This window comes from Heptranchias perlo, chromosome 13 (genome assembly GCF_035084215.1).
Source record: "Heptranchias perlo isolate sHepPer1 chromosome 13, sHepPer1.hap1, whole genome shotgun sequence".
In the NCBI taxonomy this organism is placed as follows: domain Eukaryota; kingdom Metazoa; phylum Chordata; class Chondrichthyes; order Hexanchiformes; family Hexanchidae; genus Heptranchias; species Heptranchias perlo.
In genome coordinates, this window is record NC_090337.1 from 19931111 (window position 1) to 20003199 (window position 72089).

Consider the following 72089-nt stretch of genomic DNA (forward strand, 5'->3'; position numbering starts at 1 on the left):
CCAATACACCTGCACCTACTCTGCAGTAACATGATGGGTGGCATCAGTGGTGGGTCCTCATAGTGATACCCAGGAGCGGGCATTATTGGACACAACAGACAGGATTCGCGGACACATGGCAGTGGTGGTGCCAATATAATGTGTGCTGTTTGTTGCTCTGAAATTCAATATAGGTAACACCCATGGCAAACCCTCCGACACCCTTGTGCACCCCCTTCATGCTCACGAAACATTTGCCTTACGCTGCCTACTGCACATATGTGATGCATGCCCTGTGGCTGCAGCACAGGTGGTGGCAGGTTGAGTGAGGCTGGCCGTGAGGGAGATGCACGAGAGGGTGAGTATGGGATAGAGCCATGAGATTGTATGAGGATTGGGTCGCGTGTTAGTGGCAGGATGAGTACTGGCGAGGTGAGTAGGTGGAGGTAAGATGAGGATGAGATTTGAGTGGGTATGAGGGGTGATGTGACAGAGTAGTGTTGGCGGTGCCGAAGGAGATGTGGGGTTGGGGCAGTGTTGTGGCAGATGGAGTGTAGGGGAAAGACTTCATGTTCTCACTGTGGCTGACCTACTGAGGTCATTGGAGCGCCTCCTGCACTGTATGCAGGGGGGCGATATGTTGGTTGCGCAGGTGACCCCCTCTGCCACCTCGAGCCAGGCCTTCTTGGTGGCAGAGGCTGGCCGCTTCCTCCCGCCCGCTGGGTGGAAGATCTCTGTCTTCGCCCTCCTCCTCACCCCATCTGATGATACCTGGGGTGAGGCATCATTACACTGGGAGCAGCCTTCCCCCTGGGCTGCTCCATGCTGTAATTTGTTCCATTGGTTGCAGCATCTGTCAGTGGAGGACTGCCCCTTTAAATAGAGCGCCTCCAGCTGACAGATCGTACTGTGCATGCACAGCCCGCCCGACGCGCAGACCAGCATCGCGGACCCCGGAGGAGCAGGTAATTGATTCCTATTAGTGTGTTGCCTGCTACGATCGCGCGGGCAACCCACTAATTTCACCGAGCGTGTTGACCACGCTCCCGAAACCCAACCCGCCGGAAACCCGCAGGCCTGGTAACATCGAGCCCTAAGTGTCACAAAACATATTTGAAAGTTCTTTATCTGAATGCACGTAGCATTCGTAACAAAATGGATGAGTTAATGGCACAAATAACTACATATGGGTATGATCTTGTGGCCATTACAGAAACATGGCTGCAAGGTGACAACGACTGGGAATTAAATATGCCAGGGTATTTAACAATCAGGAAGGACAGGCAGGAAGGAAGGAGAGGTGGGATGGCTATGTTAATAAAGGAAGGAATCACTGTAATACAGAAAAATGATATTGGGACAACGGATCAGGGTAATGAAACAGTTTGGGTAGAGATAAGGAATAATAAGGGGAAAAAAACACTAGTGGGCGTAGTATATAGGCCTCCTAATAGTTGCAACTCTGTTGGAAGAAGTATTAATCAGGAAATAGTCGGGGCATGTAATAAGGGAACAGCTATAATTATGGGGGATTTTAACTATCATATTAACTGGACAAATCAAATTGGGCAGGGCAGCCTTGAGGAAGAGTTTATTGAGTGTATTAGGGATGGATTTCTTGAGCAGTATGTAACTGGTCCTACAAGGGGGCAAGCAACCTTGGACTTGTCCTGTGTAATGAGCCAAGATTAATTAATAATGTCCTAGTTAAGGATCCCCTTGGAATGAGTGACCATAACATGGTTACATTCCATATCCAATTAGAGGGTGAGAAGGTTGGTTCTCAAACAAGCGTACTGAGCTTGAATAAAGGAGACTATGATGGTATGAGAGCGGAATTGATTAAAGTGGACTGGGAAAATAGATTAAAGGGTAAGACGGTACATGAGCAGTGGTGTTCATTTCAGGAATTATTTTACAACTTTCAAAAAAAATATATTCCACTGAGGAAAAAAAGGTGTAAAAGAAATGACAGCCATCCATGGCTAAGTAAAGAAATTAAGGATAGTATCCGACTAAAAACAAGGACATATAAGGTAGCCAAACTTAGTGGGAGGATAGAAGATTGGGAATTCTTCAAAAGACAGCAAAAAGTAACTAAAGGATTGATTAAGAAAGGGAAGATAGATTATGAAAATAAATTAGCAAAAAATATAAAACACAGATAGCAAGAGTTTCTACAGTTATATAAAAAGAAAAAGGGTGGATAAGGCAAACGTAGGTCCCTTAGAGGATGAGACCGGGAAATTAATGGTGGGAAACATGGAGATGGCAAAAATGCTGAACAAATATTTTGTTTCAGTCTTTACGGTAGAGGACACTAAGAATATCCCAACACTGGACAAACAGGGGGCTCTAGTGGGGGAGGAGCTAAATACGATTAAAATCACTAAGGAATTGGTACTCAGTAAAATAATGGGACTCAAGGCGGTTAAATCTCCTGGACCTGATGGCTTACATCCTAGGGTCTTGAGGGAAGTGACAGTAGGGATTGTGGATGCTTTGGTATTAATTTTCCAAAATTCTCTGGACTCAGCAAAGTTCCCGGCAGATTGGAAAACTGCTAATGTAACACCCTTATTTAAAAAGGGTAGTAGGCAGAAGGCTGGAAATTATAGACGAGTTAGCCTAACATCTGTGGCGGGTAAAATTTTGGAGTCTATTATTAAGGAGACAGTAACGGAACATTTAGATAAACATAATTTAATAGGACAAAGTCAGCATGGCTTTATGAAGGGGAAGTCATGTCTGACAAATTTGCTTGAGTTCTTTGAGGACATAACGTACAGGGTGGATAAAGGGGAACCAGTGGACGTAGTGTATTTAGACTTCCAGAAGGCATTCGACAAGGTGCCACATAAAAGATTATTGCTCAAGACAAAGAATCACTGGATTGGGGGTAATATTCTGGCATGGGTGGAGGATTGGATATCTAACAGGAAGCAGAGAGTTGGGATAAATGGTTCATTCTCGGACTGGCAACCTGTAGCCAGTGGTGTTCCGCAGGGGTCGGTGCTGGGTCCCCAACTCTTTACAATCTATATTAACGATTTGGAGGAGGGGACTGAGTGTAACATATCAAAGTTTGCAGATGATACAAAGATGGGAGGGAAAGTAGAGAGTGAGGAGGACATAAAAAACCTACAAGGGGATATAGACAGGCTGGGTGAGTGGGCGGAGATTTGGCAGATGCAATACAATATTGGAAAATGTGAGGTTATGCACTTTGGCAGGAAAAATCAGAGAGCAAGTTATTATCTTAATGGCGAGAAACTGGAAAGTATTGCAGTACAAAGGGATCTGGGGGTCCTAGTGCAAGAAAATCAAAAAGTTAGCATGCAGGTGCAGCAGGTGATCAAGAAGGCCAACAGAATGTTGGCTTTTATTGCTCGGGGGATAGAATATAAAAACAGGGAGGTATTGCTGCAGTTATATAAGGTATTGGTGAGACCGCACCTGGAATACTGCATACAGTTTTGGTCTCCATACTTAAGAAAAGACATACTTGCTCTCAAGGCAGTACAAAGAAGGTTCACGCGGCTAATCCCGGGGATGAGGGGGTGGACATATGAGGAGAGGTTAAGTAGATTGAGACTCTACTCATTGGAGTTCAGAAGAATGAGAGGCGATCTTATTGAAACATATAAGATTGTGAAGGGGCTTGATCGGGTGGATGCGGTAAGGATGTTCCCAAGGATGGGTGAAACTCGAACTAGGGGGCATAATCTTAGAATAAGGGGCTGCTCTTTCAAAACTGAGATGAGGAGAAACTTCTTCACTCAGAGGGCAGTAGGTCTGTGGAATTTGCTGCCCCAGGAAGCTGTGGAAGCTACATCATTAAATAAATTTAAAACAGAAATAGACAGTTTCCTAGAAGTAAAGGGAATTAGGGGTTACGGGGAGCGGGCAGGAATTTGGACATGAAGCTGAGTTCGGATCGGTCAAGGCCCTATGGGTGGCGGAGCGGGCCCAGGGGCTGAGTGGCCGGGTCCTGCTCCTACTTCTTGTGTTCTTTAGATTTGAGGTTGGAATCAGATCAGCCATGATCTTATTGAATGGCGGAGCAGGGTCAAGGGGCCGATTGGCCTACACCTGCTCCTATTTCTTATGTTCTTATAGAATGATATACAGTGTGTTGGTGATGGAGGGAGTGGATACTGAATCAAGTGAAAGGGCACTGGTTAGCAAACTGTTGTCGTGAATAGTGTCAAGGTTCTCAAGTGTTGTTGCAACTGTACCCATCCAGGCAAGTGCTAGGAATTCCATTATCCTCCTGATGAGTTTTGTAGATGGTGGAGAAGCTTTGAGGGATCAGAAAGTAAGCCACTTTTATAGAATAACCAGTCTCCACTCTGCACTTGTAGCTAAGGTTGATGGTGACCTGCCAAGTTGTTGATGACTGAATGTAGAGATGGCTAGGCTTTCTCTTCTTCAAGATGGTCATTTTCTATCTATAGTGCACAAATATTATCTGCCACTTGTCAACCCGAGCCTGGATATTTTCCAGGTCCCACTGTAGGCTGGCACACCTTCATTATCATGAAACTGAACACTGAAATTATCAGTCTACAGCTCCACTCCTAACCTATTACAAAGGGAAGGATGTTGACAAAGCAACTAAAGAGAGTTGCCCTGAGGAACTCCTGTAGTGATGTCTGGGGCTGTAATGATTGACACCAACAGCCACTACCATCTTCCTTTATGCCAGGAATGATGCCAGCAGGCTTCCGATGTGTTCCACACTAATTGCTTCGAGACAGTGTTGGGAGAGGAAGATTGACCCTCTTATTTCTGCATTGCAGATACACAGAGGAGAGGGAGTGAGAAAATAGATAGACACAGTGAAAGAGAGAAAGATAAAAAAAAGTGGTAGAGAGGAGAAACCCCATTCACAAGAAGGCCAACACAGCAAATAGGCACTATACACATTTTACCCATGATTAGAACTGGATGTAAGATATAAAGAAAAATATAGGGGGAAAAATTGGATAAGGATCCATACTGGGCGATGATAGTGCTACCACCCCACGCCCAATGGACCCTACGCAGGCAGCATGTGAACTTCATGCTGCCTGCTACTTACTCTGAAATCTCCGTGCAGCAAGCGCAGCCCTCGCTGCTGAGAGGCTGCACGGAGAATGAGGAGGTTGGAAATGGGGCGTGGACAACGCACGTCATCAGCTGCCTGCACTATTTAAAGGTGCAGGCACATTTCCAATGGCAGATACACAGCCAAGGAGGAGAAGGGAGAATGGCATCATGGGTAGCAGAACCAGCAAGAGAGCGGGCACCAAGATTCTCTGATGATGCTCTGGAGGTCCTGGTGGACCAGAGGAGGGCAGCCATATACCCGTAGGGTGGCCGGAGACCATCTAGACTACATCTGCATAGGCATTGGCAGGCCGTGGCACAGGAGGTGAATGCGAGGAGCATTGCACCATTCATGTGGGTGCAGTACCACAAGAAATTTAATGATTTGCCACGAGTGGTCAAGGTGAGTGAATGCAAGTGTCAAGCACATCCTACCAACTGCACCAATACTCCATGCACGACACCTCCCGTCACCCACCCACCCACCAACAAACTCTGCCCATCCATACACAACGCTGCATCTCACCCGCACATTGCACACACTTGCAGGCCACACAACTACTGCTCACAAGTCACACAAACTGGCAACTATTCGACCATGACAGGCACATCACCCACACACCTTGCACGACACTGATTGACACACTGTCCTCTGTCTTGCAGGAGAAGGTGGTGTACAACACCCGCCAGCAGGAGGAACCTGAGGGACACGTCCTCGCCCCCCTAGAGGAGACGGTGCTGCGGATTATTGGGCGAGCCGTCGCTGCAGCCGTTACAACGTGCCGCGCTGGAGGTCCCGGACATGGGAGGTCTCTGCATATCTAATGATCCTTCTCCTTTTCCACATCTCCCTCCTCCCACAATCTTTTCTGACTCATGTGCTGCACATGCTGTCAGCACGCACCTCTTACTTGCTCCTCTCCCCACTCCACAACTCAACCTGTTTCCCTTTGTCATTGCAGATACCCAAGAACACATGGCGGCACCCGAGGAGGAGGAGGAGGAGGAGGACACTGAAGCCACACCGTCACTCGATCTGACACTTGCTTCCACCAGCTCAGGGACTGACACTGCGCGTCCTTTAGAGTTTAGGTTAGAGGAGGGATCTGCACACGGTGAGACATCGAGCACAAGTGCGCAGGAGCGGGGGCGGAGGGAACGGATACCACAGAAGCCAACTCGCCGAAGGGCGAGGTCGCTCACTAGTTCTGTTGCAGAGGAGCCAGATGAGGACTTCAATGGGCCAGGCTACAGAAGACGGCTGGTGGGCGTACACCAACAAATGCTGAGGGCACTGCAAAGCCTGCTGGAAAGCCTGCGCATAATGAGAAGGGGCATGGAGGAGTCCAGCTCCAACTTGGCGCAGGGCTTTGCGAGAGCTTGGAGCCCATCCTTTCCAACATGGAATGGGTGGTCACCTCCATCAGTGCGCCTGTGGAACTCACCATGATGCAGCATCTGATGACTGATATCACGGCATCCATTGCAGCACAAACATCTGCCATCAAAGGTCTGACTGCTGCATTTGCAGCTCAGACTGCTGCATTGGACGCTCAGACTGCTGCTATCGTGGCTCTGGGGAATTCTGTGGAACGGGGCTTCCAGGGCATCACAGCACTCCAGCAATCCGTTCCCCAGCCGATCACCAGGAGTGCCGAGGCGCCGCCCCGGGAGAGTGGCTGTGGTGCCATGGCAGTCAGACCTGCTGTCCTCTCTCAGAGGGGAAAGGGTGGGGAATGTAGCACTGTTGGTGAGTTGGGAATGTAGTTCCAATTATTGATAGCGGGCACGGATCAGGCGAGCACGCACAGCCCTTGCAGACAAGGCGTGTGGTTCCTGTTGCAACCTTGCGTCTTCCTCCACCTCCTCTTCTGGCTCCACCCCCTCCTCCTGCTACTCCTCAGCCTCTTCCTCCTCCTGTTCCTCCGCCTCTTCCTCCTCAGCCCCCTCCTCCTCCACCTCTGGCTCAGGATCTTCTGGAATCATTGGTGGCAAAGGCTGGTCCCTCATGATGGCGAGGTTGTGCAGCATGCAGCAGACCACCACGAAACTGCCCACCCACTCAGGGGAGTACTGCAGGGCTTCTCCAAACCGGTCTAGGTGGTGGAAGCATTGTTTGAGGAGGCCTATGGTGTGCTCCACGATGTTGCGTGTGGCAGCATGGCTCTCATTATTGGTCTCCTGTGCACATGTGCGTGGATTCCTGACCGGTGGCATGAGCCACGTTGTGAGGGCATAGCCCTTGTCGCCCTGTAGCCAGCCTTTGACTTGCCGAGTCGGATGAAAGACAGCTGGCATGTTGGACTGCCGCATGACGAAGGTGTCGTGACTGCTCCCAGGGTAGCGGGCATCGACCTCCAAGATGCGATGCATGTGGTCGCACACCAGCTGCACGTTGAGGGAGTGGAAGCCCTTTCGGTTGACGAAGACAGCCGAGTTGATGTGCGGGGCATGCAGGGCAAAATGTGTGCAGTCCATGGCACCCTGCACCATGGGGAAGCCAGCAAGGCGGGCGAACCCCCATGCTCGCTCGTTCTGATTGTCTCTGTCGAGAGGAAAGGTGATGAACCTGTTCCTCATGTGGTACAGTGCATCTGTGTCCTCCCTTATGCAGCAGTGCACTGCATACTGTGAGATGTTGCACATGTCGCCAGCAGAGGCCTGAAATGCTCTTGAGCCATAGAAATTCAGTGCCAAGATGACCTTCACAGCCACAGGCAATGGTGTCCTCGCCCTGCTTTGAGGCTGCAGTTGTGGCTGCACCTGTGGAAAGATCTCAGTGACGGCTTCCTTGGTGAACCTCAGGCATCAGATGCATGTTGAGGTAAGAGAATTGATCCCTGAAAGCCCTCATTATGTAGGGCCTCCTGCCCAGTGCCCTGCGCCTCCTCGTCCTCCATCTCCTAATAGCTTGACCTGCTGGGCGTTGCCTCTCTGCATGCTCCCAGTCATTCTCAGTGCCCAACGGGAGCCCTAGCAGACAGCCCATGGATGGCAGGAATGTTGTTCCACAACGGTTGTAACTTTCCAACCTGTAAGGCAATACCTGCCAATCCACTCTCAAAAGTAGTGTAGGAACTCTCAATAAGAATAGTGAGCTTTAAAAAACACTTCCTACTCCTCCAGCAGCCAGAAGCTATAATCCAGCAACTAACCTGCAACACCTGCATGGCCCTTTAAATAGCGCTGGTGGGAGGTCCTTCAGGCACTGCAAGAAACGTTTAGATGGTCGGGGATAAGACTGTGCATTGAGTTGAGCGTTAAGGTCCAAAATTGTGTGTATCACTTTAAATTAGCATTGCACACTAATTGCAGCCATTTTCTCCCTACTGTACATGCTTCCAGCGTTCGGGATTACCAAGGTGGCGTCTGGCGCACGTCAAGCAGGAAACGTGCGTGTGCATCCAAGACGCCATCTTGGATGTCGGAGGGGCCGTGTAGCGCCGAAATAATGGGAGCTACACGACCCAATTTAGCGCCCGTTATCTGTAAAACAGTGAAGAATGACTTATATACATGTGTATAACATTCAGCATTCTTCTAAATGAGGAGTGCTATATAAATGCAAATTGTTGTTGCTTTCTAAAAACATCACACATGGAATGGGTATGACTTATACAATGGGTTTTATGGTAAATAGAACATATCCAAATAAGAACTACTCCGTAAAATATTTATTTCAAGAAAGTTTGCGTAACTCATAAGTTCACATTTAGTTATTGAAGGTTTACATGCTTTCATTGTTTTGAAGTATAGTCATCCTACTTGCAGAGGGGGATGTATTAAGCTTGTTAATCAAGCAGCTTGAAAAGGGTTTTATTGTAATGCCTCCTTAGCTAAACTAGTCCTACCTACTCTATTGTCTCCAGGTCAGGTACAATGGTTAATGTAAAGTGATCAGACCATGACTGTCCTTGTACCACACACTACATGGAAATGACCTTGGACTACAAATTGGTGGGAATGCATTGTGCTGTTCCTTCAGCCTCACCCACTTTGAAAATAGGAACCTGTAGGGTACCAAGAGCTCTTTTCTATGTTTTAAAATATGCATTTTGTTTCTTGTTTTATATATATATATATATATATATATATATTTGACAAATATTAATGATAAAATCATGATGGGCACCTGTGCACTTATACCTATGCACACACGTCTCCCAGGGGTAGATTTTCAACTTGCAGCACGAGTGTAAAACTGGTGTTGCAGATCAGCGGTATCTATAATGGCCAGCTGATCTGCAATGGCAATTTTACGCCTAGGCACAAGTTGAAAATGTGTCCATATGTTTACATTCCTGTGCCTATGTGTCCATGTGTCTGTACACGTACAAAGCATTGTTCTTTTCCCAATCCAATTTTTCCATTCCAGGTCTTCCTCCAGGTCGTTAACTCCCAGTCGGATGTTACTTCCATCTCGGAGCCTGTTCATAAGCTTGAATTCCCATAGCATTTCATGTCACAACAGATTATTCAAACCCATGAACACCTGCTGGACCATCAGGTTTGCTACGAATTCTAATCAGAAAATGGCTTTCAAGGGCTGTCTTCTGTCAAAATACTTGATGTGATCCATATTAACCCATATTCACCCTGCAGAATACAACATACAGTACTCTATAATGACACCTTTATTTTCTGACTATAATTATTGAGCATAACTACACAACCACTAAAGAAAGAACTTGCATTTACATAGAACCTTTCATGACCCCAGGACATCCCAAAGCACTTCACAGCCAATGAATTACTTTTGCTGTGCACAAAATTGGCTGCCGCATTTCCTACATTACAGCAGTGACTACACTTCAAAAGTGCTTCATCGCCTGTAAAGCTCTTTGGGATATCCTAAATTCATGAAAGGCGGTAAATAAATGCAAGTCTTTCTTTCCTTCTTTCTTTCTTTCATCACTCTGGCAATTCTGCAGTACAGTATGCCATCGATCCACCTTACACTTTAAAGCAAAAAAAAAATGGTAAGATTAATAAAGAAAAGTCCATAAAACCTCTGCTTAAAATGTTTTGAAAAGGAACCAAACAATTGATCAAAAATAACAAGGGGATAAAGGGAACTGTTTTCTTCAGTTTCCAGCACCTTTCTGCACTTTGCTAAAGCTGTTTGCCTCTCAATAACTTTATACATCGTGTCATCACTGAAAGCATTAAAAGTGAAATAGGAACTTTTTCTTTACCACTGAGGCATGCCAAAAGCTTAAGGAAATTCTTTCAAAGTAAACTCCAAAATGGCTGATTTTTTTTTAAGCATGTTGTTTTTAGAATACAGGATTAACTGGGTGAGTACTTTCCAAATGTAGCATTGACAGGATCTTACAGCCTTAAGGTCAGAAAGTTGAGTCTTGCTGGTGGTTTGACATTAACCTGATGGAAACATGCATTCAGCCAAACAGCATAAATGTCAGAAGCTATGTAATACCCAGCCCGCTCACCCATGGGGAAGGGAAGCAGCATAGCAGGTAGGGTTTGTGCAAATGGTTGTGAGTGTGCATGAGCAAATCAAAACAAATGAAAACTACGATTGTGTTTTTCTGAGTTTATATGCCCATACAATTTTCTAATTATATCCTGGGACTATCTGATCTGTTCTTAATCAGTGAGATCCTTTGCTGCATGAGGCTTTCCTGTTTTCATTAATCAATCAGACACTACAGCCCACTGGATGAGAATATGCTATTGCAACCTTGAACTGAGCTGTAGCACTTTACCCCTTTCACCTTCATATAGTACGGCATTACTCAGAACATCCTGAAGAACACCAAAACAGTGGTAGTGACCACAAAGGAAAGCACGCTATTTTTCCCTGGAGGAGTAATTATGCTATTCTTTATTGCACTATTCTTCACTACAAGAGGTACCACACTGTTCTTTATTGGAGCTCTTCACAAAGGGGAGGTAACCGCATGGTTGTTTTATGGGTGGGTGACTGCACTGTTCTTCATGGGTGGGGGAATAACCCCACTGCTCTTCATGGGAGGGGGAATAATTGTACAGTCCTTCATGGGGGGGGGGGGGCGCGGATAAGCACACTGTCCTGTATAGGAGTTGTTATGCTGTTCTCCTTGAAAGGTGAATAGATATTCTTTAATGGGAAGGAGATGACCTCTGTTCTTCATGAAGAGATTAACCCTACTGTTTTTCCTAGAGGAATCTTGCTAATTTTTTATAGAGAAGGGGGATACACCTGTTATTCATCACAAGGGAGAGGACAACAAGACTATTCTTTAAATTTAACATTTTATTCTTTGTAGCCTTGAAATGATGCTGTTGTACAATACACACGAATAGGTTGATCAGAAATTCCTCTGTTTGCTATTTTAGTGGTGGCATTAACCCATTTGAAATGAATGGATGGAAAATCGTGAGCAGCTTGTGACCAATTTTGAAATAGGGGCTTCCACCCACACAGTTCTTATACCCTGGCATTAAAGAGGAAAATTTACCCCTTGATGTTTCTGTATAAATATTCTCTAAAAGTTCTGATGGCAAAAACTAACAAAATAAAAAAAAACCTGAAACAATAAAAAATTTTTAAAAATCACAAAAACATTCCTTTGCCACTTTTAGAACTCTTTCTGACACATGGAGCCTCCCTTTTTGACAACTCCAGATAAACCAAGTACACAGTGTGACCCTTTTCAATTTCACGGGTTAATGCCTGCATAAAATTTAGGACAGTAGTATCAGCACGATAAGCATTCGTACATGGACTTCACTGATTGGAAGTTCTACCCTCATCTACATTGCCTCAATAATTTGTTTTACCCTCCTAACTTCAGAAGAACATCCGCCACTATTGTACTAATGTGATGCTTCTATAATTTCACACCAGCTCCTTTGGGCTAGATTTTCTTCTCATTGACGAAGAATGAGCAGACATTGAGCTCTCTGAGTAAACCTGAAGTTTAGTGCCAATTAGCTGCAAGGTTGAGCAATTTTCTATTGTGGAGTTGTACAGACTAGAAACTGGATTGAAAGTGTTTAACTCATTTCACTTAAGACTCATAAATGTGAAAGAAAAAGATAATGGAAATTTTATCCCATCACTCTGAGCTGTATTTTAATAAAAAGTTTCAAATGTCAAAGGTTATCACCTACTATGTCATCATCCTTGTCCCTTTTCAGTTATTTATATTTCTAAAAAATGTCCAAAATAAAGCTGCAGCTCATTGAATGGTTTGATATGTCACTCACCACAAAGTTATTTCCTGTTAATTCCCAGCGGAAGATAAAGTCAGAACTGTAGTAAATCATTTGTGACTCCCCCTGTGGAGACTGTTTCAGCAAATCTTGCGGAGTTTGCCTCTGACAGAATTTCAATTTACCTTTACTAGAACATCCTTCCCTTCTGGGCTTCACTACACGCTCTGCTGCTGTTCAACTGACATGACAGTGAATAAAGGGCTTCAGCCATCAGTCAGAGGAGAATCTGCTGCCACCTGCTTTGGTGGTGATAAAAGTCACTGTGTTGCAGCACCACATTTAAATTAACTATCTTTTCAGAATCCTTGACCCTATATCTTAGCAACGTGGATAGAATAGCATCTTTACAGTCACATGTAAGAAGAAAGAATGAATTTGCATTCATGTAGCACTTTATCAAATCCTCAGGAAATCCCCGAACACTTTATAACCAAAGAATAACTCTTTGAAGTGCAGTCACTATTGTTATGGAGGCAAATGCAGCTGTCAAAGGATCATAGGAGCAGGAGTAGGCTATTCAGCCCCTCAAACCCGTTCCGCCATTCAATTAGATTATGGCTAATCAATTTGCATGCAGCAAGGTCTCACAAACAACAAATTAATTACTGACCATATAATCTGTTTTTGGTGGTGTTGGTTGAGCGAGCCAGGTCACCAGGAGAACGTACTGCCCTTCTTCAAATTGTGCCATGGCATCTTTTACATCCACCTGAGCAGGTTTTATCTGAAAGTGGGCATCTCCAACACTGCAGCACTCCCTCAGTACTGCACTGAAGTGTTAGCCTGGATTATATTGTTTCTCCATCCTATTCATTAACTAAAAAAAAGGAGGCACAGGACTCTGTGCTCTACGGGCTGTTCCCGGGGACGCACACCGAGACAGACATCAACTGCTGCTGGAAGACCATTAACTCGGTGAAAGACGCCCTTTGCTCTGCCCAAAACCTGCTGGTCTTCCAGTGCACGGAGCTGTCCTCGACCGAGTGTTGCAGACTGGCACATTCCAAGGTCCAGGACTACGTGCTCAGGGATGCACTGAAGCTAGGTACGGCCGCCACAAAGGATCTGTGGGGAAAGGCAACCATTTAGAGCCTTCCCGCCATTGTATACCGAGGCGCTGCAATCAGGGAAAAAAAACCCAAGCAGAATGTAAAATTCAAATCGCTGTAATGTACCTGTAATGAATCTGTAATGTACCTGTAATGAATCTGTAATCAATAATCTGTATTGAGTATAATGCAATGAGACACCCCAGAGTGTCATGAACTGTAATTATGTACAATGTGTTCATTGAACTGTACTTGATGTAACCTGCAAATTGTATAATCTGTATTGTGTATGTTTGGAATGTGATATGACAACTGTATTGTATGTTTTGCTACAAATTTTATGAATAAAGTATATTTTTCAAAAAAAAATTCATTAATTAAGTGACGTGCTTTTATTTATTAACTATTTTATTCTTAAATGAAGGTACATTGTATTCTTATCCTGCCAGAAGGTAAAACCAGCTGGTTGATTCCATTTTTTGATATTTTAACCTTCAGTTTCACTTTGGGCTCTCTGGCATATTTAATGTTTTTTTTCATTTTCTTTGATGTACCTTTTAGTACATTTTTTCCCCCTCTATTTGTTTTCTTAACTCTTTAAAGGTTGCCATTAAATTTAGTAAATGTGTGATTCTGATATTTTGTAGTCCCGATTTTAACCTAACCTGCTCAGTGGGAATGAAGAGGGTTTGGGTTGGATGCTTGTTTTACACCCTGCCCGAATTTGCTCTCCGCTGACTTCAATGGAGAGTAAAATCGAACGGGGTGTAAAATGTTTGACCCGAATCTGCCCCATTCCCACCGGGTGGGTTAGGTTAAAATCAGTGCTAATATTTCTGTTACTTTTCACTTTGCTCTTGTTGTTAATGCGCATTGTCAATGTAAAATGATGTACTACATGATTTTTTTAAATTAATTTTTAATTTAAAAAAAAATTATTGGCTGTTAGATTTTCTCATAATTTTCTTTTAACTTTTTACAGAATTTTGCCCTAAGCCTTGTGCGGAATTCTGGCACAAAGCTTGAATGTTGCTTGTATTTACTCTCACTCTGATACATTCCAAACTATCATCGCTGTGCCTGAGAAACTAACACTCGGGCTGACCTCTTGAAAATATCTGCAAGAAACTTTAGGGGTCATTTTATGAGTCCTTGTTGCTGATGGGGAGCTTTGCTTGCTGTAAGGACTCAAAGTGTTCCCTTAGGTCTAAAACCCCTAAAGCTCATGGCTTTGTATACAATAAATGTTACAAGGTTCTACACTGCTACTGGGGCTTTGCGATAATTGTAGGCGTGATGCACTTGAAATCAATGGACAGGAAATCGTACGGCCTTGCTTAATTTGTCTTTATATATTATTCATTGGTGGATTTTTGGTGGTAAAATTGCGATATATTAATGCTTTGGGGACATGAACAAAGGGCAGAGAACTGGAATTAAAAGCATAACAAGCTGCCATGGCCAAAATAATGGTGGAGGAGGGCTGAACGGTCTCCTCATGTTCCAAAGATTCTATCGCTATCAATGGCAAGAAAGGATTGTTGTAGTACAAATGTAATGATTTAGCACTTCTGGCACAGAGCTTCAGGTGGCAGCAGTGCATATCAGGAATTTGGGCACAGAGGCCACAATGAATGGAAAATTGTGTGGGCCGCAAATCGAGCATGCTGACCTCTGTGCCTGGATTGCCAATAAAATGCTCCTGTCACACAAAGCTCTGAGCCAAGAGTGATAAATTGCAAAATTATCACCACTACTTCTTTCAGTAAGCTGTTTTCTATAAAAGCTTATCTCTGGATTGTAAATATTACTTGACCTTAAATTTTCTTTCAAGTGGATTTCTGAGTGCACTATCCTATTCCTTTTTGGCTGGCTGTCTTAGTGGGTAAGTGAACTGCCTTGAGATCAGGAAGGTGACTGATCTGTGTTGAACTAGTTGATCTCATCTGTGGGAGTGCTATTGGGGGACGAGGGGAGAGGGGGTATGAAGAGAGGCACTATAGTTGGCCTGTGTCCTCAGGCTTTGGAAAACCAGTCAGGGTTTTTCTTTACTAAGAAGGGTCAAGGTCCATAGTGGAAACTAAAAGGGTGATTCTGAGGTCCGGCATTCCCAGTGGGGAGCGGCACTTACAGGGAGCACATCTTGAGAAGGCATAAGAAAGAAGATGACGTAACTCAAGAAGCAGTGGCTAGTACATTGGTCTAACTACTATCTGGTGGCCCACTGTGGATAGTATGCAAATCTGGATGTTGTGTGAGGCTCAGATTGTGCTTGATTATGATGCCCTCTGTGATGAAATAGCCTGCTGACACTCTTTGGGCTCACAAAGACATAATGGATAGTTGGGTGGGGTACTGGAGACCTTTCAGCACTTGTGAAACTGTACCCCAGCATAAGCCACAAGCTTTATTAGAGAGGGCGAAAGAGAAAAGGTGTGCTGCGGGGTGGGTGCATAAACACATAACTTTTTCTGATTTTCTACATTGCTAACTGTTATAGAGGACAATTAGGAAAAAATAGAGAACCAAATAACATTTCTTATTTATAAGGAGTCATTTTCCAACCTCACCCACTAGGAGTGCATATCAGAAATTTGCACACACAGTTTTCCGACCATTAACTTAATTTGTGTCCTTCTGGCAGGCGAGGCCTCCCGCCGAAACTTCCCCTATTGTGTTCACGGAATAAGTAACAGATATTGTAGACATATTGGCTGGGACTTTCCACTTCTGTGCTCCTCCAGTCTACGATTATTCCACTCATTGATTTTAATGGACAGGACGTTGTATGGCTGGGGAGAGCAGCAGTGGAAAATCATGGCCCCTAGGGATAATGTTCTGCCTTCGTACTACTGATGGAGAGGGTGGCCTGCCAGCAGCACAATTTAATAGTCAGAAGATCATATGTAACGTACACCCAAATTTCCAATATGCACTTCCGGCAGGTCAGAGTCCCCACCAACAGCACAAGGTCAGAATGGTATCCCTATTATATATTTTTTTGATTTTCATGCAAGAATAACGATTGTTGCCCTTAAAATGTTAACTACAATGGTAAGATTAATAAAACATGCAAACTCCTAGTTTCATGTCATGTTTCATTTTATCGCTATTTTGGTGAGAGTTTTTTTTAAATTGAAAAGGTTATCTATCAGTCAACCACATATGAGCCCCGATTTTAAAGTGGGGGGGGTGGGTGGGTACGGTGCACGCGAGCCCCAAAGCGGGCAGCGCACCCGGGGATTCCCACTCTTGCCGTCTGGCCAGGTAACAGAATGGGCCAGTTTCAGGCGGGAGCTGGAGAAAATTTATGGGTATGAGGCCCGAACGGTTCTGATCGGTCCCTGGCAGTCAGGAAAATGCTGGGAGGAGAGGGGGGGAGGGGGAGGGCACTAGGCACGATTGGAGGGGGTGGAACCTAGGGCAAGGGAGGCCGAAGGCTTCCTTGTGGGGACCAGAAGAGCACTCCTGGCCCACAAGGACACCTCAAATAAAATGTTAAAACTTACCTGTTTGGGCTTCTTCTGGCCCATGATCCATCTCCTGACAGGTTTGGCCTGACGGGGAAGCTGTCACTGCTCTCCCACTCAGGCCTCCGTCTAAAATAGCAGATTGGGTCCCGATGATGTCATCTATCCCCGATCTGCATATTTAAACAAGACCTCGCCAGCTTGGGACAGGTGTCCTGCTTGCCTGCTCAAAAGAGCAGGTCAACATCGGGACACGGCAGGAAGGCAGAGGGATCAGAGGGGATACATCGTTGCCCTCATTTTAACAGCCTCCACCACCAGGTTTCTGCTGGGCATGGCGTGGGGGGAGGGGGGAGATAAAATCAGGACCATGATGTCAACACGAGCCAAGTGTTTAACTGAGGAAAAAGATAAATAATTACACACCTTACAAATACAATAATTGAGTTAAACAGGAATTTGTAGCGTTGCAAATATAAAGTGACTGCTTTTTCAAATGCTATTTGACAGGCGCCTTGTTACCAGTGACAAAGTGCAGTTCATTTGACAGTTGACGCATATGTTTTGATGTATATTTATGAGAGACCTAGTTTTATAAGCCTCCTTCTACTGCTGGATTGTGAATACAGAAATATTTGCAACTGCTGTCGTCTCATAAAAGTGTGTAAATGGGCAACAGCACCACTAGGAAGCAGCTGGTCAGAGTTGAATAAGCTTTGCAAACTAATTACATTAATTCTGTCTGACAGATTCAGTCCATGCATTAGATATCATCATGGCAGCTGTGACCGGACTGTTAGCTATCTCTGCAATACCACTTCATTTTGCATGTAATAACTATCCATCATCTGTCATGCAACACGTAAATAAACAGCTTTGTACATTACTTAGGTCTCATCACTGACCTAATTTCTTCATTTAAACTACAAAAAAAAAATCATTTTTCCCAAATAGCTTTGTTTCTGAACTGAATCAGCCCCAGCTCCAGGCAAGATGAAAAGAAAATAATCAATCTCACTTCAATGACTAGTGTAGAAAATTTCCTAGAGGCTTTTCCAGTTTGTACATCACTGAAAAACACTCCAACACTTTATGGTTTTCCCCGTGCTCAAAAGACGGGGACCTCTCGTCACAGAGATTTCCACCTGTTAAGATAAATCACTGGTTAGGCCTCAGCTGGAGTATTGTGTCCAATTCTGGGCACCACACTTTGGTAGGATGTCAAAGGCCTTGGAGAAGGTGCAGAGTAGATTTACTACATGGTACCAGGGATGAGCAACTTCAGTTATGTGGAGAGACTAGAGAAACTGGGATTACTCTCCTTAGAGCAGAGACGTTTAAGTGGAGATTTAATAGAGGTGTTCAAAATTATGCAGGGTTTTGATAGAGTAATTGGCTGGATATAGATTTAAGGTAATTGGCAAAAGAACCAGAGGGGAGATGAGGAGAAATTATTTTACGCAGCAAGTTGTTATGATCTGGAATGCACTGCCTGAAAGGGTGGTGGAAGCAGTTTCAATAGTAACTTTCAAAAGGGAATTGGATAAATACTTGAAAATTAAAAATTTGCAGGACTATAGGGAGTTGGGCTAATTGGATAGCTCTTCCAAAGACCCGGCACAGGCACGATGGGCCGAATGGCCTCCTTCCGTGCTGTATGATTCTATGATCAGGATTTCTCAGAGTGATGGGTCCTCAGCGATCTTGCCACATTACATGGTTGGGTGATGATCTCCCTATATTAAATTGAGCCATGTTAATCACCTTCCCGTGACTCTAGCATATTAGGAAAAATCTAAGCAAGTTGCCCAGAAATCCCCTACAGCTCACCTCAAAAGACTGATATTATTAGTTAGTCCTCCATTTCACTTTGCAGATTTCACCCTCATTACGCTGTATTATATTGTATATTTGCAAGCAATGTCTAGCTAACAGTGCCAGAAGGATTGCAGAATACACTAGAAGGGTTCTAAATACAGCTGAATAGTAATAGTCAGAGCATGGAGTGCACTCGTGTAAACACTACTTGACACGTAATAAGCACATACATAAGGGTTGCCGAGCTTGATTGGAGCGCAGGTCGGAGAATCAAGGCTACAGTGTGATATTGCTATTTCTGTCCTGTGCTGCCTTCCACTTGCTTGGATGAGTGCAGCTCCAACAACACTCAAGAAGCTCGACACCATCCATGATAAAGCAGCCCGCTTGATTGGCACCCCACCCACCACCCGAAACATTCACTCCCTTCACCACCGGCGCACAGTGGCTGCAGTGTGTACCATCCACAGGATGCACTGCAGCAACTTGCCAAGGCTTCTTCAACAGCACCTCCCAAACCCGCGACCTCCACCACCTAGAAGGACAAGAGCAGCAGGCACATGGGAACAACACCATCTGCACGTTCCCCTCCAAGTCACACACCATCCCGACTTGGAAATATATCGCCGTTCCTTCATCGTCGTTGGGTCAAAATCCTGGAACTCCCTTCCTAACAGCACTGTGTGAGAACCGTCACCACACAGACTGCAGCGGTTCAAGAAGGCGGCTCACCACCACCTTCTCAAGAGCAATTAGCGGTGGGCAATAAATGCCGGCCTCTCCAGCGATGCCCACATCCCATGAACGAATAAAAAAATATATAACCCCCTGTTGGAAGTCCAGGATTTCAGAATCATGCTACAGTTCTTTCATGTCTGAACTGTACACAAAAGGAGAAATAACACAGCTTCTTCAATCAATGTAATGACAGCATTCACGCCAATTCCATCAGCATTAGTAATGGATTAGTGGGTGGGAGCTGTGTCTAGTCCTAAATGACTGACTGTTCTCATGGTATGGAGGCAATAAAAAGCTGAATTTTCCGTGGAGGCACAGTCCCTACTGGAAGTGTGACTGGGCAGGAGTTCTGCCCGCTGCTGTCATTCGTGTTGACCACGTCATCATTTCCAGAGTCCGCATGATTTGCATTCTTAGGTTGAGCTTCCAGGCATTGGAAACAACTATCATTAGGGGCTCACCTGTTTGAATGCAGGAAATAGTGCATTGCTGCACCATGTAAAGATCTGCAACAGCTTAAAGTGCCCATGACACCAAACTTCATTTTGGCTGCATCAATGCAATTTCCTCAGGTAGAAATGTCAGAAGTGATTGCTGCAGGGCTCTCAGTCCTCTACCTTGCAGATTCCAATGTTGAAGTTCTGCTTCAGGAAGTTAGGCTCAGGAGGAACTCTTTGTAACTGACAAAAGGGGGGTCCCAAAGGCCAACTGCAGCAAATAAAGTGGAAGGAGATGGTTAGTTCTGTCAGCACAAATGTTACTATTTGACACATGGGGGTAGATTTTGACTTTGTGCAATAATGTAAAATGGGTGATAGTGAATCACCAGACCGCTTTACCTCTCTCCTGACTTTTAATTCCATTGAAGTCCTTATTGCACTACTTGTAAAATATCATAACGGAAGTTCAGAGACTAAGAACCATGTGGGACATTCCTCCTGATCTTCCCGTGAAACTTCAGTGAAAGGTCAGAGGGAACCCTAGAGAAGTGATGTAAATGGCTGTTTTTAGTTGTTTACGCCATTTCTCCAGGGGTTCCACTGAAGGTATGGGACAGTAGAAATTCTGGGTGCATAAGCCTTGCTTTTTTAAATAGATGAATGGCTGAGCTACATAGTACAGGACACAACCTTGATTGCAAAGAGTAAAAAAGATGAGATAAATCAGAAAGTGGCAGTTAGGCAATATGAAGTTTAGATCTTTAAAAAAATCCAGATTGTAGAAGAAAGGGAAGAGTAAAGTAGATAAAAATTTAATAGTTTTGAAATCCTGAGGTAAAGTAATTTAAAGTAGGAGATGATGCAATGAGTTTTGATTTCAATACGGTGAGAATGCAGGGAGGAGGAAGAGCGTACCGGATGTGTGTTCAGAGAGGATTTTTATAGACAACAGAATTTTCTTACAGGATGGATTAGGCTATACTTTTTTGTTGTTCAGTAGGAGTTTTACTCATCGGTTTAATGTTGATCGAGAAAACATCAAACAGCGGGTCTCAATTTCCCAAGGTTTTCTTTCATTGATATAAATTACACACTACTGTACTTTTAGCAACTTGACCTGAAATAATATCCCACTTATATTTTATTACATGTCAAAACACAAGTTTAAAGCACACAAAAATAGCATCAAAATCTGACCACCCGCCCCTCCCCCACCCCCACCCCCTCCTGATGTAAAAAATGCAGGTTAAACGACAGGGTTACTCAGGGCCTAATCGTTCTGTCAGCATACTCACTGCACAATAACAATAGCTTCTATTTATGTTTCTGTTTAGCAGAGCAGTATTTGGGTTTGTATAGAGGCTAATGTATAATACCACTATTGTCGGCTAGTAGGTTCTTTACAGGATTAAAAGCTTCTTTCTCTCTGAAGCCTGCAGACTTGGCACCGCTCCATCATATTCAGTTATTGTTGCTGTATAAACTCATACAACACAGCACATAGTTGCATTGGAATAGCTTAGCTAACAGAGTGACTAGTTCTGATGCATAGGTCTTCAGCACTACAGCTGGGATGCTATCTGGCCCATAGCCTTCACTGAGTCCAATGGACTCAGCTGCTTCTTAACCTCATGTGGAGTGAGCCAAATTAGCTGGACACTAGAATCTATGATGATAGCGACCTCAGAGGAAGCTAAGCAGGACTGTCCACTTGGCACTTTTGGCTGAAGACGCTTGAAAACATTTCAACCTTGTCTCTTGCAGTCACATGCTGGCTCTGTCACAGTTGAAAATGGGAATGTTCATGAAGCTTCCTCCTCCCATTAGTTGCCTGATTGTCCACCACCATTCTCAACTAGATATGGTAGGGCTACTGATCCATTTGTTGTGGGGCAGCTTACCTCTTGTTTTTGGTGTTTAGCATGAAGGTAGCTTCATAAGGTTGGTGTCTCATTCTAAGATATGTCTGGTGCCGCTCCTGGCAAACCCTTCTACATTCCCCTGCACATTATGCTTTAGAAGAGTGAGCTTGATAATTCATGGCAAGTTGCTGAAAGTGTGAGCTGATAACAGACCTGAGTGAACAGGGCAAGCAATTGTGTATCTCCTTTACCAATCAGATTGAAGGATTGGGAAATAAACAGAGGAACGATGGAGTAGGAAGTGTAAATTAGAGTGGGTGAATTTAATGGCAAATCAGGCACAGAAAGAGAAATAAAGAGGGGAAAAAAAGGTTGGATTAAGAGAGAGAGAAAAAGGAGACAGATAGGAAATGTTTTTTAAAAATTAAATTTAAATTTGACATTTTTAAAATCTCCAACAACAATTAATACCCGAAGGAATGAGACTCCACGCTTTTAATTTTCAGTGCCAGGGAGGTTGATTGGCAGTAATTAATACCTAGCACGGAATTAAAAGGGTACTTGTGCTTGTAATGACAAGACTTAACTTTCTGTGGGGAGTTTAGTTCGTATCTTTTGCATAAATACAGCAACTTCACGCCATTCAATGCATTTCAATGGTGAGGCAGACTGCGAGATGCCGTTTTTGATAAGCTAATGGCAGAGCGCCACAACTCGGACAGCAACTTTTGCGTATTGGCATTCAACGGCGCATCTGCCCCTCGGCTGAAGTTGCCGCACCATTTACGTTTAAATAACGGCGAGCGCCATTAACCTCACTATTATTTCGACAGCAAAATCTGGGCCCATCTCTTTCTCCTTATTTTGCAGTGCAGCTGCATAGTTATTCCCAAAACCTGAATTGTCAATTCAGACCTATTTAGACTCAACCCATTCCATGGTAAATAATCTAGCAACAGAATGAATGAACATGGCTAATAACATCGTTCCTTCCCCCCACCCCCAAAATAAAATAAAAATTGATGCAAGAAATATTCACAACATGAACAATCAAAAGCTTGAATTTGACAATGCTTAGTAGGTAAATGCACCACCTAATGTGGGACTAAGCCATGCAATCAGGAAGGTCCAAAGTTTGATCTACATTTTGTGTTGTAGTTGATATTAGCCAGTGTGACAGTAGGGGCACTATAATTGGCCTCAGCGTTATGGTGGGGGTGATGGGTGGTCAAATTGGGATCCTGACATTTATAACTTCATGCCAAAACTTAATATTTTAGTAATGTTCAGACACAAAAAAATATTTTGAAGACAGATTGAACATGGCTTCCCGCTGCTCATCCTATTATTTGAAATATTGAGACCACCTTTCTTTCTGTGGCAAAAGCAATTATAGTTATCCTGCTGCGGCCCCTTTACCTTCCTTTTCATTGCTCTATTGTGGGCTAGCTTCTTTCTTCGAGTTCATTTTAAAGATTATATTTATGTGTTTGCCGATTTTTGTTCAGGCTTTGCTGTGCCCAGTGGTGTGGGCACCGGGCTCTTACAACCAGTAATTATCTCTCATCCAATTGACAGACCCTGGGTTGGATTTTCCTCCATCATCTGGCCAAAATCGGGCAGGATAGCAGTGGAAAACAGGAAAATCTGTCAAGGTCTACCATTAACCCTGACCTCAAGTTTGCTCACCAGCCCTAGCCAGGTAGGCCACTGGCTGCCAGTTTGCCAATCATTGTGCCCAAATGTTGTGGGGAGGCAGAGCCCGGCAAGCCACCTGATTTCCCCACTTATCACCGCTGTCTCGGCCAACTCCAGGGACCACCAGGACAAGGGTGGCAGTAGTCCCTAAGGCAAGTCATTGGATGGAAGGGAGGATCTAGTAATGGCCTCCGCTCCTTCCATGTAGGCCCCACACAATTACCTATTTAGGCCTCAGACTCAGCTGATATGTGGGGCACTTGCACTTTCTTTGACTAGCCTCCACTTCTTCAGGTGCATCAGCACCATCCAAAATATTCCATCTTTCGAGTTTCAGGCTCCCTCTTGATAGTGGAGATCCCACCGGGAATTTAACGGTATATGTAATGACCCCACCCTGATCCAGGAAAATGGGTTGGGGACAGGGTGTCAGGTGGAAATCTCACTCTGCTGCAATACCGCCAAGAGAAGAAACCAGTGTCACAACCTACAAGTGCCACATTTTGTCAGATCTAGCCTTAAATATTGCATACACCCACTCAACAGCTGCCCTCCATTTAAGTCAAGTGATTGCATGATTCTATCGTATTAAAACTAGACCTAGAGCACCCTCAAGTGTTAGAAACATATTTGCACTATTTACCACAAAGTACAGATAATACAGTAACTATGAATAAGTACCAGAACCTGCAGGCCATGGGGACTTTTATACTTAACAGGCAATACATTCTAATTAATAATTGGAATCGTTCTTATTTAAATAATTCATCATTTTGTTCCTATTCCCTGCTATTCACATGTGCAAACAAAATTAAAGTGTAAAAGTGCGACTAATAGGTCCGTAATAAAATTTTAAAATTAAAATGAATTAAATTGATACAAATACTATTTGGGTTTATTTTTCTGCATTTATATTTTTTAGAATTCATTTGATACTTCTTTTTTAAAGTATTTTTGATAGTTGATATTGATGGTAAGAACCAAACTGTTAAAAGGAAGATTTGTATTTATATTTACAAATTTGGGTCTGATTACAGTAAGGTGAACATACTGCCCTTACAACTGGACTCACTTCATTCAATCTGTGCATCATAATGCAAAATAAAGAGCACACCACACTTTCCCACAACAGCGGGTTGGCTTAATTAGCTTAAACAAGTTAGCTTCTAATTATCCTCCAGCATTTCTAACCTCTTTGCCTCAGCAAAGGCCTTCACTGCTTTCCCATTAACAAACCGTTGCAGTCTTCCTGTTTCAAAAAGCTCCTCTGCTGGTAACCCTGTCTGACCCTTTTTTATTTTGCAGGGAACAAAGGACTTTCCAAACACAATGGGTGTGAGTCTTTTTTTTGGTTGCCTATACAAGCTAACAAATTGCTTATTGTTTAGTATCTGGGGAAAACAACGTCCATTTAGCACATCAACCACCTTTCTACTAGGTACCTATTTTTTTTTTAAATTGTTAAATTATCCTTTACTTAAAAAAATTCAAAGTAACTCTTATTTTCAAATCCTTCCTAGGACAAAATGGTCAAAAAATCCTGAAAAGTGACAAGCACCTTATCAGATCTCTCAGAAAGACCCCTTGGAGTATTACATACAATGAATTACTTTGAAGAATTTCTGTTGTAATATAGGCAACATAGTAGCGAAATTGCACACAGCAAGATCCCACTGGTTTACTGGATTGAGGTGCTGAGGATTGTAGTGCCAAAGCTCCAGCTGCATTACACAGAATATAAGTCTTTTAGAACTGCTTCACTGACATTAAAATGCACTCTGTGAGTATGAAAAAGATAGCAGTTACTATTTTGCTTCTGGGCAAGCTTTATATGATGATCTATTTACATTATTGAGCACAGATATGAATAAAAAGGGGCAAAGATAAATAACAGATAAACAGAAAGACTGATAGATAGAATGGAATAAATAAAGAAATAACAGAGGAAAATTATGGAAGAAATTAGAGAAGAACTGAGATACAATCAACACATAGGATTATGTGATCTATTACTGAGGCTGCGTTTGACTTTGCTGAACGATAATGGGCAGAGTGAACTACCTGAGTGCAGAATCAGTAAACCATTAGTTACTTCTGGTCACAGAACAGTAGCTCTGCTTTCTTTAAACACATGCTCGATTCCTGCAGTTACTTTCCCGAGGCCTCAACTGCCCCACTCATTGGCAATCAACATCTCCAATATTTTGCAGATTACGTACTGTGAAGGGATCCTCTTGACCTTCAGCACCCCAACATATCTAAACACAGGACTGACTTAAGAAAAGAAATCCAAACAGCAGAGATGAAAATAGAACCACAAAAGAAAAGGAACCAAAAGAAGCAAAAGACTGGAATGAGGGTATCAAAATGAGAATAAAAACTAGGTTATAAATATTATATCTCAAGTTCCTGGGGTCTGCCTCACCAGGATAAGTATGGCACCCTTGTCTGTCCAAACCCTAACCTGAAGACCTCATCCCTAAAGCCAGGGATGGGGTTATTTGCATGATGAGTGCATTGCATCTGCAAGGGTGCCTCATGAATGTTCACCCCAAAATGACAGAGCGGCCCAAAGCAAGTCCACTAAAGAGACCCTGAGGCCCATCCTGGAGTCAAAGAAATAAACATTAAAGTGTTTTCAACTCCGAGGGGAGCCACATCTTTCTTTGGGGACTTCCAGGGGCCTTTCCTGAAGCTTCAGCAGTACTCAAGCCAGCTCTCAGCTGCCGTGAATTCTGCTAAGGCCTGTAGAAGGTGTAAAGGGTGGAAATTCCTGTGGAAGCCCGGAAACTCCCCCAGACATGGTCCCTTGACATGGGGGGAGCCGGCAGGTGGAAGATCTTCCCAGGGCCCCGAACCAGAATTTAAAGGACCCATCTAAATCAGGTTGCACCACAAATTCCTGGATACCCAGGTGGAAATCAGGAAAACACATAAAGACAAATATGAAAACAGTTACACGATTCCTCTATGTTGTTTCTTTTCCTTGGTGAACTTGCATTCCAGCACACAGGAAAATACAAATTTACAATCTGCATTGCAGTGTCATTGCATTTTTCATCGCACCTGTGCTTAGGAACTTTTCAACCTCAAACCAATTAAAAATGTGAAAGTGAAAATATAGTTCGTTTTTTTAAGAGGGGAGTACAAATCCCCTCAAACCTCAAGGATAATACCATGAAACCCTTATTATATTTTCATAACATTTCCCCAGTCTTCGCAACCTGAATATCATGGGCTGTGTTGCATCTACAAGGCAGATCGGATCGGGCATGATCAGTGCTGATTTTCTTTCTCCTCACCCTGAAAGATAAACAGCTCCATCTACTGGTTAAGGCCTTGCACCTCTTGTAGATCTCCAATTGGCTGGAAATTGGTTCTCAAGCCATTGTGATGTACATAAGATGCTCAGGAATTTAATTTCCTCTATGCTTTAATTTTAGTGCATTGAATAACATGTTTGAATTAAATTATTGACTGTTATTTTGATTAATTGTTAACTCGTTTAAAATAAACAAGTTAATAACTGTGTTAACGTAGAACAGAAAGAAATTTAACTCAAAAGCATTATCCTGGGCATTAGAATAACATATAAAATAAATTAAACCCCTTGATTTCCCCAGATTAAAATATTTAAATAAGAGTCCTATGCTTGTTGTACAACCCTTTTGTGATATTGGGCTGCCCCAGCGCATGACTTGCTGCATGATAAATTTGCCCAGCAATTTGTGTCGCTAACAGGCTGGAAGGACCCTTCAGCAGCACTATTTAAAGAGCTCGCCCATTACATACAGGTTTGTTGCTAGTTTGTCGTCTGAGGCTACTGGTTAGCTTCTGGGCATTTTAAGGCTTGATTTCTGGCTGTGAAAACCTAACTCTGACTTCTGAGAAAAGTTTTTGTTGGTACTGCAATGTTTTTGGCTGTCTTTTAAACAGTTTTACTGCAGTCATGGGTGGCCTGGTAGGGTTGCCTTTGGGGCTGGAGGACACAGTGAAGCAGCAAGGAAGACAGGAGAGGGCAGAATCAGCTCGCAGGAGAGGGAAGAGGAGGGTACTGCACAGGAGGCCGTTCTCACAGCGGGTCTTCAGGGAGTTCCTACCTGAACTTCACTCTGGAGCAATGTCTCAAGTACCTTTGCTTCACAAATGTGGCTGTCACTGAGCTATGTCACCTGCTACAGCTACAACTCGAGCCTTGTACTAGGGCATGAACAGCCTGTGGCTGTTAAGGTCACCGTGGCCCTTAGCTTTTATGTAACAAGCTCCATCCAGGCTGCAGAATCAACGATATCTCACAGTTTGCAGTCCACTGTTGTATCAGGGAGGCCACCAGACTCTCTAAGCCAGGAAGAACACATACATCTCTTTCCCCAAGGACAGAGCAAAGGATTGCTAACGTTGTACCATTGTTTTAAAAGGGAGCGAGGGATAGGCCGAGTAATTACAGGCCAGTCAGTCTAACCTTGGTGGTGGGCAAATTATTGGAATCAATTCTGAGGGACAGGATAAACCGTCACTTAGAAAGGCACGGAGTAATCAAGGACAGTCAGCATGGATTGGTTAAGGGAAGGTCATGTCTCACTAACTTGATTGAATTTTTTGAGGAAGTAACAAGGAGGGTCAATAAGGGTAGTGCTTTTGATGTAGTTCACATGGATTTTAGCAAGGCTTTTAACAAGGTCCCCATGGCAGACTGATCAAAAAAGTAAAAGCCCATGGGATCTAAGGGAGAGTGGCAAATTGGATCCAAAATTGGCTGAGTGGCAGGAAGCAAAGGGTAATGGTCAACGGGTGTTTATGTGACTGGAAGGTTGTTTCCAGTGGGGTTCCGCAGGGCTCAGTACTAGGTCCCTTGCTTTTTGTGATATATATTAATGATTTGGACTTAAATGTAGGGGGCATTATTAAGAACATAAGAACATAAGAAATTGGAGCAGGAGTAGGCCAATCGGCCCCTCGAGCCTGCTCCGCCATTCAATAAGATCATGGCTGATCTGATCCCAACCACAAATCTAAAGAACACAAGAAGTAGGAGCAGGACCCGGCCACACAGCCCCTGGGCCCTCTGCGCCACCCACAGGGCATTGACCGATCCGAACTCAGCTTCATGTCCAATTTCCTGCCCGCTCCCCATAACCCCTAATTCCCTTTACTTCTAGAAAACTGTCTATTTCTGTTTTAAATTTATCTAATGATGTAGCTTCCACAGCTTCCTGGGGCAGCAAATTCCACAGACCTACCACCCTCTGAGTGAAGAAGTTTCTCCTCATCTCAGTTTTGAAAGAGCAGCCCCTTATTCTAAGATTATGCCCCCTAGTTCTAGTTTGCAGATGATACAAAAATTGGCCGTGTGGTTGATAGTGAGGAGGAAAGCTGTAGACTGCAGGAAGATATCAATGGACTGGTCAGGTGGGCAGAAAAGTGGCAAATGGAATTCAATCCAGAGAAGTGTGAAGTAATTTATTTGGGGAGGGCAAACAAGGCAAGGGAGTACACAATAAGTGGGAGGATATTGAAAGGTTTAGAGGAGGTGAGGGACCTTGGAGTGCATGTCCGCAGATCGCTGAAGGAAGCAGGACAGGTAGATAAGATGGTTAAGAAGGTATATGGAATACTTTCCTTTATTAGCCGAGGCATGGAATATAAGAGCAGGGAGGTTATGCTGGAACTGTATAAAACACTGGTTAGGCCACAGCTTGAGTACTGTGTACAGTTCTGGTCACCACAGTACAGGAAGAATGTACTTGCACTAGAGAGGGTACAGAGGAGATTTACGAGGATGTTGCCAGGACTAGAGAATTTTATCTATGAGGAAAGATTGGATAGGCTGGGGTTGTTCTCTCTGGAACAGAGGAGGCTGAGGGGTGATTTAATTGAGGTGTACAAAATTATGAGGGGCCTAGATGGAATGGATAGAAAGGACCTATTTCCCTTAGCAGAGGGGTCAATAACCAGGGGGCATAGATTTAAAGTGGTTGGTAGAAAGACTGGGGGGGAGCGGAGGAAAGATTTTTTCAACCAGAGGGTGGTTGGGGTCTGGAACTCACTGCCTGAAAGGGTGATAGAGGCAGAAACTCTCAACTCATTTAAAAAGTACCTGGATGTGCACCTGAAGTGCCATGACCTACAAGGCTACGGACCAAATGCTGGAAAGCGGGATTAGGCTGGGTGGCTCATTTTCGGCCTGCACGGACAGGATGGGCCGAATGGCCTCCTTCTGTGCAGTAAATTTTCTATGATTCTAAAGTAGGATGTGAGAGCTCTAGGCTTCACCTGCATTATATGCTTCTGCAAGGTGATGTAAATTGCACCCAGCATTGCTGTGCTCCCCATCACCATCCTGGCATCTTTCTTAATAGAAAGGAATTCATCTCCCTCAACGTCCAGCTCATTTGTGACCACAGACAGCGCATCATGCAAGTTTGTGCCCTGTTTCCTGGTAGCAGTCATGATTCATTCATCCTGCGCCAGTCCTCAGTGCCACCTTTATTCCAACCAGGCTGTCAGATTACTTGCTGGCTACTGGGTGACAATGGCTATCCCCTTCAGACTTGGCTCATGACTCCCAGGAACCCAGGCACAGATGCAGAGCTGGCCTACATCGAGAGCCATGCTACCACCATAAACGTCATTGAGCAGACAGTCGGCTTGCTCAAGCAATGCTTCCACTGCCTGGACTGTTCCGGAGGAACTTTACAGTACAGCGCTGAGTGGCTATCCAGGTTTGTGGTTGTGTGCTCCATGCTGCATCACTTTGCTATTACGAGAGACCAGCCCTTACCATCACCTGGGCAGCAAGAACTGCAGCAGGAGGAGGAGACGAAGCATGAAGAGGAAGAAGGACAGGAGCAACATCGACCTCCAATGCCCCTAGCTAACAAAGCTCTTAGAGAGCAGCTCATCCAAGAGTGCTGCACCTGAACCATCCCATCCATCCCCATGATACCTCAATCTGAACTGAGGGCTGAACACTTTAGTCCCATAGGCTTCAATTTTGCACACAAGTCTATTATGGGGCAATTAAATGGCAGGCAAACCGGACAGCTGAATGGAATGTTACTGTCACAGGACCTCTGAATTTTCCCTAAGAACTGAAACAATCTTTCTTCCTTTTAGTTATCCTGATCTACTGAGGCCAGTAGAGTCACAGGCTGCTGAAGCTACAGTTTTAATAAAATCTACATCCAAAGATAAAGGTTTTGTATCTGGATCAAGGCATTTCCTTGTGAACAATTATTCACGAACACTGGGAACAGAGGAAGTCGTTAATTGTGTCTCCATGATAGGCATCCTACAGGCTCCGTTGGCATATATTGTAATTGGGGGTCTCCATGCGTCATAAAGATAAACTTTCCAGGTCAGGAAACACAACCTGTCGACACACCAGAAAACGATGTGTTTTTCTTAGCAAAATATTCTAGCCAAAGAGGTTGAGACGTCTAGTCCATTAATTGTGCAATAAGTCAATAGAATAACAAAATAAAATTGTATGATACTTGCCTCTATTAATCTAGTCTGGCCAACACCAGTGATTTTATTTTATTAATATAATGAAACAATAATTATTCCTGATACACGTTCGATTTCAGATGGAAATCCAATGGGTAAAAAGTATATTAAAATTATATGACTATTTTAGTAAATTTATTGTTGGAGGAGCATTGTTTAACCAATAACGTTGCAGAGTGGTTGAATGTGTGAGTTGTGTTTTGAGTGTATTTTAGACATAGACTTTATTAATATCCAGTAATAATAGCTACAGGCTGCTGTGAAAGTGACCGTGCTGAATGGTTGTCCAGAGGTTGCTAGATGACGCGACATTGATCACCAGTGATTATTTCCTCATAATTCTTACACACTGTCATAATTGAATGAGAGAAACCTCACAGAAATATTAAAGCCCGGACTACATGTATGAAAAGTTCATTGCCGTTTGAGCAGCGTTACTAAGCACACCTCAGGTGCAGTTTGTTAAGTGTGTGTTAAGTGTTTTTTTTTTTGCTAGTTACTTCCTGGGACCTCGCAAAAATGGTGGATCTCCAGCCCGCCATAGTGATCGACAATGGATCAGGTCTGGTCAAAGCTGGCATCTCAGGAGATAAAGAACCACGCTCGATCTTCACCAACGTGATTGGCAAACCCCGGCAGAAAGCACTCATCATTGGGGCTGGCCAGAAAGATTTCTACATTGGCGAGGAAGCTCAGGCGAAACGAGGTGTCCTCTCCATCAAATACCCGGTGGAGCACGGGATTGTCACATCGTGGGATGACATGGATAAGATCTGGAGGTACGTGTACGATAATGATTTGAAAATCAAGTCCAACGAGAGGCCGGCTCTGGTGACCGAGGCTCCCCTCAACCCTCTGGCCAACAGGGAGAAGATGTGTCAGATCCTCTTCGAGGGCTTCGAGGTTCCGGCCATGTACGTGGCGATCCAAGCGGTCCTGGCCCTCTACGCCTCTGGGAGAACCTCAGGGTGCGTGATGGACAGCGGAGACGGGGTGACTCACACCGTGCCCATCTACGAGGGTTACTGCCTGCCCCACGCCGTGCTGAGGCTGGAGCTGGGAGGCAGGGACCTCACCGAGTACTTGGTGAGGATCCTGACCGAGAGTGGGGTCTCCTTCGTCAGCACGGCAGAAAAGGAGATCGTGAGGGACATTAAGGAGAAGCTGTGTTACGTGGCCGTGGACCTGCAAGCCGAGATGTGCAAGAAGCCTTGCGACGTGGAGAAGGACTACAAGCTGCCGGACGGGCAGGTCATCAAGATCCAAAACCAGAGGTTCCGCTGTCCGGAGACCCTCTTCATCCCGGCCAACATTGGCATCGAGGCACCCGGCATTGACAAGCTCTGTTTCAACACAATCATGAAATGTGACATCGACCTGAGGAGGGATCTCTACGCCAACGTGATCCTGTCGGGAGGCTCCAGCTTGTTCCCGGGCATGGACGAGCGGATGCTTAAGGAGATGACTAAGATGGTCCCCACCGGCACCCCGGTCAGGGTCTGCGCCCCTCCAGAGAGGAAGTACTCTGTGTGGATGGGAGGCTCGATCCTCTCCTCCCTTTCTGCTTTCCAGCAAATGTGGGTCTTGGCCTGCGAGTATAAGGAAGTTGGAGCTAACATCGTGCACAGAAAGTGTTTCTAAAATCTTAAAAAAAAAACGACTGTATTTAAAAAAGAAAACAAAAAGTACTGACAAAATAAAAGTGTGAAATGAAAGTGAGAAACTGACGGTTTTATAATTTTTGCAGAACTCCCAGTTATTTTATTTTTTAAAGAAAAGATTCAAATAATATATATGAAGAAAATGAAAGCATATTAAACTGAGCTCTCCATGCATTTTAGAAACCACATCATAAGATTGAAAGGTCACCGACTTGAAACGTTAACTCTGTCTCTCTCTCTTCACAGAGGCTGTCTGACCCGCTGAGTGTTTCCAACATTTTCTGTTTTTATTTCATAAAATCATGTCTTTACCCAAAACCTCAAAGAATGAAACTATCAAAGCATTTTGTGTGAAGCCAGTTACTCTTTTGGAGTTACAAGTGTGAAGGGAGGGCAAGTTTTTTGGCTTTTATTTCCTCCCTTGGATTGGGGTAAAACAACTAGCAATGTTAGGCAACCTGAGGTGTGACATTTTCAGTTGCAAGACAGTCACTGTGGCAAATTGGATTGAGTTTGCGTTGCCTGAGCTGCGCTTTCTTTTCATAGAATCATAAAGCACAGAAGGAGGCCATTCACCCCCATCATGCCGGTGTTGGCTTTTTGAAAGAGCTATCCAATTAGTCCCACGAGCCTGCTCTTTCCCTGTAACCCTGCAAATTTTTCCTTTTTAAGTATATATCCATTTCCCATTTGAACCTGCTTCCACCACCCTTTCAGGCAGCGCATTCCAGATCGCTGAGTTAAAAAAAAATTCTCATCTCCCTCCCCCCTGGCTTTTTGGCCAATTATCTTAAATCTGTATCCTCCAGTTAGCAACTCTCCTGCCAATGGAAACAGTCAGTGTTCAAAAGCCAGTTTTTAACTTACAGTATTTGTGTTCTGCTACGAGCAGCATGAAAGGGGTTAAATATATATGTCACCCAAGGTAATAGGGTAGGGGGCTTAAAAGCAGTTCCATCAGAGACATGATGGCAATGGCACTGCTTACATGTGCGAGTTACTGTAGTTTCAACAATGGGAAGACCCTAAGGACAGTTATTTGAAATAGTTACTTTATTGATAAGCATCTTAGACCATCAATAAAGATGGTCTTTTTGTCTCCGTACAATATCGGTGAATTAATTATTCTTGTTTGGGAGAAGTACACAGTGAGTTGTCTTTCTCAATCTCTGTGATTTTTCAGCAGCAGCAATAAACTGGATTTAAAAAATTTGAACCAACTTAGCTTCAAAAAGTTAGCCTAGAAAAGGTGAGCCCATGTTTAGAAACATAGTAAGTTGGGTCTTTATGGTTTTTCATAACCAAGGAGTATAGGGAAATAGATTGTTCTCACTGTGAAAATTGTATACTGTTCTTTCATGTACTTTATTTAAATAAACCAGCTATTGGTCTGAAGCTGTGCCTGTCTTCATAGAATGCTTTTCAGTCCACTTTCCATAAAGAGAGAATTCATGTTGTGGCATGTGTGATACTTCAGTAGCTGGTATATGGAGTAAGATTTCTCTGTTCGAATCCCTGGGTCATGTTATTGATTAACTAGATAAGGTATACTCCAGATCGTAGGGGATGTGAGATCCACTTACAGGAGTGACTTAGAGACATTAAACCCAAGACAATATCTGAAAACCTGAAAATTGCGACAGCCACATACCCAAGGCTTGACTCATTGCAAAATCATATGTTAATGGCATCCATGTGATTTATATCAATTAGTGTTAATTGTATTCAGGTGGTGGGAATCAATTGGGGACTCACATATAGCCATTTATGGGAGGGAGTTTATCCAGGGGGTGCACAATGTGTAAGGGGGATCTCTGAGAATAAAGGCTTGGAAGCAACTGAAGACCATGCTCTATTATTCTATCCTTCACCACCTGGCTATCCAATTTATGACAGCATAGGCATGGTTAAAAACAGCAAGGTTGGTCTGTTCCAGTCACAGAGGACAGTCTGTCTGTGCTTTAAGGAGCTTGTTGAGCTCTTGTGGCTACTCCAACTATTGATTTACCTGCTGTGATAAGACCAGTTAAACGCTGTGTCTTGATAACTATGGGAAGAAGAGTTTTTGCATTTTGGGAATTACAACCATTGTTTCAGAGAAACAATTTGGATATTTATGTTATGTTAAAACCCATTTTACAGCTACATATTGAAGCTGCTGGTACAAAGGGCGGATTTATACCATAGTGATCAACCATTGAAGCTTCTAGAGAGAACAAAGAAAGACTTGCATTTATATAGTGCTTTTCATGACTTCAGGAAGTCACAAAGTGCTGCACTGGAGTATTAGCTGAGATTTTGCACTCAAGTCTCTGGAGTGGGACTTGTACCCACAACCTTCTGACTCAGGGTGCTACCCACTGAGCCACAGCAGACACCTATGATGAGTGGAGATAATATCCGATGCTCCCAGCAAATATTCACACCTTAGGTGATGGAATGTCCCTTTCTGTTGAGCTTTGCATGAAGTCAGTTTCAAAGGGGGAGGGTGCAGTAAAAGGCCTGTTGGCAGCTCTTCTAGCCAATCCCCAGATAGCTCGAGGAATCAGAAATCAAGCCCCCAACTTTCTGTGGGACAGTGAACAAGGACCCACATGATGGAAGTCAGTTGGTAAGGTTGCTGCTGAAAAAAAAAGCAAATAAAGCCTAGGTGGGTTACCTTAATAACAGCTGATCAGACCTGCATATACCTTGGTCAGATTCAATGTTGACTGACTAAAAGGAAGTATATTTGCCCTGATAACTGATACAGATGGTGCAGTTTATTATTTTCCTTGCTTATGAGGAGGGAACTGAAGTTGAGTTGGAGTCAGTGCGATTTTTTGCAACTGTTACTCTATATGTTCACTTACCATCTGTAAAGTAAAGCAGCTTAATGCTTCATACCTGGCCTCGCTAAAGTGTTAAGTCAGTCCACTTATGGCAAGATTGGAGAAGCACATATGTACGAAGGACATGATATCCAGTTCTTCACTTGACTTAAACAACGTAACTTCTAACTGTTCCTCCAGCATTTTTGTTCTCTCAGTTTTGGTTAAAGCCCTCACAACTTACTCTTTAAAAACCTGACTGCTTGCACTTCTTTCCAGTTTTAAAAGGACTCTCTGGTAGTCTGTGTCCTAATCTCTATTTTATATCTCTTTGTTTACAACAAGAAAAGGGATCAAAGACTTTCCAATGAAGTGTTTTTTGATTGTTGAGACAGGCTAATAAATTGTTTATTTACAGTCTTTAGGGAAACATCAAAGCTAGCTGATTAATATCTTAACTACATATCACCCAGCCTTTTTTGTTAACTTTACTAAATACACCACGCTTTTAAAAACCCAATGTTAAAAGTAACTTTTTTCCAAATCCTTTCGGTGGAAAATAGTCAATAATATCCTAGTGAATGAAAAAACATTTATATTGGATTTTATCAGGATGTCTCAATGCACTTCACATCCAATGAACTATTTTTTGAAGTGTATTCACTGTTATTATGTAGACAGACATGGCAGGCACTGATCTTCAATATCTTCATTCTCCTGCTCCTCTCATCTTCCTGCTGCTCCTCATTGATCTTCACTGCAAGCCCTCTCTGTAGTATAGTGTTGTGCAACAGCAAACTGCCACAATTTTGCCCACCTTTAATGAATACAGCAAAATCCTTCCTGAGTGGTCTAGACGATCTTAATACTAAAAGTAAATAACTACATTTTCAAATCTGTTCTTCCTTGAATAAACTGCATTTGTTAATCTTTATTCTACTTTAACAGCCATTAACAAGTAGGTAACAAGCTCTTAACAAGGTTTTATTTTCTGGTTTTCTTTCCTGGGAGAGAGATTCAACAGGTGTTGCAGTAATGGGGCAAGATTTAGCAGGCAAACAAAAGAACATAAGAACAGTCAGGGATGAGAAACGGTCCTTTTGCATATTGAAGCTTGCCTTTCTAGTATATTAACTCATCATGATGCTAAATGTGACATGACCAATGGATAACTTCTGTAGATTTGTATTCCACTATTCTGTCTACTTATCGAGCAACCTATTTTTAATTGCTTCACTATGTTGTCTGGGTTTTAGAAGTGGTAGCTAGGATTTTCTACTTTGGCAGAAAGCTGGTATAAAGTTAGTGGATAGGTTTTATTCCTGCCTGATTCAGCCATCACTGACCTCAGGCAAATTTTCTGGGGTTAGCTTTGTGTAACTAATTTTGGCATGCTCCCATTGGGCTTCTCAACTGTGCTAGAGAAACTGCCATAGATAAGAACATAAGAACATAAGAAATAGGAGCAGGAGTAAGCCAATCGGCCCTTCGAGCCTGCTCCACCATTTAATAAGATCATGGCTGATCTGATCCTAACCTCAAATCTAAATTCATGTCCAATTTCCTGCCCGCTCCCCGTAACCCCTAATTCCCTTTACTTCTAGGAAACTGTCTATTTCTGTTTTAAATTTATTCAATGATGTAGCTTCCACAGCTTCCTGGGACAGCAAATTCCACAGACCTACCACCCTCTGAGTGAAAAAGTTTCCCCTCATCTCAGTTTTGAAGGAGCAGCCCCTTATTCTAAGATTATGCCCCTTAGTTCTAGTTTCACCCATCCTTGGGAACATCCTTGCCGCATCCACCCAATCAAGCCCCTTCACAATCTTATATGTTTCAATAAGATTGCCTCTCATTCTTCTGAACTCCAATGAGTAGAGTCCCAATCTACTCAACCTCTCCTCATATGTCCACCCCCTCATCCCCGGGATTAACCGAGTGAACCTTCTTTGTACTGCCTCGAGAGCAAGTATGTCTTTTCTTAAGTATGGAGACCAAAACTGTATGCAGTATTCCAGGTGCGGTCTCACCAATACCTTATATAACTGCAGCAATACCTTCCTGTTTTTATATTCTATCCCCCTAGCAATAAACGCCAACATTCCGTTGGCCTTCTTGATCACCTGCTGCACCTACATACTAATTTTTTGATTTTCTTGCACTAGGACCCCCAGATCCCTTTGTACTGCAGTACTTTCCAGTCTCTTGCCATCAAGATAATAACTTGCTCTCTGATTTTTCCTGCCAAAGTGCATAATCTCACATTTTCCAATATTGTATTGCATCTGCCAAATCTCCGCCCACTCACCCAGCCTGTCTATATCCCCTTGTAGGTTTTTTATGTCCTCCTCACTCTCTAGGGGAAGGGGAAGAAAATTGGTGCTGCAGATCTCGGGCAAATTTACCTCAAAGTGTGACAGACGTTTCACAGCTCTTATGTATGTAGCAGATCTCATGTGGCATTGCTAATGCTGTTCCAGTGAATGAATTTGGAAAGAACTTGTTAAGAGTTCTGCCCAGAGACAGTGAAGTAAATGGGGTAGATTTTCAACTTGTCGCCTGGGCATAAAACTGGCATTGCGGGTCGGCCGCTCATTATAGATAAATTTGTACAAAACATTGGTTAGACTACAATTAGAGTACTGTGTGCAGCTTTGGGCATCGCATTATGGAAAGGACATTAAAGCCATGGAGAGTGTACCGCATAGATTCACCAGGATGATACCAGGGATGGGAAACTAAAGTAATATGGAGAGACTTGTGATATTGGCACTAATTTCTCTAGAGCAGAGATCTGATAATGGTTTTTAAAATCATGAAATGTTTTGATAGAGAGATTACTTCCTTTGGTTGGGGAATCAGTGATGAGGAGTCATCAATTTAAAATTGTCACTAAAAGAGTAGGAGGTATTGGTTGAGGCAAAGACCATTGAATCTTTTAAGGGAAAATTGGCTAAATATTTTAAGCAGAAGAAGATACAGAACTATGGGGCGAGAGCATGATAGTGGGATTAGTTTTGGATAGCTCTAGCATAGATCCAGCACAGATAGGATGGGGCAAATGGCCTTCTTCTGTGCTGTAAACCCCTGTGGTACTAGATAAGGAGTGATAAATCTGTAATTTGATCTCAGCTTTCGCTTATTATGCTATTATGCTTACGCTTAATAGATCTACTGGTCACTCTCAACCATCTTTAACTGTACAGGTCACTGTAGGATATTCCAAGCATGCATGTAGCCCAATAACATACCACATTTGCATGTGCTGTGCATAACAACTAAACCGGGAGAAGAATGATACCAGCATCAGGTGTGAAGTGAGAAAATACTTGATCATTACTAACCTTAATGAGCACATACATACAAAATAAAAATTGAGCTTTTTAATGAGATTGGGCTTTGAGATCACTTTAATGTTTTTTAAAATCGATTGAGCAAGCTTCAAAACATTGACAAAATTGTTAGTCCGTTTTCCCTTAGACAGCATAGTACAGTTTGAGAGAGTCAGTACATGATTTTATTTTTATCTTGAATACTACAAAAACTGATCTTTATGCACAAAACATGGTAACCCACCCCTCCTTATCCATAAAAGCTACAATTAAAATTACAGAGGAAAAAGCACATAGTTATCATTATATTGCAGTCAATTTTTCACTGATATGCTGCTGATATTTGAGGCACTCAAATTCAGAAAAAAAATCAACTTTAAGAAGACCTTTCACAAACATGATAAAACATTACGAAAAGCTTCTGATGTTTGAGTGGGTAACTGCACTATCTAGTGTGGCACAGGCCAGGAAGATCCTGGCTTTGATGTTTGGTCTGTGCTACATTAGCAGATCTTAGCAATATGGGTGCTACAATCCCTTTGGTGCCCCTGGATAGAGGACTGAAAAAAATTAGACTGATTGCTACCCAGTGACTCCTGTTAAAAAATGTCTGGATGCTGGTCAAGGACAGGGATCAGATATTTTCTACACAAATGCGGTAACCCCCAAATGCACACATTGTCTGATGTACACTACAGAGCAAGAAAAAGCCACATCAACATAGTTAGATTTTAGGCACTTTTCCCCCAATGTGCTGCTTAAATTCAAGGCACCATTCATAGAAAAAAAATGTAAAAAGTTGTAAAGTTCAAAGAAACTCACAAACCTAATTAACAAACATTACATAAAATCTCCCCTGATGGTTTAGCAAGTAAATAGACATTCTGATGTGGTACATGAGAAAAGGTCATTCCATTATTCATATCTCATCCCTATAGTACATGAATTCACCCATCATAGCTTCTAATTATATATTGAATAAATCTAATGTCTTTGCCTGTATTATCATGATGGTGGATTATTCCAAACATTTCTCACTTTGAGAAAATAACTTTCCTGATATCTGTTCTACACCTATTTTCATTCATTTTCAGTTTTGTCCTCTGGTCTCAGTTGGCATACTTTGCAATAATAATCTGGGCTTATTTTATCCAATAATTTAATGTATTATACACTTTGTTGAGGTTAGTTACCTGTGAACTGTACTCTGGTGCCATCAGGAGAGGAGGGGAGAAAAGTCAAAAAACCAAACAAAAAACCTGCAGATGAAATAAAAAAGAGATCCAGGATGCTAAATACCTCTTCAACCTGACTTTTTAAGGCAATAATGGAAAAACATCCTCAGGAATGCCAAGAGTCGCATTATGTGATAAATAGACTTTTCACTCTATGTTACCAGCTGATCCCCAGCACTAGGACATTTTTTGGTCACTTTATACACGTTGATATCATCCACTTCGTTTCTGGTAACTAGTTGGCAATTGAAATGCTGAGGTAGGACGTCCTCATAGAAAGTGTTGATTTCAAAGTCCTGCCACATTTTGGAAGAGAGGTAAATGATAGTTCTTTCATTGCTGAGATGTTGTAGAGTCTTTAATAGGAAGGAGTAGGTCTTGGACATATAGACAATTTCTCCACCCAGGATGAAGTCATAATCAGTAGGAAACTGAACATGGTCTAGACCCCAGGATAGGGCACGGACATTTACGCGATTTCTACAGGATGTGGGGATGCTGGCAGCAACATTATGTTCTATTTGCTTTAAAACATTTGGTTGGTCTGTAATTGTTACATCTCCTCCTGAAAAAAATAATAAAAAATAATGATGTATCTCCATTTAGGGTTTATCCCACACAATAATCCAATCCTGAATCATGGTCACAGAAAGCAAAAAAAAGCAATCGTCTAAAGGAAATATTGAATGTACAAGTGAATACCATCTCAGGTATATGCTGACCCATGCAGCTAACAATTAAATCATTGAGCCTGTTGCAGCTAATTATTGACCCACGGACCTTGTCCAAGCCAGGCACTGATCTACAGATCCTGTTGCTGGCTGACATGCACCTACAAAGCCCTTCACAGATGCATTGAAGGGGAACGCCTTGACAGACATCACACAGGTATGTCCATTGTAAACAGACTGGCCTATGTGGACTTTTACAGAGAGGTTAAGTTTCCAAAATGAAAATTTAATTTGAAAAAAACTAATATGGGAGGTATGCTAAGGTCAAGTCTCAATCTGTGCTTATTTGTACATTTCCCATCTCACCTAAGGGGATTACTCTAGTATCAAGCAGAAATTCCTTTTATTTGAGGATAAAATGGATCAACACACTAGTCCAGAATCTGACTGTGTGAAAACATTCTGGTCAATGGGCACTTCATGAGGTATATGGTAATAATGCTATAGTACTGATCTCTACCTCGCAAAGTCTTCAAAAAGCTTTAGAAATTGAAATTGCTGCTATTGGCAGGAAAGAGTCATTTTATTTCACTCCACTTATCTCACTGATTTTTCTGAATATTTCTCCTTCTGGTCCTAACTGCCATTAGATCAGATATTAGGATCTTGGATCTGTGGGATGCTTTAGCATTGTTTTATCCAATCATTCTTATCAAGCACACAGAACAAATAGCAATCCAATGTGCATAATAGATGGTCATAAATGTGTTCCAATAAGGCGGCTACTGTGTAATGCAACATTTTCTATGTATAGTATGTATAGGATTATGACAAACATTATAGTGATACAGAAACAACTGATCAAATATTCACATCACTTTTAATTTGAGGACATTAAATAGACAATTGAAGAACTTTGTGTCCAATTTTCAGACCCCAACGTTTGATGCAAAGAATCTGGAAAAAATATAGTATTGATATTCTACCCCAGATGTCTGCAGCATATTTTATAATCAGGAAACACTATGGTGTTTTCTAAAGGTGCTGGTAATGCCTAGTGGCAAAATATTAAGAAGAAAGGGGAAAGAAAGAACTTGCATCTATATAGCAATTTAACACATTCCCAGGACATTCCAAAGCACTGTACAATCTATGAAACGCAATCACTATTATTATGAAGGCAAACGTGGCAGCCAATTTGAACAACAGAAAAGTCCCACAAACAGCAAATTAATATCTGCCAAATATAGGGCCAGGTTTTGCTGGAGTGGGGCATCTTGCAGCATGCCCCATTAATTAGATTTACAATTGCACGTTTATTTAAAAAAAATTGCCCACAAAGTTGCTGGAAGTGCGAGCTGATAACAGCACAGCGAGGGCAACGGGGCATCTGGGGTCGAGGTGAATAATGGGATAAACCGTGTCTCTCCTTAATCAATGAGATTAAAGGATTGAGAAATAAACAGAGGAAGGACTGAGAAGGAGGGTGAATTAGAATGGGTGAATTCAATGTCAAATCAGGTACAGGAAGAGAAATAAAGAGAGGGAAAGAAAGATTGGACTAAGAGAGAGAGAAAAAGAGACAGAAAAGAAAAGTAAGAAAAAAAATTTAAAAATTTAAAATTTGACATTTTTAAAATCTCCGAAAACAATTCACAACTTGAAGGAATGAGACTCCACACTTACAATTGTTTACTTTCTGGGTAAGAGAGATTGATTGGCAGTCATTAACTACTATCACATCATTAAAAGGGTACTTACACTGTTAATTACTAGACTTAAATTTCTGTGGTGAGTTTAATTGGCAATTCATGTGCAAATGCAGCAACTTCATAAAAATCACAGGGAGGTTAAGTGCGAGATTCTGTTTTTGTGTAGCTAACTGCAGAGCGGCGCAAATCGGCCAGCGACTTGCAGCGATTTGCCATTCACGGGATATCTCTTCCTCTCTACAAGTTGCTGGCCAATTTGCGCATTAATAAGGGTGTGCATCATTTAGATGCCGTTATTTTTTCAGCAAAATTTGGCCCAAAATGTTTATACAGGCATTGGTTGAAGGAAGAATGTTGGCCAGGACGCCAGGAGAATTTCCGGCTGTTCTTTGAATAGTGTTATGGGATCTTTTATTATTAATGTAGCACCAATCTTTCTTTTATTCTATATTAGTAGATTTTCAGGTCCTGATTTTAAACGCAGGCCAGTTTTCGGCAGGTGAGCAGCTGTGTGAGTCAGAAACTCATCTGCTGCTCCAGAAATGGAGCCCGGAGTATTTTAACTCCTGGGCCTCATTTAAATTTGCCGGACAATTTCCCATCCATTCCAGGTGAGAAGTTAGCGGGAAACGGTGGAAAATCAGGCAACAGCAGGGTAAGTGGCGGGATGGGCTGCCTGGCCGGTCCATGGAGCTCCAGTGATCAGTCAGGCGTGTTTGCAGCAGGGGAGCTCTAAGTTTTCCTTGTGGGGCCCGGAGGAGCATTCCTGTTCATTCTAGCACCACAAAGAAAGTAAAAAAAACCTTACCTCTTCGAGCCACTTCCCGTCCTGATCCTCTTAACTGCTGGGTTGGCCTGGCAGGAAATTCACTCCCACTTCCAGTTCAGGCCACCTGGTAAGAATTGCAGTCAGGTCCAGATGATGTAAGTAACTTGGATGATTTTAACTGCTCACCCGCTCGGTTTCCGCCGGGCGGGTAGGGTTAAAATCCCCCTTTCAGTGTCTAATTGCACTGTCAACTTTTCATTGGACTGAAGTATGAATGGCAGCATTTAATATGGAGTCAGACACTGGATTCTCCTCTGAAATATCATCCATTTTGGGATGGATTTAAGGTGTAAAACAGAGTAAAATGGATTCTTAAAGGCTATCGCCTCAAAATTGCTGTTAAAAAACTGCACCAAGGTTTTCCTCCCAGAAAATTGCCAAATACCGTTTAAGGCCCACCAGGATCCCAATCCGCCATATATAAATGGGGTCAAGGAGGCAAGGCTAACCCCTCCAACCCATTTCCTCTAACTTTTATCCCAAACTCACCCCAAATAATTATTGCTACTATATAAGTTGTGGATACTACATTGAGGAGGCTAGTTTTTGCATTGCTACTGAAGGTTGGTGTTACTTTGTCTGCACATCAATCTGTTAAGTACTTGAAGTTCAATTAGGGCTTTTGTTGCTACTTTTACCCAGCTCTGCTCAAAGTACTGCTTTGCAGTAGGAACTTGGATTGCTAAATGGGAATCGATCTATTCTTATGCTATGGAGAGGAGGAGGAGGAGGAAGATGAGGACACAAAAGAGGCTAGACTGGAGACAATTAAAGTGAAGCATCATAGAAGGCATTTCTTCCCTACATATACGCACTCACTCACCAGGGTCTACTGACCAACAAGGTCTTACTTAGACTTTTCTGACAATCACTGCATCAGAAGGCTGGTAGGCATAGGGGAGACATGCCAGTTGCTGGCTGAAGACCTGAAGCCCACTTCCACCAGGAGAACAGCATTGTCTGTACCAGTCAAGGTCACCACTGCCTTGAATTTCTTTGCAACTGGATCCTTCCAGACAACATCAGGTGATCTTTGCCACATTAATTAGGTAGCTACTCACTACTACAACCAGAAGGTCAATGATGCTATATTCAGGAGAGCTGCACAAGTCATGTATTTCCCAATGGAACCAGACTAACAAAGAAAGTGAGCTTGCCAATTCCAGAGACTGCCAGACTTCTCACTGGTGCCAGGAGCAATTGACAGAATGCATGAACACTCAAAGCCTATATGGCAACTGTTTTATGAACATGAAAGGAGCCATGTATCAGAAAGATTGATTGTCGATCAGGGCTATTCCCTGCATTCATGGCTTATGACTCCAGTAAAGCTTACATAGGCAAAGGGATACAATAGATATGAGGTCCATGAGGCCCATGCTACTACAAGAAGTGTCATAGAGCAAACCATAGGAATTCTCAAGTCTCATTTTAGGTACCTGCATAAATCTGTTGAAACCCTACAGTACAGATCAGTGCAAGTTTCAACAATCATTGTAGCATGTTGCGTGCTACACATCATTAAAATGAAGAAAAGCTTCCTGCTTATGGCTATTAAAGGCAATGATGATGAAATGGGGGTTGTTGGACCTCACATAAAGGAGAGGACATGGAACAGGTTAACCAACAGCCATAACCAGAGTAAAGAGGACCCAACTGATAGTCCAGTGCTATCAAGAAAAGTTGATTCACCAAATAAAATCATTTCACATCTGCCTGTTCTCCTCCACACCCTCACAGTCAAAGACGTATGCCAAATTCCTTAATGACAGAACTCTATATTTCTCCTGTCATCATCCAAACCCCCAAAAGTTGAAAACACATGCATAAATGAATTTAGAACTCTGTGCACAAGCCATGTTTACTTTACTGAACAACATTCACCAAAAAGTGCCAAAAATGACAATTACCCCACCTACAACTACTTCTAAACACTATGTCTACCCTTTGCACCAGCTAACTTACTTGCTTGAGCTTCTAATCTATTACTCTGATGAAGTGCTCCCTGAGTGAGATGAGATTGAGTGGTTGGGTGGCTGGGATGGTTTTCCTGGAGCCTTAGAAGCGTGAGGTGACCCTTGCGTCAGGGAAGCTGCTGTACCGGAGTGAACAGCTTTCAGCAGTCTTTCTATTACAGTAGCAAGGGGTGCTGGGCCCATATCTGAAGCTCCTTCATGTAGGCATTGGAGGGTCCCTTAAGGAAGCTGACTCAATGCCACTCTCCAGAGAGACAGCAACATCTTACAGCCAACTGGTACTGGGCAAAGGCTCAGAGGTGCTACTGGTAGCTGTCATGTCAGACCAAATAGTCTCAACCAGGTCTTGGAAGTCCAGTGCAAGTGTGGAGTTCAGGTTGACCCTCAAGGCATCTACTGAAACAGCAGTAGCTGCCACTCCAGAAGTCCTTAGAAGCTATTTGTGACATCTTGATTTTGAAGACATTTTCCTAGCTATCACTTTTTCCAGGGTGTTCAGCAGGTTGTAGGAAACTTCCTGCCATGTGTTATAGATGTGGCTAGTGGACTCCTCCCACTTGTCCATCATCTCAACCATATATGTGAAAAGCATTCATCCTTACCTTTCCCTTTAATTGACTGTGTGACAAGTGAATGGTAATATTAAGGATACCGTACAGCTAAGTGATATAAACGATGAAAACTTTAACAGAACAAAAATGTGCCATAGACCAAATGATTGAATGATGCCCAAGGCTTGTGTATACTTATTAACCATGAAAACATCAAATTACTCATTGTCCATACTCAATGTTCATCATTACCCATTTTCCCATTCACATTTGCAACGTTCTGCTTCCTTAGCTTCATGTGAACCTTTTAACTTACCTAGTAGGACCGCTAAGATTCCCACAATTCCAGTGCCTGCTCCCAGTTCAATCACCTTCATCCCAGAAAACTTTATTCTCTCTTCTTCAAAATACTGACAAAGAGCAAGACCCTGAAACATAAGTCCATGTTAGAATTAATTCATTTAGAAGCTGTAGTGAAGCATTGTAGAGCCATCACGTGTCACAGAGAGGTGAGATGTGGGTTCAGCACCTCCCCACAAGCAGGAAGAAGAATTGGTTGGAATAGTGCTTATTCGGGCTCAGTTTCCTATCTCCTATTAGCAGGTTCAGAGCAGCGAGCAGATTGCCTGGCCATTATGTCAACCTCTGTTGGTCCATCATCCATGGAGGAAGAATAAATGGAATAAATAGGCCTTAGCTGGCTCTGTCCTCTGCACCCCACCCCCTCCCCTCATTGGTAACTCTTTGTAACTAATCAAATTATTTGTTGGTGTTGGACTCTGGAGTATAGCGTCTTGTTCATTGGCCCTTTTACATTTCCTACACCTCCAGAGCCAACAGCAACGCTGGCAGAAAATCTTGGCTGTGGGTAAGGTGCAGACAGTTTCCTCCACAGTTGTGCGTCAGTTGTCACAAATGCAATAGAATCAGCCCTGAAATGCAAATGGACAGACTCAGTAGCAGTAGATGCTCCAGCATATTAAAGAGGCACTTAAACTTACAACAGTTCTCTTCTGCAAAAGGGTATACATCACTATACTCCACATTCATAATGCATTTCTACAGGGAAAATATATTTCAGTGCACTTTCTCAAATGCTTGCTTTCCCTCCCTCTTTTGATTCTTGCTTCTCCACCCACCACTAGCAATCTCAACTGTTGCCTCTCAACAATCATTGCCTGGAGAATGACAGAGAGACCAGAAGTAATGCGCCCTCCAGTGCCCTCTCCCTTGCTGTGGGGAAGTATCTTCCCTCCATTTGATGCTTATCAGACATGAATCTGACGACAGGATCACATTCAGTACTCAGAGTAAACCACACCAGAATCATTATTAAATCCATTATTCTAAACTTTGGAGGTCATTGGGAGCTCAATGTCCAAAATTCAGGAGTACAACATCAGGTTCAATGAGTGAAAGTAATGATCTTCTGTTACGAGAGGTCACTGACATGCTCTGGAAATATGACAGGATGTAATGCTTAGTGAAAGTGCTTACAGTTTTAAATGGCAGAACATCAACAGTAAAAATAAACCTTGGGTTAGTATGGGCAAGCTATTCAGGTTGGATGGCTTTTAATCCTTCCTGTAATGTCCAGCTGGCCCAGAATAATTCAATCATCAATTTTTCCTCCCAACCAGTGGGGAAATGCCTGGTGTCTGCTTCATGTCCAGTGCCTAGAGTTTCTTTCCGCTTCTAGTTTTCCTTCCATTTTCTTCCCCTCCCCTGCTGCAGTCACTGAGGCTGGCTGGGTTTTAGGCCAACAGCCCTCGAGTACCTCACTCAGATAGGCATTTTATTTGTATGAGCCTAGACGGTGAATGCTGGCAGGTTATTCGAGTGATGGAGTATGATATTATAAGCTTGATCCTGTTCTTACATGACGTCACATACAACGCAGATTATAGCATGATATAATAGAAGTGTTTAAAATTCTGAAAGGATAGGATAGGTTAGATAGGTTAGGCAGACTGTTTCCAGTAGTTGATAGGTCCAGAAGGAGGGGCCATAGATAGATGTTTAAATGTTCGGTTTTGGTAGCATAGTGGTTATGTTACTGGACTAGTAATCCAGAGGCCTGGACTAATAATTCGGAGTCATGAGTTCAAATCTCTGCCACGGCAGCTGGGGATTAAAATTCAATTAATTAAATAAATAAATAAAACTAGTATCAGTAATGGTGGCCATGAAACTACTGGATTGTCGTTAAAAACCCCTCTGGTTCACTAATGCCCTTTAGGGAAGGAAACCTGCCGTCCTTACCCAGTCTGGCATATATGTGACTCCAGAGCCACAGCAACGTGGTTGATTCTTAATTGCCCTCTGAAATGGCCCAGTAAGCCACTCAATTGTAAAATCTCGGTACAGAAGGTAACAATAAGAATAAAACCGGACGGACCATCCGGCATCGCACCAATAGGCACCGGACACGACAAAGGCAAATCAAGCCCAGTTGACCCTGCAAAGTCCTCCTCATGAACATCTGGGACTTGTGCCAAAATTGGGAGAGCTGTCCCACAGACGAGTCAAGAAACAGCCTGACATATTCATACGCACAGAATCATATCTTTCAGCCAACGTCCCAGACTCTTCCAGCACCATCCCTGGGTATGTCCTGTTTCACCGGCAGGACAGACCCACCAGAGGTGGTATACAGTCAGGAGGGAGTAGCCCTGGGAGTCCTCAACATTGACTCTGGACCCCATGAAATCTCATGGCATCAGGTCAAACATGGGCAAGGAAACCTCCTGCTGATTACCACCTACCACCCTCCCTCAGCTGATGAATCAGTCCTCCTCCATGTTGAGCACCACTTGGAGGAAGCACTGAGGGTAGCAAGGGCACAGAATGTACTCTGGGTGGGGGACTTCAAAGTCCATCACCAAGAGTGCCTCGGTAGAACAACTACTAACCAAGCTGGCCAAGTCCTGAAGGACATAGCTGCCAGACTGGGCCTGCGACAGGTGGTGAGCGAACCAACACGAGGGAAAAACTTACATGACCTTGTCCTCACCAATCTACCTGTCGCAGATGCATCTGTCCATGACAGTATTGGTAGGAGTGACCACCGTACAGTCCTTGTGGAGACAAAGACCCGTCTTCACACTGAGGACACCATCCAACGTGTTGTGTGTCATTACCACCGTGCTAAATAGGATAGATTCAGAACAGATCTAGCAGCTCAAAACTGGGTATCCATGAGGCACTGTGGGCCATCAGAAGCAGCAGAATTGTATTCCAGCACAATCTGTAACCTCATGGCCCGGCATATTCCTCACTCTACATTACCAACAAGCCAGGGGATCAACCCTGGTTCAATGAGGAGTGTAGAAGAGCATGCCAGGAGCAGCACCAGTTGTACCTAAAAATGAGGTGCCGACCTGGTTACACCACAGGACTACATGCATGCTAAACAGCGGAAGCAACATGCTATAGGCAGAGCTAAGCGATTCCACAACCAATGGATCAGATCAAAGCTCTGCAGTCCTGCCACATCCAGTCGTGAATGGTGGTGGACAATTAAACAACTAACGGGAGGAGGAGGCTCTGTAAACATCCCCATACCCAATGATGGCAGAGTCCAGCACGTGACTGCAAAAGACAAGGTGAAGCGTTTGAACCATCTTCAGCCAGAAGTGCCGAGTGGATGATCCATCTCGGCCTCCTCCCGATATCTCCACCATCACAGAAGCCAGTCTTCAGCCAATTCAATTCACTCCTTGTGATACAAAGAAACAGCTCGGTGCACTGGATACAGCAAAGGCTGTGGGTCCCAACAACATCCCAGCTGTAGTGCTGAAGACTTGTGCTCCAGAACTAGACGTGCCTCCTGCCAAGCTGTTCCAGTACAGCTACAACACTGGCATCTACCCGACAATGTGGAAAATTGCCCAGGTATGTCCTGTCCACAAAAAGCAGGACAAATCCAATCTGGCCAATTACCGCCCCATCAGTTTACTCTCAATCATCAGCAAAGTGATGGAACGTGTCGTCGACAGTGCTATCAAGCGGCACTTACTCACCAACAACAATTAGATTATTATTATCTAATAATAAAAGCATTATTAGATAAATGCTATTATTAGATAAAGCATTTATCTAATAATGCTTTTACAAGAGCAAACCAGGACTTTTACAATGTATTTTTGCTGATGGTAGTAGAAATTTGGCACAAGAATAATATTTTAGAGCAACCAAATCACACTGTGATTCAACTGCTCTAACTCCAACAAGGCCAGCTAAGTAGGTAGTCCCACACCAGGGCCGGCACAGTTCTCCATGAAGCAACTTCTTCCATGACAAACCAAATTGTGCCAGATTCCTCCCAGGACAGTAGACTTGCCCCAATAAGTGCAGCTGAGCAAAACAGACTGCACTAATCAGGTGCTCCCAAATTCCTCTGAAACTCAGAAGAACCAGTGCCTGAACAGTATAACCATGCTCCCAAAGCTAAGGCAGCATAACTCAATGAGCTTCACTCAGCCAGATCTCTTACTAAAACAAGGGCATAAAACAAGCCCAAAACAAAAACAAACTGTCATTAACCCACATTGTACCTCTCCACGACATAGTGCTTTTGAATATGTAGTGTGCTATGATTCTGAATCATTTTTCAAAGTGCAGTGTTGTTTGCAAAAACACGTAATATAGATTGCAAACCCATTGTAATAAAGGGAGTTTTTTGAAACACCCACTGATTGATTTTTTTTTATATAAGTAAAAGCACTAACAATACGTGAACCATGTAAGATTTGCAATTATTACATTTGCAGCAGATCACTATACTTACAGCATCCCATATGAAACTAGAAGTCCCAAGCTGAGAATCTGAGCTCTGACTGATCTTTAAATTCTGTCCACAAAACTGATAGTTTCTCTCCAAAATGTAGCTATCAGTGTCAGCGCAACTCTCGTTCAGCTCGGTTTCCATTTTCCTCCTTGATCTTCACTTCGGTTTCTTTGATCTCCAGTGAATCCTCGGTGATCTTTGAACAGTTTCCTTCCAGTGGTCGAATGTGGATCTTTATCAATTTCAGCTTCTCGTGTCTTGAGTTAACGTTTTTCCTTCTGTTAAGGCAGATGTTTTTTTTTGGAAAGTCTGCAGAATATTTCAGCATAGACCTTAAACACAAACCACAATCATCTAACTTGATGACTAATGAAACAGATTAAGATACACACGGCCCTGAATAACTGTCCCTGATCTTAAGAAACATTAGTTGCATGTAAAATTTTACTCAGGAACTCTCAGAGAAATTACAGCACAGAAGGAGGACATTTGGCCCATCTTGCCTATGCCAATGCTATCACTTTGACTGGACATATCTACTATAATCTCATTTCCCTGTAATCTTTTATATTCTTCCATTTCAAACGCTCAATAACTTCTCTTTTAAATGATGTTATAATTTCTCCCTCAATCGATACTTGTTGTAAACCATTCTGGAACCAATTTTCCTGCTCCCACCCCATGCCCTGGCATTACACAGAAACAGTGCACCCAAAGTAACTGATCTTTAAATCGTTATTATCCATACTATTCTTTCTCTAAGATTAGTGAACATAGGAGCAATAGCCTACATAGAAACATAGGAATGTAAAAGACTGAAAGAGATTGTCCATCTCAATGGTTCCACAGTTTGAAAAATACCATACACTACTCCATCTCTCATACCCCTCAATCACTTACTCTATCATATGCTTATTGTTTCCTCTTGAACTTATAAACATTATTCAGCAGTCCCAATCCCACTGATACAAAATTATATATAACAAAGTTACTCACTAACTTTCAGTGGATGGTCGCAATTCAGTGGATGGTGAATTGCTCAAAGCCCACTCTTAAAAACCTATGAAAAGGTGGCAAGTCTCGCACGCCTCTCTACTTCGATCTAACACCAAAGTCAGGAAGTTTCCCTATCTAAAGTATTTGTGTAGCCTTGAAAGTAATTTGTAACTTTTTCTCTCAACAACCCCAGCTTCAAAACAAAAAGGAATTCTTTCCTTACATTAGCACTGTCCAATAAGGCAACTCAGCAATTTACAATTTTTTAGCAAGGAATTCCTCCAAATAGTAACTAACTCAAAAATAAAATGTCCTTATTTTATTTCTTGATCGATACAGGAGTTTCGAATGATTGTACTGTTTTCAGTTTTTCAGTGGCACTGTGTGTGTTTCATACTTGACTCAGTCCCCTTGCAACAGCTGACTCCATGACAATTGCTGTCTAATGTCCACCAATAAGTAGCGAAAATAAATAATTTTAATCTTGCAGAGACACCCAACAGCCTAAAGGCAAAGTACTTTCTCAAGCAACTCTGCATCAGCAGGAACAGGACTGGCATCCAAAAGGTTGGGATTGATCAAACCAAGATTCTCAACTCCATACCCTGCTGCAGCAGAGATTGTGGAACCTCACAATTTCTGTCCTATCCTAAGCCATCCTGGAGGATGCCTAATAATTATTTAAGTTTCAGGTAACAGTGAAGCTATTTTATGGTATGTTGCTTTTGACAAAAAGCTTACTAATATTTGTGTGGTGAGATGGAACTAAAGGCATGTGTGTGTGAGGGAGAGATGGAATAAAATAGGACATGATGAAGCATGAAACAAAAGTTATGTGATTCTGTACAGTTGACTGACCGATAGACAATTCTTCAGCCCAATCACACCAAGTATACGCTTCATGAGTTCACCACAAGAGATAATGTCTACTTTTCGTCAATACTAAAATGATCAATGCTGAAGAATTTCGTGAGATTATTGAATTTACTTATTTGTTTTAATTGTAATAAAGAAATGCACAGGCCGGCATTTTCCGATGGGAGGGATGGGGTGTGCACCCCCAGTAGGGCAGGACTACCGCCTACCCCAGAGATGTTCCCCCTGGAGCTAGTCATATTTCTGGGCCTAAATTTTAACTATGAGGTGGGATCTCAGCAAGGCGGGGGGGGGGGGGGGGGGGGGGGGAGGATGGCGGTGGTGGGGGGGGGTCAATAAGCGGGTGAAAACCTGGAAAAAATTTTGGTGCGGTTTCCCAAGCGATCGGACTCAATTGAAGCTACTTAACTGCACAGAGGGCGGACTGTGCACCTGCATGGCGTGTTTAAAGCCCACTATTTAAAGGGCCACTCCAACAATGCACTTTGAAGAAGAAAGACAAAAATGAGCAAGGAACATCCCATAGCCAAGCCGGCACCCAGGTTCTCTGACTCCGCCCCGGAAACATTGCTGGTGAGAAACAGGAGGGAGGTCCTGTATCCACCGGACAGGAGGAAGAAACCCGCTTCTGTCACAAAGAAGACATGGCTGAAGGTGGCAGAACAGGTGAGCAGCAGGAGCACGGTGCCCTGATCATGGCTGCGATGCAGGAAGAGATTTAATGACCTAACCAGGTCAGGGAAAGTGAGTACAGTTACTGATTCACCTGCATTCTGTAGTGAACATTCCTCCCCCCCACCTCATACTGCCCTGCAAAGCCTACTCCATCACATCACTCCTCACACCCACTTAAGGCTCAGTGTCAAGTTACCTTCACTTTCTATGCACTTCTTCACCACCCCCCGCCATTTGTGCACCCACCTCTCCCACTCACCCCAATCCCGATGCAATGTGATCAATCTGTCTAATAGTCGCCCTCTGATGCATCTGCTTCACTGTCATCCTGACCCAAAGCAATGCATCCATCGGGTGACCATACCACCCTCACTCACTCACAGGTCTGTACTTTCTCCCCTTGTAGGAGAAGATAGCGCATAATGCAAGGGAGAGGGCGAGGACTGGAGGAGGGCCTCCTCAAATCGTGACCCTCTCAGAGACGGAGGAGGAGGCATCGGAGATAAGTCAGATGATGGAGTGCTTGGACCTAGGGGATGCCGAGATTGGCACCCCGCAAACATCTGGTGACAGAACTTTAACATCCCTTACACACAAGGTGGATTGATGTTATTAATGATCGACCTGTTGCACACCTCAGGATGCTCATCACAGCGTTACTTCTGCGATGATTATTAATATTGCTGTATGTTCTCTTCCAGTGGCGTTGTGGACTGAAGACCTGGATGAGGGCGATTCCTCAGAGGAGCACCCTGCCTCTGATGGTGCAACGTCACATCTTAGTGAGCCATGCACCAGCGCAGATATTCACACCTCGGTGGGTCCTATTAGAGATGTAGTTGGGTTGCCACCTGGTGAATCAACACACACAAGTGAGCATGAGCAGATAATGTTGGCGGGGCAGCGGTGGAGAGTCCATGTCGGTGGGCGCACTCCTCTCCAAGCTCTGCTCAGCTTGGCACAGATGTTGAATCCCAGGGGGCCATCCTTGAGAAGGAGAATGATCGAGGTACAGGAGCAACTTTGTGAGGTAGTGGAAAACATGCCATACACACTCGCTAGTGGATTGGTGGCACAGTTAAGTGTGGGAATGTCTGCAATGGAGAGAATGGCAGCCTACATTAACCTCAAGCACAGCTCACAAATGAGTCCATTCAGGCCCTGGCAACAGCCTTGCGAACTCAGGGTGAACTACATTCTGCTGCCTTAGACAGGCAGACAGATACATTAGCAGTGGCCTTACAAGGCATCGCACGTGTCCTCCAATCTGTTGTCCAGCAGAATAGTAGGAGTGATGTAGCCCTGGCCCAGGAGAGGGATGATGGCGAAAGGGGACATGGAAATAGGCATTCCACTCAAAGTGCCCACAAATCTCACCCAGTACTCCCCCCCTCAACCAATACCCGCAATGCTGCCTCCTCTCCAGATGGCCGAGTCTGCCCCTGCACAGGTGCATGTGGAGCAGTCTTTGGAGGGGCCCTCACAGCTCCAAAACCCAGAAGTCATAGACTAAGCAGTCCAGGCATGAATCTGAGCAACCTGGCACTACCTCTGCAGCCACAGGGCATGCACCACATAGGAGCGTTAGGAAGAGGAAGGCAAAGGATTTGTGATCACGAAGGGTATGCACAAGGGTGTCTGACAGACTGTCATGGTTTTCATTTATATTTGGTTTTTGTTAAATTCACATTAAATGTTATGATTTTCACCACCACTGCCACGTCTTGCCCATTCTTGAGTCCCTCTTGTGAAAGCGCCCTTTCATGTGTTTCATCATTGGGTGCATTTACAATGTGTGTATGTGTAGTTACAGGACTGTTTGATGCAACCTGGGGGGGTGGGGTGGGGGATGGTTGATGCTGGTGCTTGTGCTGGTGGTCGTGGTGGTCATTCCAAGTGGTCTGAGTGCTTGACTGCAGTCACTTTGCAGATCTCTCTATGAGAATTTATCAAATATGAGTGACTCCCTGGCATGACGAGCAGCCAGATGAGCCGCTGCTCTGCCGATGGTTCATCCTTTGTCATCCTCCTCCTCATCTTCTTCTTCAATGTTGATGGCAGGTGCGGTTGCTTCATGGGCACATGGGACCTCATCCACCGGTAACCCTCTATGTTGAGCGATATTGTGCAGGATGCAACACACAACTATTATTCTACACACCCTCACCGGTGAGTACTGAAAGTCTCCCTCAGGTCAATCCAGCCACCTGAAGCGCATCTTCAGCATTCCTATGGCTTGCTCTATGACAGACCTGGTGGTAAGGTGTCTGTCATTGTATCGCTTCTGTGCCTCGCTGGTGGGGTTCCTCACAGGTGTCATGAGCCACATCTGCAGGGGGTATCCCTTGTCTCCATGGAGCCATCCTTTAAGTCTGTCTTGTGCGTGGAAGAGGGCTGGGATGTTGATTCACGTAGCATGAAGGAATTCTGGCAGCTGCCAGGGAATTTGGCACACACCTGCAGAAACCTCTGCAAACCAGCTTCGCATTGATGGAGTGATATCCTTTTCTGTTGATGAACATTCCTGGCTCATGTGGAGGTGCTTGGATTGCTACGTGTGTGCACATGTGGGAAGCCAGCCAGAGAGTGGAAACCCACTGCCCTCTCAGTCTGGCCGATGTCGTCAATGGGGAAGTTGACGTAGTCGGATGCCTTGGTAAACAAGCCATCTGTGGCCTATCGTATGCACTTATGGGCAGATGACTGAGAGATCCTGGTGATGTCACCACTGGCGCCCTGGAAGGATCCGGAGGCGAAGAAGTTGAGGGCAGTGGTGACTTCAACTGCAACAGGCAATGCGTGGCCACCTGGCCCAGCTGGGAGCAGTTCTGCATGAAGGAGCCTGCAGATGTCTGCTACCACCTGGTGACTCAATCTTAGCCTTTGTAGGCACTGCTCCTTAGAGAGGTCCAGGAAGCTCTGCCTCTGCCTGTAGATCCTTTCATGAAGGTTGTGCCTCCTGAGACGTCGTCCCCTTCGTTCTTCCCCTCTCTGCTTTTCTGCAGGTCCTTGTGGAGCGCCTCTGTCTTGTGGAGCTGCATCTCCCAGAACTGCACACCGTGCCTCCTCCTCAGATGTAGTGCTGAATACATCCATTGCGCTCCCCCACCCTGATGGTTTCAGTTTGAGGGGATCCAAATTGTAGGTAAATATGTGTGAACACAAGAATTCTGAGTATGAACAAAGAAATCTCAGTCTAAACACAAAGAACTCACAGCCAAAAGTTTGTCTGAGAAAACTGATTGCCCTGCTGCAGAAACTCGCCTTTTATTCCCATGTGTCGCTCACTGGTTTAAATGTCCAAATGGCTGTTGGCTGCAACTCAACTCCGTTTCCATGGAGTCTTTCAGAGGCCACGGGAGACACATTCAGGTAGAGTTAAAATCATTTGCCTGCCTCAATACACAAAAATTTAATTGAGTTAAGTACTTGAACGATGTTAATTGCCCCTTTAAATGTCATCCCACCGGCTTTAATTGCCCGCAGGACTTCCGGGTTTCTGAAAGGCGCGTGCACCCAGATTCGTCTGGGTGAAACTCGTTTTTCAGTGGGTTGGAGCCGAGATTCGTTCCCTCTCCAAACTTTAAAATTTTTTACTGCCCTCCCCTCTGCCCTCAACCCACCCGTTTTTCCGAGTTAAAATTTAGGCCCTGCACTCAGGATCTGTTGCATATTAAAGACTGGTACCCCAGCCTCCACCAGAAATTCATGTCAAACTAGAGGGCAGGCATTTGCTGCAGCAGGCTTCAGGGCGTGCAAAGCCAGAAGCAAAAAGCAACCACCGAGCTGCCTGAAAATTTTTTCCCTTGTAAATTTTTGGTGTTGTTTTTGGGGCCTGTACACAACCACCCTCCAAGAGCAATAGTAAAGGCCTCTTGACAATTCTACTTCTAAGGTTTCCTCTACCGACTTTTGAATGCTAGAGGCCAAGGACTAACAGGCGCCCTCAGCGTCTGGTATGCAACTGGGGCAAACAGTGGGAGGTGTAAACAGGCCATATTTCCCTCATTTTAATTGAAACAGCTGATGCAGCAAAGGCTATGGGCCCTGACAACATCCTGAATGCAGTGCTGAAGACCTATGCACCAGAGCTAGCTGTTCCAGTGCAGCTATGACATCTACCGAACAATGTGGAGCGTTGACCAGGTATGACCTGTTCACAAAAAAAATCTTGTTCAGCACCCCAAAATACTCTTTGTGTGTGAGATAACATTATACATGTACTTTCTCCATTGTCATGTGCTGTATAAGAATAAAAGAACATAAGAAATAGGAGCAGGAGTAGGCCATACAGCCCCTCGAGCCTGCTCCACCATTCAATAAGATCATGGCTGATCTTTTGCCTCAACTTCACTTCCTTGCCCTATCCCCATATCCCTTGATTCCCTTAGTGTCCAAAAATCTTTGCTACTCATAGTGAGGTCCCTTTCATATTGGGGAGACCAAATGTAGACTGGGTGACCACTTTGTTAAACCTCTCCATTTTGACTGCAAAAATGATTCTAACCTATCCATGGTTCACCACTTCAAATCATCCTTCTGTTATCAATCCGACCTTTGTGTTTGGCTTCCTACACTGTTCCGACTAACACAAAGTTCAGGAACATTAGGGCCAATTCCATGCTCCTGCACTCCCAGTGGAGAGGGGTGCTTGCTGGGAGCACATGGCTGGAAATTAGATGTGTACAGCCCATCATTTTCTGTCCATTAATTTTAATGGGTACCCTATCATAGTTTGCGTGCCTGCAATTTCCTGTTGAAGAAAAAACAAAAATGACGGGCTGGAAAAGACCAGCTGTCCATCAAGCCTGCCTTACATTCATGATGTCTGAAGCATCATGCCTAGATACTTCCTACCCCCCAGCAGCCATGTAATCTCCTGGGAGAGGCAAAAAAAACAGAAACAAAAACCCCAGGGCCAAAAAGAGGAAAAAATTTGGAAAATTCCTCTCTGACACCACCCCCCACCACCGTCCCCCGCCCCCACCTCAGGTGATCAAAACCAGTCCTTGCATTGTCCTATGTTCCCATTGCAACCACCACCCCCTGCTGGCAATGGTTCATGCTCTTCTTCCTGGGCACTCTGGAGCCCCATGGTATTGACGTTGATTTTAGAAACTTCAAATTGTAGGCGTTTTCCCACTCTCTAGCCAGTTATTGCCATTCACATACCATTTTGCTTTTTTAGAGCTGTTTTACTCACCTTTTGTCCCTCACAGCCTGACTAAGATGACCTTTATTCATTATCCTGCTCTTTGTTTCTTTCCAGCTTTAAAACAGACCCACTTGCAGGCTCGTTACATGGTATTTAGCATATCGCTACTGGTATTTAGCATGCTTGTCCCATAACTTTCACAATAACATTTACAACAAGCATTTATATAGAACCTTTAATGTAGTAGAATGTCCCAAGGCCTTTCACAGGAGCGTTATCAGATATAATTTGACACTGAGCCACATTAGGAGATATTAGGGCAGGTGACCAAAAGCTTGGTTAAAGAGGTAAGTTTTAAGGGGCGACTTAAAGGAAGATAGAGAGGTAGAGAGGTGGAGAGGTTTAGGGAGGAAATTCCAGATCTTAGGACCTAGACAGCTGAAGGCACGGCCGCTAATGGTGGGGTGAAGGAAGTCGGGGATGCACAAGAGCCCAGAATTGGAGGAACGAAGAGTTCTCGGAGGGTGGAGGAGGTTACAGAGATAGGGAGGGGCGAGGCCATAGAGTGATTTGACCATAAGGATGAGAATATTAAATTTGAGACATTGCTGGACCGGGGGCCAATGGTTAGTGAGCACAAGGGTGATGGAAGAACGGGACTTGGTCTGAGTTAGGATATGGGCAGCAGAGTTTTGAATGAGCTCAAGTTTATGGAGGGTGGAAGATGGGAGGCCAGCCAGGAGAGCTAACAAAAGCATGGATGGGGTTTCAGCAGCAGATAGGCTGAGGCAGGGGCAGAGATGGGCAATATTACGGAGGTGGAAGTAGGCGGTCTTGATGATAGAGAGGATATGGGGTCAGAAGCTCAGCTCAGGGTCAAATAAGATACTGAGGTTGTGAACAGTCTGATTCAGCCTCAGACAGTGGACAGGAAGAGGAATGGAGTCGGTGGCCAGGGAATGGAGTTTGTGGCAGGGGTGGAGACAATGGCTTCTGTCTTCCCAATATTTAATTGGAGGAAATTTCTGCTCATCCAATACTGGATATCGGACAAGCAGCGTGACAAATCATAGGCAGTGGAGAGGTCGAGAAAGATGGTGGTGAGGGAGACCTGGGTGTCATCAGTGTACATATGGAATCTGTTCGGCTGATTTCGCCGAGAGGCAGCATGTTGATGAGAAATAGCAGAGGGTCAAGGATGGATCCTTGGGGGATTCCAGAGGTAACAGTGTGGGAGCAGAAGAGAAGCCATTGCCGTTGATTCTCCGTTATTACATGTTATTCTCCACTCTGTTCTTTCTTTTGGTTATTCCTATAAAAGGATTTGCATTCAGAATATTAACTTATCTTTTCTCCTTTCAGATGCAGATTAACCTGCTGTGTATTTCCAGCATTTCTGTTCTTATTTGAGAGGTTTGCTTTATCTTCAGGCTGTGAAAGGACATTCAATTTTCAATGGATAAAAATTCTTTCTGTGCCTAAAAAATAAATATTAATTGCATTTACTGCTTTGAATGGAAAATGTTCACTTCTCCCTAGGGAGCAGCAGTAAATTGTCTCTGAGACCCCTGCCACATTTACTGCTGTTATCCTCTTCCTGCTACAAGCTATTGTAAATCAACAGAATTTTAAAACAGCAACATCCAGAAACATAATGACACTGAATTGTATGAGCTAACCTCATCCGGAAAATTGCATTCAATTAGTTTCAAGGCTAAGTGATATGATGTTGCAAATACTCATATTCTACAGTTGTCCTTTGGAGAATGTTTATTTTATCACCTTGCCATTCAAGTACTATTGTAAATCAATGGTTCATTCAGAACTGCTAACGTATTTTGATTTCAGTGTGCCCTCTGTTTTCAAAAGCCAAATGTAGCTATAGGCAAATAGACTACATTTGAGAATGCAGTGTGGCATTAAAGGTACACTGAATTCAGAAAATATTTCTCACAGGATCCATAGCCTCAGCTTGGCTACCTCCCCTCGACAGCCTGGCCAAAATCACAATCTCACTTTATAGGAAATAGTGAGCGCAAACAAATTGCATTCATTTTATAATTGCATCACGAGTCACTCAGTACCATTTCTCCACAATACTAGGGGAACACAAGTTTGATTTCCTATAGAGCTGATGTACTAATTTCAGTGTGTTGCTGGTGAAATGTGCTGAATTCATCCATAGTTCCATTGATGAGGCCTAACCTCATCACTTATTACTCCTCAGTGAGCTCAAAGTAGCTGTAAAGCTTGCAGTAAATGTGTTTCCTGAGGTGGCCCTTCTTCTGTGGCCTCAGTCTTCCTCAGCACTTCTTTGTTGTCCCTTCTCCTACACGTCCCACAAAGTGAGACTTGTTAATGTAAAAGAAAGAATAAAATAACTTTTATTTATATATTTTTTTATTCGTTCATGGGATGTGGGCTTCGCTGGCGAGGCCGACATTTATTGCCCATCCCTAATTGCCCTTGAGAAGGTGGTGGTGAGCCGCCTTCTTGAACCGCTGCAGTCTGTGTGGTGACGGTTCTCCCACAGTGCTGTTAGGAAGGGAGTTCCAGGATTTTGACCCAGCGACGATGAAGGAACGGCGATATATTTCCAAGTCGGGATGGTGTGTGACTTGGAGGGGAACGTGCAGGTGGTGTTGTTCCCATGTGCCTGCTGCTCTTGTCCTTCTAGGTGGTAGGGGTCGTGGGTTTGGAAGGTGCTGTTGAAGAAGCCTTGGCAAGTTGCTGCAGTGCATCCTGTGATTGGTACACACTGCAGCTACTGTGCGCCGGTGGTGAAGGGAGTGAATATTTAGGGTGGTGGATGGGGTGCCAATCAAGCGGGCTGCTTTATCTTGGATGGTGTCGAGCTTCTTGAGTGTTGTTGGAGCTGCACTCATCCAAGCAAGTGGAGAGTATTCCATCACACTCCTGACTTGTGCCTTGTAGATGGTGGAAAGGCTTTGGGGAGTCAGGAGGTGAGTCACTCGCCACAGAATACCCAGCCTCTGACCTGCTCTCATAGCCACAGTATTTATATGGCTGGTCCAGTTAAGTTTCTGGTCAATGGTGACCCCCAGGATGTTGATGGTGGGTGATTCGGCGATGGTAATGACGTTGAATGTCAAGGGGAGGTGGTTAGATTCTCTCTTGTTCGAGATGGTCATTGCCTGGCACTTATCTGGTGCGAATGTTACTTGCCACTTATCGGCTCAAGCCTGGATGTTGTCCCGGTCTTGCTGCATGCAGGCTCGGACTGCTTCATTATTTGAGGGGTTGCGAATGGAACTGAACACTGTGCAATCATCAGCGAACATCCCCATTTCTGACCTTATGATGGAGGGAAGGTCATTGATGAAGCAGCTGAAGATGGTTGGGCCTGGGACACTGCCCTGAGGAACTCCTGCAGCAATGTCCTCAGGATGTCCCAAAGCACTTTACAATCAATGGATTACTTTTGAAGTGCAATCACTATTGTTATGTAGGCAAAACCGGCAGCCAATTTTCACATAGCAAGATCTCACAAATAGCAAATAAAATGAATGATGTCAAAATCTTTTTTGGTGGTGTTGGTTGAGGGAGGAATGTTGGCTAAGATACCAAGATAACTTCCTGATCTTTTTTGAATAGTGCCATATGATCTTTTATGTCCACCTAAGTAAGTGGACGGGGCCTGGTTAGACATCTCATTCAAAAGATGACACATCTGTAACACTCCCTATGTACTGCACTAAAGTGTCAACTTCGATTTTGTGCTCAAGTCCGTAGTGGGGTTGAACTGTTTCATTCCATACTGCTATGTGGACTGAAGCAGTTGAGCCAATCAAGTATTAAACTGAGGTCCAGTTGGTCAATTCAGGTGTACAGAAAATATCCCATGGCCATCATTTCTCCTTCAACCAACACCATCAAAATCAGATTAACTGGGGTTTCATCTCATTTTCTATTTGTTGGACCTTGCTGTGTGCAAATTGGCTGCCATGTTTGCTTACATAACAGTGATCATGACTGCACTTCAAAAATAATTCATTGGATGCTAAGTCCTTTGGGACGTCCTGAGAATGACTGAACATGCTGGGGCTCTTTTCTCTAGAAATGAAAAGGCTGAGAGGTGACCTGATAGAGGCCTTTAAAATTATGACGGGGTTCAATAGGGTAGATGTAGAGAAGATATTTCCACTTGTGGGGAGCCCAAAACTAGCGGCCATAAATATAAGATAGTCACTAATAAATCCAATAAGGAATTCAGGAGAAACTGCTTTACTCAGAGAATGGTTAGAATGTGGAACTTGTTGCCACATGGAGTAGTTGAGGCAAATAGCATAGATGCATTTAAGGGGAAGCTTGTTCAGTACATGAGGGAGAAAAGACTAGAAAGATATGTTGATAGAGTGAGATGAAGTAAGGTGAGAGGAGGCTCATGGGGAGCATAAACCTGTTGGGCCGAATGGCCTGTTTCTGTGCTGTAAATACCATGTAATACAAAATAATGTGAAATGTGCTATATGCTTTCTTTCTTTAAAAGTGAGATTTGCACATAAGAGATCATTTTCCAATATCACACTCCCAGTGGGAAGTTTCTTCCAGTATGTACTGGAAATTCAGGTATGTCCTGCACATGATTTTCTGACCACATCATTTAAATAGTTGGAAAATCATGTGCGGTGCCCACTCAGTTTTCTGAGGCAAGTCTCTGTGCAGGAAACGCAAAGTTGGAAAATGATCCCTATGAAGACAGATAACTTTAGTTACAGCTCAGTGAAAGTATTTGCACAATCTCTGAGGATTAAACTCTTCCAATAACTTTCAAGATGCAGTGCAGTTTGTTGTTCCCCTGTTCCCCAACATGTGCGAAGAAAGGAATATTAGGCTTTACAGAAGACATTTTTTGTAACAATTCTATTTGATAAGTAAAATCAAGGTTAGTACATTCTGTAAACTCTGAAATACTGTTAACATTGTATTATTGATAAATTTGAAGGTTATGCTGACAGTGCAAGTTGGCTCTGTGGAAGACTTAGAGCAAGGCTAGGCCCATAAAATGAGGTATTGATGCATACTTGGGGCTTTGGAAAGTTGAAGAAATATTAAAATATATAATCCAGAGGAAATTCTTTTAGGCCCAAGGCTGGCTCGAAATTGAGCTTCGGGCCTCAGTAACATTATTAGGGCAAGCTGCTGGCGCCTGCACAAGGATCTCACCCATTTAAAAGAAATAATTTTTAGGATATGGATGTTGCTGGCAAGGCCAGAATTTATTGCCCATCCCTAGTTCCTTTGAGAAGGCAGTGGTGAGCCTTCTTCTTGAACCGTTGCAGTCCACATGGTGAAGATACTCCCACAATGCTGTTAGGTAGGGAGCTCCAGGATTTTCACCCAGCAACGATGAAGGAACGGCGATATATGCCCAAGTCAGGATGGTGTGTGACTTGGAGGAGAACTTGGTGGTGATGATTTTTCCATCACAGCTGGGATGTTGTTGAACCCGTATCCTTTGCTGTGTCCAGTGCACTCAGCTGTTTCTTGATGTCACGTGGAGTAAATTGAATTGACTGAAAACTGATATCTGTGATGGAGGAGATTTCAGGAGGAGGCCGAGAAGGATCATCCACTCAGCACTTCTGGCTGAAGATGGTTGCAAGCGCTCCAACCTTGGTGTTTGCACTCACGTGCTGGGATCCACACTCATTGAGGATGGGGATGTTCATGGAGCTTCCTCCTCCTATTAGTTGCTTTATTGTCCACCACCATTCACGACTGGATGTAACAGGACTGCAGAGCTTTGACCTGATCCATTGATTGTGGGATCACTTAGCTCTGTCTATAGCATGCTGCTTCTGCTGTTTAGCATGCATGTAGTCCTGTATTGTAGCTTCACCAGGTTTGCATCTCATTTTCAGCAATTGTCTGGTGCTGCTGTAAGCATGCTCTTCTACACTCCGCAGTGAACCAGGGTTGGTTATCTGGTTTGATGGTGATGGAGGATTGAGGGATGTGCTGGGCCATGAGGTTACAGATTGTGGTGGAATAGAATTCCGCTGCTGCTGCTGATGGCCCACAATACCTCATGGAGGCCCAGCTTTGAGCTACTAGATCTATTTTTAATCTATCCCACTTAGCACAGTGGTAGTGCCACACGACACGATGGAGGGTGTCCTCAGTGTGAAGATGGGATTTGGACTGTGCGGTGGTCACTCCTACCAATACCATCTTGGACAGATGCATCTGCAATAGGTAAATTGGTGAGGTTGAGGTCAAGTAGATTATTCCCATGTGTTGGTTTTCTCACCACCTGCCGTAAGCCCAGTCTGCCAGCAATGTCCTTTAGGACTCAGCCATTTCGGCCGATGGTGGTACTATCGAGTACATTCTGTGCCCTTACTATGCCTAGTGCATCCTCCAAACAGTTCAACATAGAGGAGTACTGATTCATTAGCTGAGGGAGGATGATCGGTGGTAATCGGCAGGAGGTTTCCTTGCCCATGTTTGACCTGAAGCCATGAGACTTCAAGGAGTCCAGAATCAATATTGAGGACTCCCAAGGCCACTCCCAACTGTATACAACTGTGCCCCCACCTCTGGTGGTCTGTCCTCCCGGGGGGATAGGACATACCCAGGGATGGTGATGAAGGAATATGGGACATTAGCTGATAGGTATGATTCTGTGAGTATGGCTATGTCAGGCGTTTGCTTGACTCATCTGTGAGACAGCTCTCCCAACTTTGGCACAAGTCCCCAGATGTTAGTGAAGAGGACTTTGCAGGCTCGACTGGGTGGGTGTATCCTAATTCGATGCCTGGATCGCAGCCGAGTGGTCCGTCTGGTTTTATTCTTCTTATTCTTTGATCCAACTGAGTGGCGTGGGACTGGAGTCACATATAGCCAGATCTAGCCTAAAAGACATTAGTGAACCAGTTGGGTTTTTACGACAATCTGACATGGTCACTTTTACTGATACCAGCTCTTTACTCCAGATTTTTTTTTTAACTGAATTCAAATTCAAACTGCCATGGTGGGAATTAAATTCACATTCTCTGGATTATTAGTCCAGACCTCTGGATTAATGGTCCAGTAATATAACCACTACACTACTGTACCCCTAAGGATGAATGTTGGGCCGTTTGCCTCAGCAGTGGCAGCGGCTCAAAGATAAATCCCAGGGGAAGGAGAATGGGAGAGGCACTGATTTTGGGATGGCATCAATACTTGGGAGTGCTGTAGATCCAAAAGAAGCAATCCTGCTCCACCTGGCTCCACGTGAAACTTAAAATAAACCCACCTTTTTTGTGGCGGCCACTTGCTGGAACGTATCCCGGCCCAGATAAAGCAGGTTAGCTAAGTTGGAGAGAGGGAGCATTTAAACCTGGCAAAGGCTCCAATGGCCCAGGAGTCTGGTGGAAGAAAAAGGCAAGTCAACACCAGGGGTGCAGACCACTCTGTCGGCAGTGTACCAATGGGGGAATCTCCATCCCAAACACCAACCCGCTAACTTTCCTATCACCGGAAGCACTGGTACATCCTACATTACCAGCATCTATTGTCTGAGAGAAACTGGGAGATGTGGTTAAGGTCTGAAGTTGTTGAAGTCAATGTTAAGACCATTGTATCGTAAGGGCCCATACCTGAAATGTTAACTTATCTGTTCTCTTCAGAGATGCAAAATTACAGGTTGGTCTAACTAGGGTCAAATAGTTCTGAACAATTTATTTACTTCTCATTTTTGACTTATAGCACAATGTCATGTTAGTGCGAGAGAGGATGATTAGAATTGACAAAGTATAGAAGGAAAATAATTTTCTGGACAACTGGATAGTATGGCTTGGTGGAATAATATCCTAATAGATGCTTAGTTATGTAATGGCTTATAATGTTTTCTTAATGAGGATTGGATAGCAAACGTAGTTAAGAATATTGTCCTTTTGGGACTGTATGTACTGCTCGAACACAGTCCAATGGGGACTGTGTGGATTAGTTCATTAGGACATTGTCTTGAAGGGGACTGAGTGGTATGGTTTGTTCAAATACTGTGCTAATGAGGACAGAGTAGTGCAGTAATTGTAGCACTATGCTAATAGGAACTGGATGACATAGTCAGTTGAAACACTGCCCTAGTAGGGAACTGATGATGTAGGATGCTAGAATACAAAAAATAATTCGACAATGTCCTGCTCCCTGGCCCCTGAAAAATCACTCTGAAATCATCCACTAGGAGGTGCATGGGAATGGCCTGGGGGACTTTTCTTTCTATGAGTTTTCTTCCCCACTTGTAGAAAAGTCCCTGGCCTCGAGTTAGCACCTCACCTCAATGGCAAGCAGGAAGCAGATTGAAGGGCACAGGGCAGGTTAAAATTAATGTTGAAAAAGTGGGAGAAATTGGCCCTAAAATTCCATGGGGATTCTCCTGGTCTCCCTTTGTAACTCCAGCAGGGGTCCGGCAGAACCCCCCAAAAATTGCGAAAATTGATGTACAGCAGGTCATGCCAGGTTTCTGCCATATTCAGGAGGGATCTGCTGGTCTCCTGCCAGAATTACGAAGCAAGACTGGAAGAACCACTGTAGAATTTCAGGACAATTGGCAATTATATCAGGAAGTACTGAGGAAGGAAAGACTTAAGCATAGTTTGGTGGGCTACTTTCTTTATCCTCCAAAACTCACTTGCCACCACTGGCAATTATCTGCCCAAAGTTGCCGAACCCCTGATTTATGTTTTTGTCATCTCGAGCCTCAAATTTTCCAATGTTCTCTAGCTGTTCTTCTAACTTCCACATACAACAAGTCATCCACAATACCTGAGCCTGTGTCCTCATCGACAAAGGCCTGTAACCCCATCATTTCCATACGAGACAATTTCCACTGGCTTCCTGTCCTTCAGTGAATTGATTTAAAGATTTTCATCTTGCGCAGCACCACAGTAGTCAGGGGTTTGATTCCTTACAGTGCAAAGTTATCATTCTCAGCCCCATTGGTATTAGAAAGTGCCAAACTAGAGGCCTCTTCACATAGGGAAGAGAAGACCAGAGGGAAAGTTGTCGCAAATCTCGACTGTCCACCTCTAATTGCTGGTTCGCAAAGTCAGATATATTTGCTGATTGACAAAAATGCCTTACCTAGGGATTTTATAAACATCCTTTTTTATTATCCTTCCCCTGCTCATCCTGTTAGTGGGGAGAGTAAGTGATGTGATCTCAGGTTATCACTGAGCCAGCCATTGGAAAATGTGCAACAGAAACAAGGGCAACTCTCCCTCCAATTTTTCTCTCTCCAGTGTGGAGAAGCTTCTAAGCCACATTCGACACTTCCCCATACCAGTGCTGCAATTGGTAATCTAGTGTCTTGGGGAATCAAACCTGCATCTATTGCCTCTCACTGGTGTGGTATTGCATGCTAGGTCTCGAGGGAGTCTACTATATCTTCTCCAAAATGCTTGTCAGTTTCTATACTGCGTTTGGCTCTTGGCAGCATTCTGAAACCCAAATCTTTCTTCGATCTTTAGCAGTTGCTCCTGGCCTGACTATACCACTGACCAACAAGATCTCATTAATGCAACATGATGCAATAAAGACTCTCAAACTGAACAGCAGTAGAACATGAATAATCTCAACATCATATCAGTTAGCCATGAAATTGTAACAGAACATGAGTTACTGGATGAGCTCAGCTCCAATAATTTATTATGTTTCTGATAGTTTTTTTTAAGTGCACTTCAGTTAATTTTTGTCAGCTTGCAACAAGATGAAGTAACAACAATAAATGTGGCAGGGAAACAGAGCTAAGTCCATTGCCATCTACCTACGATTAAGAAAATAGGAGTGAACTTTGAAACTTGAGCAGTGGATAAACAGTAATACAGTCTTCATTCATTCAAATCATAGAATCATAGAACCTTACAGTACAGAAGGAGGCCATTCGGCCCATCGAGCCTGTGCCAGCTCTTTGAAAGAGCTGTCCAATTTAGTCCCACACCCTAGCTTTTTCCTCCATAATCCTGCAAATAAGGCCTCTTCAAGTACATGTCTAATTGCCTTTTGAAAGTTCCTATGAAATCTACTTCCACTACCCATTCAGGTAGTGCGTTCCAGATCTTAACAACTCTCTGTATGAAAAAATTATTCCTCATTTTCCCTGTAGTTCTTTTGCCAATTATATTAAATTGATGACCTCTGGTTGCTGACCCACGTGCCAGTGGAAACAGTTTCTCCCTATTTGCTGTATCAAAACCCCTCATTATTTTGAATAGCTCTATCACATCTCTTCTTAAGCTTCTCTGCTCTAAGGAAAACAATCCCAGCTTCTCCAATCTCTCCACATAATTGAAGGCCCTCATTTTTAAAAAATTTTTTTATTCGTTCACGGGATGTGGGCGTCGCTGGCAAGGCCGGCATTTATTGCCCATCCCTAATTGCCCTCGAGAAGGTGGTGGTGAGCCGCCTTCTTGAACCGCTGCAGTCCGTGTGGTGACGGTTCTCCCACAGTGCTGTTAGGAAGGGAGTTCCAGGATTTTGACCCAGCGACAATGAAGGAACGGCGATATATTTCCAAGTCGGGATGGTGTGTGACTTGGAGGGGAACGTGCAGGTGGTGTTGTTCCCATGCGCCTGCTGCCCTTGTCCTTCTAGGTGGTAGAGGTCGCGGGTTTGGGAGGTGCTGTCGAAGAAGCCTTGGCGAGTTGCTGCAGTGCATCCTGTGGATGGTGCACACTGCAGCCACAGTGCGCCGGTGGTGAAGGGAGTGAATGTTTAGGGTGGTGGATGGGGTGCCAATCAAGCGGGCTGCTTTATCTTGGATGGTGTCGAGCTTCTTGAGTGTTGCTGGAGCTGCACTCATCCAGGCAAGTGGAGAGTATTCCATCACACTCCTGACTTGTGCCTTGTAGATGGTGGAAAGGCTTTGGGGAGTCAGGAGGTGAGTCACTCGCCGCAGAATACCCAGCCTCTGACCTGCTCTCGTAGCCACAGTATTTATATGGCTGGTCCAGTTAAGTTTCTGGTCAATGGTGACCCCCAGGATGTTGATGGTGGGGGATTCGGCGATGGTAATGCCGTTGAATGTCAAGGGGAGGTGGTTAGACTCTCTCTTGTTGGAGATGGTCATTGCCTGGCACTTATCTGGCGCGAATGTTACTTGCCACTTATCAGCCCAAGCCTGGATGTTGTCCAGGTCTTGCTGCATGCAGGCTCGGACTGCTTCATTATCTGAGGGGTTGCGAATGGAACTGAACACTGTGCAGTCATCAGCGAACATCCCCATTTCTGACCTTATGATGGAGGGAAGGTCATTGATGAAGCAGCTGAAGATGGTTGGGCCAAGGACACTGCCCTGAGGAACTCCTGCAGCAATGCCCTGGGGCTGAGATGATTGGCCTCCAACAACCACTACCATCTTCCTTTGTGCTAGGTATGACTCCAGCCACTGGAGAGTTTTCCCCCTGATTCCCATTGACTTCAATTTTACTAGGGCACCTTGGTGCCACACTCGGTCAAATGCTGCCTTGATGTCAAGGGCAGTCACTCTCACCTCACCTCTGGAATTCAGCTCTTTTGTCCATGTTTGGACCAAGGCTGTAATGAGGTCTGGAGCCGAGTGGTCCTGGCGGAACCCAAACTGAGCATCGGTGAGCAGGTTATTGGTGAGTAAGTGCCGCTTGATAGCACTGTCGACGACACCTTCCATCACTTTGCTGATGATTGAGAGTCGACTGATGGGGCGGTAATTGGCCGGATTGGATTTGTCCTGCTTTTTGTGGACAGGACATACCTGGGCAATTTTCCACATTGTCGGGTGGATGCCAGTGTTGTAGCTGTACTGCAACAGCTTGGCTAGAGGCGCAGCTAGTTCTGGAGCACAAGTCTTCAGCACTACAGCTGGGATGTTGTCGGGGCCCATAGCCTTTGCTGTATCCAGTGCACTCAGCCGTTTCTTGATATCACGTGGAGTGAATCGAATTGGCCGAAGACTGGCTTCCGTGATGGTGGGGATATCGGGAGGAGGCTGAGATGAATTATCCACTCGGCACTTCTGGCTGAAGATGGTTGCAAACGCTTCAGCCTTGTCTTTTGCACTCACGTGCTGGACTCCGCCATCATTGAGAATGGGGATGTTTGCAGAGCCTCCTCCTCCCGTTAGTTGTTTAATTGTCCACCACCATTCACGACTGGATGTGGCAGGACTGCAGAGCTTTGATCTGATCCGTTGGTTGTGGAATCGCTTAGCTCTGTCTATAGCATGTTGCTTCCGCTGTTTAGCATGCATGTAGTCCTGAGTTGTAGCTTCACCAGGTTGGCACCTCATTTTTAGGTACGCCTGGTGCTGCTCCTGGCATGCTCTTCTACACTCCTCATTGAACCAGGGTTGATCCCCTGGCTTGTTGGTAATGGTAGAGTGAGGAATATGCCGGTCCATGAGGTTACAGATTGTGCTGGAATACAATTCTGCTGCTGCTGATGGCCCACAGCGCCTCTTGGATGCCCAGTTTTGAGCTGCTAGATCTGTTCTGAATCTATCCCATTTAGCACGGTGGTAGTGCCACACAACACGTTGGATGGTGTCCTCAGTGCGAAGACGGGATTTCATCTCCACGAGGACTGTGCGGTGGTCACTCCTACCAATACTGTCATGGACAGATGCATTTGCGACAGGTAGATTGGTGAGGACGAGGTCAAGTAAGTTTTTCCCTCGTGTTGGTTCGCTCACCACCTGCAGCAGGCCCAGTCTGGCAGCTATGTCCTTCAGGACTCGGCCAGCTCGGTCAGTGGTGGTGCTACCGAGCCACTCTTGGTGATGGACATTGAAGTCCCCCACCCAGAGTACATTTTGTGCCCTTGCTACCCTCAGTGCTTCCTCCAAGTGGTGTTCAACATGGAGGAGGACTGATTCATCAGCTGAGGGAGGACGGTAGGTGGTAATCAGCAGGAGGTTTCCTTGCCCATGTTTGACCTGATGCCATGAGATTTCATGGGGTCCAGAGTCAATGTTGAGGACTCCCAGGGCCACTCTCTCCTGACTGTATATCACTGTACCGCCACCTCTGGTGGGTCTGTCCTGCCGGTGGGATAGGACATACCCAGGGATGGTGATGGAAGAGTCTGGGACGTTGGCTGAAAGATATGATTCTGTGAGTATGGCTATGTCAGGCTGTTGCTTGACTAGTCTGTGGGACAGCTCTCCCAATTTTGGCACAAGTCCCCAGATGTTAGTAACGAGGACCTTGCAGGGTCGACTGGGCTTGGTGTTTTGCCGTTGTCGTGTCCGGTGCCTAGTGGTCCGATGCCGGGTGGTCCGTCCGGTTTTATTCTTATTATGACTTTTCGTAGCGAGATTTTACAACTGAGTGGGTTGCTAGGCCATTTCAGAGGGCAATTAAGAATCAACCACATTGCTGTGGGTCTGGAGTCACATATAGGCCAGGCCGGGTAAGGGCGGCAGGCTTCCTTCCCTAAAGGACATTAGTGAACCAGATGGGTATCGTCTTGGTAAACCTGCACTGTAAACTCTCCAAGGCCTTGACATCCTTCATAAAGTGTGGTGCCTAGAATTGTACACAATATTCCAGCTGAGGCCTAACCAGTGATTTGTAAAGGTTTAGCATGACTTCCTTGTTTTTGTATTCAATGCCCCTATTTACAAAGCCAAATATTCCATACGCTTTCTTAACCGCCTTATCAACTTGCCCTGCCACCTTCAAAGATTTGTGAATATGCACCCCCAGGTCCCTCTGCTCTTGCAGCCCCCTCAAAATAGTATCATTTAGATCATACTGCCTCTCCATGTTGTTCCTCGTAAAGTGCATCATTTCAAACTTACCGCATTAAATTGCATCTGCCATGTGTCTGCCCATTTCACCAGTCTATGTCCTCCTGAAGTCTGCTACTATCCTCCACACTATTTACTATGTTGCCAAGTTTTGTATCATCCACAAACTTCGAAATTATACTCCCTATACCCAAGTCCAGGTCATTTATAT

At 44.0% G+C, this 72089-nt stretch overlaps 2 protein-coding genes across 2 annotated transcripts; one reads left to right on the top strand and one right to left on the bottom strand.

The window, feature by feature from the left end:
- The first annotated feature begins 31376 nt into the window (after positions 1-31376).
- Positions 31377-32551, top strand: LOC137331361 (actin-like). Its single transcript, XM_067995109.1, has one exon. It carries the CDS (start codon positions 31395-31397, stop codon positions 32514-32516), a length of 1122 nt encoding a protein of 373 aa, XP_067851210.1. The 5' UTR covers positions 31377-31394; the 3' UTR covers positions 32517-32551.
- Positions 32552-39993: 7442 nt separating this feature from the next.
- Positions 39994-50582, bottom strand: LOC137331756 (EEF1A lysine methyltransferase 3-like). Its single transcript, XM_067995738.1, has 3 exons — positions 50442-50582; positions 45969-46080; positions 39994-40478 (listed from the first exon to the last, which is right to left on the bottom strand). Exons 1-3 carry the CDS (start codon positions 50580-50582, stop codon positions 40066-40068), a joined length of 666 nt encoding a protein of 221 aa, XP_067851839.1. The 3' UTR covers positions 39994-40065.
- Positions 50583-72089: the final 21507 nt, after the last annotated feature.

Bases quoted from the DNA above. Each gene is read 5' to 3' on its own strand.
- LOC137331756 (XM_067995738.1), bottom strand. From the start codon at position 50,582: ATGGAAACCGAGCTGAACGAGAGTTGCGCTGACACTGATAGCTACATT. The intron at 46,081-50,441 runs GTAAGTATAGTG...CTTATGTTTCAG, and splicing joins CTAGTTTCATATGGGATGCT to GGTCTTGCTCTTTGTCAGTA. The intron at 40,479-45,968 runs GTAAGTTAAAAG...TATTTTTTTCAG, and splicing joins AATCTTAGCGGTCCTACTAG to GAGGAGATGTAACAATTACA.
- LOC137331361 (XM_067995109.1), top strand. From the start codon at position 31,395: ATGGTGGATCTCCAGCCCGCCATAGTGATCGACAATGGATCAGGTCTG.